Source organism: Impatiens glandulifera, chromosome 6 (genome assembly GCF_907164915.1).
Source record: "Impatiens glandulifera chromosome 6, dImpGla2.1, whole genome shotgun sequence".
Lineage (NCBI taxonomy): Eukaryota > Viridiplantae > Streptophyta > Magnoliopsida > Ericales > Balsaminaceae > Impatiens > Impatiens glandulifera.
In genome coordinates this window covers 14,940,362-14,996,368 of record NC_061867.1, presented here as the reverse complement: position 1 = coordinate 14,996,368, position 56,007 = coordinate 14,940,362, and the positions used below count along the sequence as shown (strand labels likewise).

Here is a 56,007-nt window from a genome sequence, read left to right as displayed (position 1 = left end):
TGTTATACGAATTATAAAAATTCAAAATAAAAAATCTCATTCAACTACACAAAATGTGACATCAAACAAACCAAAACAACAAATCAAAACTAGATGATGGAACACCAAATCAAAATAAAATGGTGAAAAAAAAAGGAAACATCATCCTACTAAAAAAAACTTCAAAAAAAACAACAAGAAATGACTTTTAAATTTGTTTCTGTGATATTTATTTTAAAATGAAACAACTCTTTGTTTAAAAATAATTAATCATATTAATCAATAATAATAATAACATAAACAAGATAAAGAATCATCTAAATCCAAGCATCCAACCCTATATAATCTGATCATATTATAATAGGAATGTAGTTGAGATTAAGAAAAAATATATATATATGAACAAAGAACACCAACAAAGATTTGAAATTAACATATGAAGACAACCAAAACAAATTATATAATATATAGTTAAGAAGACTCCCCTAGCAAACCAAGTTTCCATCATTCATGATGAGTGGCTAAACAGTTTTTACCGACAAAAAAAATGTTCATATCATACATAGATTCAGCACTAATAATATTTAAAAAGAAGACTTAAAGTTGCAAACAAAATGAAAGAAACAAAAAATAGCCCATTGTGTCCAAAAACAATTAAATAATATAGCTCAACATGAAGAAAACAAAGATATCAGTGCAACCTAGTTAACTCTTCTACTCTCTTCATAAGCTCTTCAACCGAAACAGACATCGCCTTTGAAATCTCATCCATTCGAGCCCGACTAAGATCAAGGAACGACTCGATCAAATCCCCATCCAAGAAACTCTTAGCATCAGCCGTTTTCTTTTCATTATAGAAAGACCTCCATTGTTCATGGCTAAGTCCTCCCACACCCTTTATTACTTTCCTCAGATTCAACTGGAGCTTCTCTAAGAAAATATACTGATCATGTGGTAGAGATGCTATAACCCCAATAACTCCATTGACTGTACCAAAAATCACTGTAGGAATCTGACCCACATCAGAATCAGGCAGCCTCATCACAAGAGAACCGTGACGAAAACGATTAACGAATTCACCCAAATGATATTCTCCTACTACTTCAAGACGACTCCTTTCTTCGTCTGTTGCACCTTCACTGTTCTTCCTTACTGTGAAAAGGTTGAAATTGTTTTCTGCTCCAAGGTAAACGTCGTCGTCGAGGATCTCAACCGCAGACATCCAATTCGCGTTGTAATCACGTGCCCGTTCCTCAATGGCACCTTCCTCATTCTGAAAAGACACCAAAATCATAATCTCAAAAATCTACATTTGTTCTGTTTGTGGAAAATAATAATGATCTAAAAATATTATAATTTGGATCGTGATCCAAGAGAAAATCTTATATACCAAAAAAGAGTCACTTTCAATCTTAATACTGAAGAGAGATCAACTATTTAGTGTCTTCCTACAAACACTGGTGGTTTTTTAAAGATTTTTAAGTTGTCTCGTGATAATTTGTTACAAACTGTGTCATAACTTGAAATGAATTGTCTTTTATTAGTTTTTCCCATCTTTTTTGCGATCTTCGCAAGAAAATGGATCAATGTAATGGGTTCACTTAAAAAGAAAATAAAAAATTCAATGAGGTAATTAATGACTGACAAAATATTAACTTCCAAATAGGCTCATCTCGCATGAAATTCTGTGTATGCAAGAAGAGATGCAAAGAAGTTGCAATTGGGTTATAGATGTTTCATTCACCTTGTACATTAGAAGAGAGATCGATTTCATCAGATCGCCAACAACGATGAAATCCCCACGTGTTTGCACGTAAAGTGCGAGTATATGGCCATGATGTCCGCATTCTGGTATTAGCTCATGAGTGGTGCCAACATCACGTGTCGTCCATTTGAATAACTGGATCTTCTGATTGATCGCAGTAAGAAGCTTTCCGTTAAAGGAATTGAGAGAGTAGACAGCACCTTTTGTTTCCTTCTCCGCAACTAGTTGCAACTTTTGATCTTCGACCATGAAAACCAGTATTCGGCCCTATACAAGAATAGTAGATCCAAAGTAAGTTCATTTTACAATTATATCTCCACTAGGCTGAAGAACTTGCCTTATGTTCAAAAGGAACTTGGAGGGGAAGAGAAAAGTTTCAACTCTCAGAGAACAAATTTAAACTTAGGGCCTGTTAGAAGGTTATTAACATCCAATCAACCTATCTGTTTTTCCATTAAATAACTCAAATCATTGATCTTATGTTTTTAATATCAAATACTAGGGTATATATTAGTCATTTGATCCAAATAACCAACGTTCATGTCAAACAAGGGCCCTTAAGATCAAAATAAAGGTAAGCATGCATTGAATATCACTTGGCACAATTCTTGTATATCCTTGAAATCATTGACTAAACACAAATATACCCTTACTTTTTTTAATATCAAATACTAAGGGTATTTTGGCCATTGACCGAAATAACCTACCTTCTCATCAAACAAGAGCTCCTAAGATCAAAATATTTGGCAAGCATGCACTGAATATCTATCCCATGTATGTAGTTAATAGCTTAATTAGTAGTTTAGTTAATCGGTTAGAATAATACTAATGATGAATAAGAAGATAGTAGTTCAATTTGTTTCATTCCGTTTTATTGGAAAGTCTCTCGATTCCCATCCCCTACTTTCACAATTATTGTTATCTTGTTCTTAAATCTTAATCGCTCAGAACCATAACAATATCACTCAGCACAATAATTATAATCATCCACTAAAATACCAATGTACCCTTCTTTTTTAATATCAAATACTTGGGTAATTTTGGAACCCACTTTCACATCAAACAAGCGACCTTAAAGATCAAATTTAGCAAGCATGCACTGAATGTCACTTAACACGATTATATATCATCTCTGTGGAGCCAATAATGTGAACATATTTTTGAAGTAAATTACCTTGGTTGGCTCATTCTCCTCAGGCATAACATACGCAGTACCTATACAGTAGTACACATTGGGATCATCGGAGAAGGAACAACTGATAATGGAACATCCATACTCATATTGGTCCAAAGGGTAAGTTGATATGAATTCAAAGGTTTGATCATCAAGCAAACGGATAAAATGCATTTCAGTTTCTTCTGAATTTGACTGGTTATACTTTAAACTGCATATGGCAAATGTTCTAGTATGTTCTTGATGGCATATACGGCGGGCATGTTCCCCTAGCGGGATGGTACGTATATGAAGTTTCTGGATATCGTCAATGGTTCCAATGGTTAGTTCCCCTTCTCTTGCAATTGCAAGGCTGAAAATATAAAAGTCCATGAAACTATTAATAAATTCTTAGCCAGAAAAAGATAAATCTAACAATTACCGTAGAGCATAATATGAAAAGAGAAATAATAAAATAACCTATCGGGAAAAGCAGCAGAGTTAAAGGGACACATGTGGCTGACTTCCTTCAGATTTACATTGCTATAGAGTAATTTCTTATTGCTACTGTAGATGACCGTGGGTCTATCTGATGCTGCAAACACGTGGGTGGTATTTTTTGATGAGAAAGTGCGAAGTGTTATAGGCTGTGTCCCCAGAGACACTTTTTTCCTATCGGTTAACTCTCCAGTGCTCATATTCAACAGGAAGTTCAAAAGATGACCATCTCCTAAGGCACAAAGCAAGTATGATACCTGAAATATAACATTTTATATAAGATCAGAAACAGATCTAGTGTTGATCCCCATTTGGAAAGACAAATTGTTTTGTTTCTGGATCTGTTTTCAGATACAAAAAGTAATAATCTGAATCCATTTCCAGATACATACTCGGGATTGAATCTGTCAACATTTTCAAGCAAGATCCTTCCTCAGGGATTAAGTATGTGTGATGTATTAGATACCAATAAACAGCAGTCTTTTCAAATGTCAGAAATTTAAAACTGAACGTACCCCTTCAAATGAACATAAAAGAACAGAACGTGGAATTATCTCTCCTCCCAAGTTCTCTTTTGTAAGGAGATTCAGATCAGGAAGAGAAAATATCCTGACAGTTATGTCAGTCCACATTCCAACGACCGCTAGCTGACTGTGGTTCACATCTTCACCAATGGGATTTAGATCCAGGCATGATACATCATATTCCAGTTGTGCATGTTTTGTTTCTATCAGCAGTCCATCACCAATTTCGAAATAAACAAGGTGACCACCACCAGTAGCCAATAAAATCTGTCACCAAAACAATTTGAATAGAAAGATTAAGTATGTTCATATCTTTTGGTTAAGATAAAACACGCAGCTACAATTAAGAGATCATATGCAAATATCACATCCTCTTTAGAATATTTCACATACAATCATATCAAAAACTTGAAAATAGGCCAAAACATCAATATTTTGTTTTTGCACCTAGTAAATTTCATAAAAAATGACATAAAACAGAGAATTAGGGATTGTTTGCTGTGGGGTTACTACAAAATAATTCGTGTTTTTTAGAAAAATATTGTTTGGCGTAAAAAGTGTTTATTTGGGTAAAATTACTAACATAAACTTAGTATTCAATATTTTAAAATGTTGTAAAGAATAAAGTAAGGTCATTTTGGTATCTTAGTTGATTTGAAAGATTTGATGGAAGAAGTGATTGATGAAGGGATATTGGTTTATTTAGATTAAATCCAAAAAACGAAAGATTTAAATAAGAAAAACGACATCAAACAAGACCTAAAATTTTAAACAATGTGTTATCACAGAATAAGTTGTGTAAAATAGACAAATATCAACAAATCTAAAGTCAAAACATGACTCCCGGACTAGTATCCAGCATTTATAATAAAAGAATAACACCCACCCTAGTGTGCAGGAATTATGTCAAATGCGCATTAAAACTACTAGAGGTTTGATGGGAAACTTTGAATCAAACACTACAACAACAAATTCTCGGCTAGTGGCTATTAAATAGAATCAGCTCAGCAGATTTCTATTCAATAAAGCGTAATTCACATGTCAACTGCACCAAACTTAGTAGTCAGAAATCTCTTCATGATAATTCTGTATAAAACTCTCCTCATTTTTTTAAGTCAAAGTTTGTACAAAATTTCTTTATGCCACTCTTTTATTTTCAACTGTCGCGGTCTGCCTTAATGATCCTTCCAAGCATGGAAGTTCCCTCTAGGTACATTTATCATCTTTCAATAACATTTTTCAAAGTCTCCCCATTAAGGCTATCCTCACAGGAATGATAGTAATTAATTGTAATCAATGACATCTAGATGACTTGAAAAACAGATATCAAACTAATGTGTTGGCTTCTACCGAACTGAGACTTAACAACATCAAATAGTACAATTATATGAAAAGGAAACCAGACAGAAAACCGTGAAACTATTGACACAATGATGAATTGAAAACCGTGACCAGACAGATAGGAAGCATAGTATACTTGACATGGACCAACCAAAACTGGCATATAGAATAAAATTAAATTGAGAATACACATGGAAAATAAATAAACAGTGTTGTAGATTAGCATCAAGTGAGATGAACCTGGGTAGCATTAGCAGTTGCAACATTTATAGAATACCCTGATGGGGCATGCCATTCATGACGCAGCTCTCTGGAGATAGAACTGACCAGCCTAACTGAGCTTGACGTAACCTGAAAGCATGCTTCATTTGTGAGTAAAACATCCCAATAAATTCGCATGACATGAAATAATGCCATTCATCCCCAATACATGCATCCAAACTCATAAGATATTAATACTACACATTCTCCTTATCTAAGAAAATATTCATTCAAACAAGCTCCATAATATGTCACTAGAAAGCTATTTATGAAAGAAGTTCTGATTGTAGATTTGTCTTACTCAAGCATAATGATACATAAAACATTATTGTAGATTTGTCTAATAAAATATATAAAATTTCAAAAATGGTTGGGCTTCTTCATGTTAGCATGTCACTGAAGTCATGAATGTATATATATATTATCTCCAGTACCATGATACTTACTCATGATTTGACTAAAGAACAGATTCACAAGTATTTCTGCATGCTATCGTTCTCATAGAAATGCATCTGATCAATGTGTGAGGTCCTCAAGTAAAGACTAAGGACTTTAATTTAAACATAGATTCATAACGAAGTTGGGCCACTAGTGATTGCAAAATGTCATGAAATAAAAGAATATTCAGTTGCGATCATAGTGCATTTATATCATACTTAAGTTCATTTTATCTTGTAATAAGAAAATGGCAAAACATTATAAGGAAAACAGACCTGCACAAGTTGATTGTGGACAGCATCATGGCAAACCAAAGTCTGGACGTCAGAGCAGAAACCATCTATCTCAGTTTCTTCCAACTCATCCTCAAGATTCATTGCCAAAATCCTTGTTTCACTAATGAAACTGACAACTAAGAATGTATCAAAGGGATCATCAGAAGATGCTCTAAGCGACCACATTCCTTTGATTCCTTGAAGTTCTACAGATGCCTGCAAAAATGTGCTTAACATATGAAAATCCAAGTACAAATCACTGAGAAAAGGATAACCAATTAAATACACTTCCTGAATTTAAAAGGAAAAGAACCTGCTCATTGATCCCAATTCCGTTCCGAACTATGCGAAGAGATCCGTCTTTGTAGGCTCCAGAGCAGGTAACTACCTGACCTTGACCTTGTCTCTCCAAGTCAACAACACAAAAGTCCACAATGGGACCCAGATTGACATATTTTTCTAAAACTTCCACATAGGAACCTTTTGAATCAGGATGGAGATTCAGTTTTATGAGCTGCATGACAACAGTTAGAAGTAGTGAGAACTACTGGACAACAATTCATATGAAGACACAAGAACAGAATGATGAAACGGCCCAATGAATCCTTGCTCTGCCACTGACAACAATGCGCTACCAACACATCCCTAGTTCTAAGCACAAATATCCTTAGGCTCCATTTTCTTACATGTACATAGCTTGTATTTTGAAATCCATGAGAGAGATCAATGAGCCTATTTGTTATCAAATTTTATCATACAAATAATGATTCAGAAAAAATCTATAATTGTTATGTTTGCCAAAATTTACAAAGATAAAGAGAATAATGTAAATTATGATCAGAAATCAATCTTATACATACAAAAGAATACTAAAAGTTGGATCATGATAAAAAGATAATCTTATACCAAACGGAAAAAGAAATCACTATCAATTTGAACTTTGATGATTTTCTAATTGGATACTTTGATGATTTTCTAATTGGATTGTGACAAATACCAGCTTCCAAATAGGCTCAATAAAAAGCTAAGGTGTATGCTCAACAATAGATATTGTTTGCAAAATAGACAACCTTTAAGACATTAGAATCAATTGGAACTGAAATGGTTGTGTGCTAAAAATATATCTAAAAGAAGTTGACACCTGTGAATCTCCATAGCTTGAGCCAACATATACGACTGCATTATCCAGATAAGATATTGTTGACGAAACAGATGTTTCCCCCAATAGCTCAATTTTGAGTCCTGTAACTCTACAGAGAAAAGAGAAAACCTTAAGACAAAATAGAAACTCAGCTTTAACATCTTCTGGAAGTTAATGAAAGAACGTTTACTCACTTGTCTTTCTCGTGGATTATAACAAGAAGATGAAGGAGACCAGCATAATCACCAAGTAAGTACCTAGAACCATCAGCATCAACCCTACCGTAGGCTCTAGTAATTGACTGCATATGTGAACACAGAACATGAACAAAACTAACAAAATAAATAATCCCAGATCTAGATAAGTTTGCACAGATAGATAGGTGGCTTACTGGTTTAATCGGGATAGCTTTGAATGAAGAAGCACTGCAGTACACAATTGTTTCTTCCCCAATAATGAGAACTCCACACAAAGGTGGGGGCACTGGAATAAGCAGATCAGCCCCGTTGTCAAGATTGTTTTGAGACCATGGCCCCTCGATGAAATCTTTTTCCTTTAAAGCAACTTCATATGTTTTGACATGACGGGCATCTTTATTATCCTGCCAAGGTGCTTTTAAAACACAATTAGGATATCCTGATGCAGAACTGAATAGCTTAAAAGAAAATAGAGGAATCATCACATGTTTTTCTTACAGTAAATCCAGCACACAAATGCAAGTAATTGAATAAACTCAAAAATATAGTTAGACAGTTGGATGAATCACTGTAGACAAGGTTAATTCACGCATAAAATCCAGAAAAGTAACCAACTAAAGACAGAATGCAAATGATTCATATGCAACATTATATGACTTTTTTTTAAGTGAGACTTTTTCTTTTTCGTTAGTCCCAGGCACAGAGGAGACTGCATATCTCCAAGGGCAACATTATAGAACATTAAGTACAAAGAAACTAGATATACTCAAGAATTTTACATTATAATGCCTATACTTATGCAATATAGTTCTAAAAGAAAGCAAAGATGTAAAAAGGGAAAAAATGAACCTGGTAAAGCACAACTATTGTAGGCCGGGAGCAACCATACAGAAACTTGATATCCAAAACCTGAAGCTCCTCAAGCCTGAATAATATCAATAAGAACTTAATTCTGAGCAACTGAAAATATCCATGACGGCAAGAAAAATATCCAGCAAAACAATTTGCCGCCATTACATAAAATGAATCTATCGGTGTATCCTGCCGCAGTAAAGAGGAACAAATGCAGTTGTTTATATAAGATATCCTAGAACGTGGTTAGAACAAAAGTTAAAGAAATCAAAACTGACAAACTAATATAAGGTTCCAACAACCAAGCTATTGGTTGGACCCTAATTGGAACCATCAACACAAGGACAATGCTTTAGATTATCTCTTTTAGGAACAACACAATAAGTGCCTTTGTGGCATGCCCACATTAGGCCCTGAATTGAGGAACTCTAATTTTAACGCAGAACCCAAGGTCTTCTAGCACGTGTAGGAACTATATATATATATATATATATATATATATATATATATATATATATATATATATATATATATATATATATATCTTAAACCAAGTGCACCAACTCAACACAACACAACCCAACCTACAGCACTATTCAAAAAGATGGTCATAATACTTGTTACCCCGCATTTATAGACCACACATTTTATGATCAAACCAAATGTAGGTCGGTATGCTAATGATGTCCTCTAGATGGAATGATAAGTGGTTGGGTGGAGAGTTGTCAGATTTTTAGTTCTACCACACGGGATTGAATTATGTACCTTAGGCAAAAAAATCCAACATTCAGGTACTATTCAATAATAAAAACACCCAATACATACTTAGTCTATGCCATAATAAATAATAGTGGGAGAAGCATTGCTACTATTAATGAGAAAAGATAAGAAAATATTTATACATTCACAGAATAGAGAGATGATAATGCAATTCAGTCAGCAACAAAGAAAATAAGTTCAATGTTAAAAATATGAGGAAAAGATATAATACCTAATGTTGAATGCTTCTTTAAGCTGCCCTTTGTTATCAAATGGAATAACCTAATTTAGAAATAAAAAATAAAAATGAGTTTTGAGAACTATCATCTAGCTCATAAGCATATGAGATATAGTTTTAAATAGGACAACCCTGAAAGGAGTAACAAATCAAATAAGAGGGTTAAAACAAGTTTTGCATACAATATGATACCTTAAATAGACCATCATATAAATGAAGACCAATCAATCTGCAGTCGGGATCAATGATACCAATCTGGAAAAAACAAAAATATATGACCTTCACTGATTTTACAAGAACTAATACAAGGACACCACCAATCAACATCAGTGTATTTAACAACACTTCCCATGTCAAATAACATCAGTACCTGGCCATTATCTGTTGGGCGACCAATTCGATCTGACACATCTCCCATAGCTCTGCGAAGAGAGAAAATATCAGCTAAGAAAGCCAAAAGGAATGGGAAAAATTTACCCTAAACACAACGTAATCCAACAATTTTGTCCATGTCCCAATCTTCTGTAGCTGGCTCGTATTCTTTCTAAATCTTCTATATCATATTCACCTCATGCATCATTTTTTTCTCAATATAGGTCTTAAATGATGGGAACACAACAATCAGTTTGGCCATCATTATTTTTCTCAATATAGGTCTTAAATGATGGGAAACCAATAATCAGTTTGGCCCTCATTTTCTTCAGTTTCAATAACACTCTGCATTTGATTGCCTATTACTCTAATATATATCATTCATCTTGATATTAGTTCCTTTACCCAGCTCACAAAAGGTGCACCATTTCTGAGAAAAACTTCACTAGGTTTATCCCGGCTACCCAACTGCAATTTCTCTTACAGTGGGTTCCATTGAATCCAGTACATAATATGTAGTTTAAATTGAAGCTTATTCTACACAACAGTTATGAGACACCATTTATTCTTGTGAGCGACAAGATGCAACCTACAAACCTGTCTATACCAGATTTGAATAGCATGTGAACTTCTCCAATGAATAACCCTAATGGTTACTCAGCAAAATCTCACAGAAGTTAAATTCAGAAGATCCCAAAACAAATGATTTCACATTCTCCATCCATTCACCAATATTATAAGAAAAAAAATGAAACATATACAGTTTTCTCATGCAATGCACTAGTTTCCATACTGTAGAAGACAAATATAATCTCTTCAAAATCTAAAACTGTTGGGTTTCAAACCTCGTAATAACCTCTGAGGCCTCAGGATCCCACTGAAGTACACAGAATTTATATCTTTCTGTTGCAATGAATAGAAGATCCTGAGCTTCACCCTGAGAAAGCAATCAAATCAAATGTGTTTTCTATTTTCAAGTCTATAAAACCGTAAAAGAATATAGGTTTAATTTACCAAATGAAACTTACACGAGGGCGGAAAAGTTCCAGTGTCGCAATTCTCCCATATATTGGCACGTCCAACAAGGGCTGCAATAGGATAAATTTGATAAACATGCAGGACATGTAGTTGTAACAGATAAATAAATCAAGTAATGAGAACCTTTCCTGCTCATTGGTTTATTTAGGACATTAACAGAGACGTGACTTGTTGTCACTAATAGTAGACTAGAAGCAACTAAGGTTATAACCACAATCAGTCATCAAGTTCTTTACATTATGTAAGACATATTATGGATTTTCAGAGGGAGAAATCATCTTCAGAGAATCCATTATGTAAGAAAGATTATCTTTCAACTTTATTTAGTTGTATTTCAATAAATATCCATGTGAACATCTTCAATACAAGTCAATGATTGATACATAATTTCACCGTACTATGTAGTAGTTCATAATTCCAATTCATAGTAGGGTGAAGTTGCTGTATGTATCAAGGGTAAAACATCAACTGACAAGACAAATAAACAATAACAGAAAGAATAAACATTCAAGTGTCATTCAAAATGCTGGAAGATCTATGTGAAAATGCTTCAGACTTTCAAATAAATAATACCAGGTTAGCAAACTAAAATTTAATCATGGTAGAAGAACAAGCATATAAACATAGAAGTCTTCACCACAGTTGAAACCAAAGATAAAAAGGACTCAAAAGTGTGATACCTGCAAACCCTGAGGAGTAAGCAAATGAATCTCTATCCGGGTGCATTTCCTGAAAAAAACATAAGACTGACTTTAGACTTTTGCAATACAAAGAAAAGGCAAGAACCCATGTAAGGTGCTATATCAACATCATTAATAAGGGTACATTTCCTGAAAATAAATAGAACTCCTACTATATCGCATTGGGTATTCAAAAGAACAGAAAACACATCAATCACATGACTTCAAATAGTTTCAAGCTGGTTCATTTCCTAAGTAAAACGATGTACAAAGTAGAAGAACAAGACAATATACGATTAAGAAAGAGAGAGAGATGGATAGATTACGCGATGATGAGATTAAGTTCTTGAGAACCGGTAAAATAGCCGACGCATGAATGAGTGACGTTAGTGGGTTTGTGAGCCGTAACTGCGTAGTTCCATACACTCATTTTCGGAACTCAGATGGGAACCCTAAACCTTATAGCGCCTTCTTCTTTCCCTCTATTCCTCGGTCAGTCAGTATTCGTAAAACCTCACTGGCTATATGTAATAGAGAAGGGTATGCATAAAGATTCGACCTTTTTCTGGGTATCAGAACTCAGCAGCCGGAAGAACCTCTCACTCTTCAATGGAACTGCTGCCTCTGCAAATAAACACAACCCACCGCGTTTACAGCTATATCAATCACACTACACGTAATAATGTTAAATCGTCTAAATTAAGCTCATAAAATAAGTGTTTTTATTTTTATTTTTTATTTTAGGAAACTAATATATTTATTTCAATTTAAATTTAAAGTGTTATTAATTTTTTAATATTAAATGGGTCGAATGTTCAAATTGAGGCTCTTTATTAGAGCAAATTGGAATTTTGACATCTTGTTTTGAATTTTACAATTTGGGACTCTTTAATTATGGCCAGTAATTTTGGACCCGACATAAAAACACGACCCGAACCGAAAAAAAAAATTAAGTTAGATCATGTATTTTTTTTGTTCGGGTGAAAATCAAGTCGACCGGTTTAACCTGATTAATAAACAGGTCAAAATCTGTTCGACCTAAAATGACCCAAAGTAAACCGATAACCCGATTATAAGTTTTTTTGTTAAGTTTATTGTTATTATTTTCTATTCACTCACTCATTTTCTTTTGTAATTTTTTTTATAAATGTATTTATGATTTAACTTCATTTTTATTTTGTGTTGATGTCATTTTAATTTGAAACAGAGATGTGTAAATTAATTACATCGGGTTTATCGGGTTTTGTTCGAGTTAAGTTAGGTAAATCGAGTCAAACGGATCAGGTTCGGGTTAATCACAAATAAACAAATCAGGTTCAAGTTAAAGATTTTGATAGGTTAGGTTCAAGTTATTATCGTTCAACTTATTAACTTGTCAATCCGAACCCGCAAACTTGAAATTGACTCAAATTGCCACCTCTATCTTTAATGTTAAAGTTATAAAAAAAATGAAATTTTGTTTATCGATTTCAATCGTCGTTAACTTATTATTTACGTGACATTTATAAAAAAAAATTAAAAAAAGTTAACTCAAAAGAAGTGCGTTGTATACACCTTCTCTAAATAAACAAAATCAAAATTTTGATTAAAAAAATAATAAACAACAACAATAAAAGACTATAACTAGCATTACAAACTACATTGTTATTTGAATAAGTAAATTATAGCACCAAACCAATTGATGATTTGTTTTAATGGCAATAATAAAAGCATCCATAATCATTGACAAAATTGGTTATCCATATTCAATTGATGATTTAATGTTATCAAATATATGATGAAATACATTAAAATAAAGAGAACTTAAAGCTAGAGAACAGGTTACAATGGCCTATTTGAAAAAACTTACATATATCTGTATTCATATGAGAAACCATCAAAAAAGATATCTGAATCAGTTTCCAACTAAATTCAGTTGTCAAATGCGATCTCAACTCTATCGAGGTGTTTCCAAATGAATCTCGAAAGATCATTTTACTTATAATCTTCTTTTTGTTCGTGCTGCAGGAGACCTGAAACTAGTCTTTCTCTTCTTCTGATTCTCCAATTGAACATTCTCTTTTAGTTTCTCCAGTGCTGCAAATTCAATATGAAAAGTACTATTATTGTTATGTTTGAACAAGATTATATATAACTCATTTGATCTTCAATGGCAACACTAATTACCTGAAGCGTATGTGCTACGAAGTGATTCAATTGAATCTGATGGAACTGTATAAGGCGTACTTGAGCTATCAGCTTTCTCCAACATCTTCTTGAACCGTCTAACCTAAAAAAAGAAGTAGATGTCCATTTTTAGGAAGAAAAACTCATTTCCTCTTACCTCGTAGTAGGTCTAGTTAGAAGCTCTCTACTATTAATATCAAATGAAAAATATTTCTATTTTGAAGAACCCATCAAATCGTTTTTAAGCTAAGAAACCAGTGAAAAATAAACACTCAGAGACATTTCATCAAGATCATCTGAAAAAATCTATAGTTGTTATGTTTGTAAGAAATAACAATGATTTACAATATAACATGAATCCAAAAATTAAACTATCATCATAATCACGAAGAAAGAAAAGATCACTTTCAATAAGTTGAGGCGATTTTCCAGTAGGGTCGCGATTGTGACAAATTACCAGTTTTGAAATAGGCAAAATGTAAAACGGGTGAACAGCATACCTCTCCTTTATGCAATAATGTAAAGCAACATCCATCTTGTCCAGCCCTCGCAGACCTACCAGCACGATGAACATATGTCTTTATGTAAGGTGGCATATCATAATTAATTACGTTTTTAATCCCTTCCACGTCCATTCCACGAGTCATTGCATCCGATGAGACTAGTACTTGTATTTCCCCCTCACGAAAGGCTTTCAACGTCTTACTATAATTAAAAAAAATGTTCACAATTCATTAGGGGACCATCACTGAAAACAAATTATCATGAAATAATGCTATTTGGGACTGTAATTTGATTTGCCAATTAAGAAACATCTAATATTGTTTTTTAGTTTACTTAATGTATATAAACCAACTGATTCGGTAGATGAGTCAACTGAATTGTGTCCAAAACAAAACAAATGTTAGGCTATTAATTTAATTACAGTTATTTCATCTTTTTACCTTCTCAGTGATTGACGCTGAAGACCTGTATATTCTTTGATCGTGATTTGCAGATCTTCGAAATTGTTCAATAATGTACACAGTCTGTGCGTTGACTCCACAGATGATGTGAAAACAATACTCTTCTCCCCTTTCAAAGTCTGTAGAAGGGCTACCAAGTAAAGAGGTTTAAGACTTGGTTCACAAATCTGCAAAGGAAAAAAAACAGTTAAATGAAGGAGGAGGGCTATTGAACCTTTGTCCTATGACTTAGGTTGTGTTTGATAACACACTTATCTCTTGTCTAAATAATTAAGTGATAATTAAGTTCATTTGATAATTGGTAGTACTTAAAATCATTTAATTATCTAGATCCAGCTCAAACTAAGCTATAAATTTTGGTAAGCTAGGAATGACTTAACACGGTAATGTGTAAAGAACAACTTTAAACCATGCAACTTAATCAAATTGCGTTACTTTAAGAGAAAACTACATTAGTTCCACATTTTCTCAAATCGAGTTACATACCAAGTTTATATATTTTCATTTTGTTTATTCAACATTTATTTTTCAAATACTTAACTCATTCGACACTTAAATTCAGTATTCATCATTCAACACTCAATTTTCAGTTTTATCAAACGCACCCTTGGTAATCAAGTCTTTGACCACTAGTCCAAGTGCACTATGCTCATTTCTAGAAACAATGTGGAATACACAAAATAGAAAGTTTAAATTTAAGAGATCTGAGTAATGAAACTACAACTTTTTCATACCAAGTTCAAGGATCTTAGTTGTTCAGGTAACTGATAACGTCTCTCTCCAGTTGTCAAGAATAAAGGATGGTGCAAATCTAGCTGAGAAAGCTTGCCTGGGTCTTGTGTTAGTGTTGCTGATAAGACCATCTTCACAAATCGAGGATACACTCTACCTTTAAATCCCCTTTCAATACCACTGCAATAGTAATGTTGACATTTTATAAACATAATAATAAACTATGGAAACAACTGTTTAGATGCTTTTGACTATAAACCATATTTTCCTACACGACATAAATTACATGATTCAGGCAACAATGCAGGACTCACCATCTCCTTATGGTCCGAAGAGAATCAAACGCCGATGGAAGAAAAGGTTTGGGACTAGGAAATAGAGCTTCAGTATTGGCACGTGTCAATTGAATAACAGTGGGCAACCATGATTGATACGATTCCCTCAATAATCGATCTGTTTCATCAACCACCTGAAAAAACAAGCCAAAATCAATAAGAATGTATTCGATAAACTGAAAATTAAGTGTTAATGAAAAGTGTTAATGTGCTCCCTCAATACTGAACTTTAAGTGCCAAAATTGTTACAAGGAATCGATAAGTACTTAAAACTATTTTACTCTTACAATAATGTTATTTAATTAATTTACCGGGATTTAAATGATTTGTTGCATGCTCTTACTATATTACCAAGTTAAGTTATTCTTAGCTTATTTAATTAAAGCATGTTTTTAACTTAATTTTCTAGCTTAAATTGTCTAAATAATTAAGTGATTTTAAGTAATTTATGATTTGAACTTAATTCAAATAAAGACTTCCTTAGGTTGATCTCAATTGGGTTCCATGATAGGACACTTCCAACCTTTTGATTCATTCTCTGGGGCATACAGTTGATTGATTACAAAACGCTATTCTTTAACCATAGTTTAACAAATCTGTTGATCAATAATGCATAATGATTCAAACTAGCACATGAGCAATCCAAGGATAACACTAATCCAATATTCACGCGCCAAAGAAAGAAGAACATCTTATCTAGGTGATCAGCAGCTTCTACTCCCAATATATTAAATAATGACAAATAACAAAAAAGAAACTCGAAAACTACTTCAAATTAAATTATTCAATCCATGGGAGGAGTGGAAATAGAATACTTACAAGATAGGAAAGATGCTCCAGAGTAAAACCTTTTGTGGAGTTGATATGATCAATCAGCCTTCCTGGTGTTGCCACTAAAATATCGACTGAGCTCTCTAGACCAATGGGAAAGATTTCAGGGTCATAACAGATGCCAGCCTCAAATTTTGGTTTCTTAATGAGCTCTGAAATTTCATGAGCAATTGATGATTGACCCACAGCCAGACCTACTGATAGTCCTACTGCCGGTGCAATAGCAGCAAAAACTTCTTTAACCTGATATGTGATAAAAAAAAAAAGGAACATGCATGATCTTTAAATGAACTAAGTGTATTCCATCCATACCCATTTGGAAAACACTTTCTGGATTTCTGGATCCGAATCTAGATTTATGAATCAGTGTGAAACGAAGTTCTTTTTCCATACGTAAGTCTCATCTTGATCCACATCAAGATGAGATACCTAAAAAGTGTTTCCAAATAAATTTATTGTTTCTCATCTAGATTTGGATTCAAATCCACAGGTCTAGAAAGTGCTTCCAAATGGGCTGTTCACTATAATTTTCAATAAGGATTATTAACATGATCATCACATTAACAAGGACATGTTTAAATTATAAATGTTGTATATGTTCGTGTTCTTCATGATTCTAGATAAATGATTCCAACCCAAACCCAAACCCAAACACAACAAGGTCAAGCAATAAAAGAAACTATTCTAGATCACCTGCAAAGCTAAGTCACGAGTTGGCAACACTACTAAAGCACGAAGACATCTAACAGAACGAGTTGACAATGCTTGCACAATTGGCAAAGCATATGCAAGAGTTTTCCCACTTCCTGTTGGTGAATTTATACAAAGATCTCTTTCGAAACCACCAGGTCCAATTGTCTCATGCCAAACTGCAACTTGTACAGGAAACAGTGAAGTAATTCCAGTATTCTGTAAAGCCACCGTTAACCTATACCCAATTATTCAATAAATAAATATGACATGAATGAAAACATGTAGATGAAAATACCCAGGTGAGAAAATGGAAAAGAGTGATATACCTTGGGTCAAGAGAAGGTATGTATTTGAGAGGACATTTATTTGAAAGATTGACGTCAATGGGATCTCTCATCCATGATAGAACAGGTATTCTCTTCTTCTTTCTCTCTGGTTCATTCTCCATCGTTTCTTCCTCTTTACTCTTTTAGGGTTTCTGGGGTGGCAACCTTCAGAGCTCAGGCTGCAGAACTGTTCGAGTGGCCGCCTGTCTTTTGAGGATGACGACTGGTTTGGGCGGATTTTTTTATTATTTTTTTTAAGTTGCAGAAAAATAAAATAAAAAGTTCAGTTAGGTTTATAAGTTATTTTTTTTCTTTATTTTTTTGGCTAATAATTTTACAAGTTAGTTTAGGATTCTTTTTTTTAAAAAAAAAATAGTAAGCCAAAAGTCTAAACGTCTAATCTCAAATGTTTTTACAGTAAATTGTTTTATTAATTTGAATTAATATTTGTAACAAAAAAATAAATTTATTCTTTTATTTTACGGTACAAATATTACATTATTTCTTAATTTCTTAAAAAATTTTAATTTAATACATTATTTTTTTATCTAATTTAAAAAAAAAATAAAGACAAAACCTTATATTTATTTACTATCATTTTATCATAATTTTTTCGTGGTTATTTTTTAGTGAAATTTGAATGGCTTATCATTGGAACTCTTTTGAGTTGCTTATTATGTGTCAACATTTGAGGGGCTTTATATTTCAAAAGTTTTATAATTGTTGTTTTTCCTGGATAGGATATTTCAAAAGTCTTATATTTATCTTCAAACATTATTAACAAAATAAATAAGCATTATATTACTTATTTATTAATCAAAATAAATAAGCATTTAGCGAAACGTTAAGCACTTAGCGAAATGCACTTAACGAAACGCTAAGCACTTAGCAAAACTTCCCTGAAATAGAACCGAGATTATCTGGAAATATCATCAACGACATAAATATGAACCAGAAATATGAACCAATATGATATGAACGAACCAAATAACAAATATGAAACAATATGAACCAAATAAGAACAGAAGAGTTTGAGAATATCATGGAAACAGGAACATAAATCGAATTAGGTTTGAAATGAACATCTTTTTCGACACCTTAGAATCATCCTTCACCCGACCTGCATGCAAAATAGGTTTAGGGTTAGGTTTTAAGAAATGAAGATCGTGTAAATCGATTTAGGTTTAGGGTTTGAAAGAAATGAAGATCGTGCAAATCGATTTAGGTTAGACCGTCGCCTCGCCGCCCCGCCGCCCCGCCGGCTTTGCCTCCGTCGCCGCCGTGAAAGAGAAAACAATAGAAGAGAGAAAAAGAAAATGAAAAAAATGAAAAAAATTAGAGTATTTATGCTAAACTTAATTCACTTAGCGAATCGCTAAGCCCCTTAGCGTTTCGCTACAAATGTAATTTCGTCAAAAAAAATATAAAAACCACGAACGCAATTAAATTTATAATTTACCATCAGGTCAAATAACCTGGTCTTTGAGGTCATTTTCTCAAATTTTCCATTTTTTTAAGTTGTAAAAAAATTTAGTTCAGTTAAGTACTTAAGTTTACAAGTTATTTTTTCATTATTTTTTTTTTTGACTAATAATTTTATAAGTTAATCTATGATCTATCTATGTCTCTTTTCTCTTAAAATTTAATAAGTCAGGAAACTTATCTCAAATATTTATAGGGAAATTCAATTTAAAGTTTTATCAACGAGAATTAAACTAATATTAGTAGGTAGGGGAGTACATCCTGTAAATATATTTGTTTTCGTATAAATGTAACATTATCCTCTAATTTTTTGAAATTTTAATTTAATACACTATTATTATTTTTTTTTTATGTAATTTAAAGAAAAATGACAAATTTTCATTTATTAATTCTCATTTTGTTCATAATTTTCTCGTTATTTTTTAAATACATCAAATACATCACAAATATTTTTCAAGTTAACTTGGATGTCTGAATCAGTCCCGAAATATTTGTTAATGATATTGATTATTCAAATAACTTAAACCGAATCAGAAAAACTTATAAAACCTAAAAAATTTGTTATATTAAATAATATTTTTGTCACAGTGAATTTTTAAATAGGTAAAAAAGACCACAAAGTTTTTTTTTATAGTCCACCAAAATGAACTAACAATTTAATAAAATAAAATTTTGCAACTTAATCAAAAAATATAAAATATTTTTTATTTTGGAAATTGGGATTATATTACTTTATAATTAATTAATTAATGTATTTGTTTTTCTTGTGGAATAAAATTGAATGTTTAATTTTAATCAACATGTTAGATATCTTGGAATACAATATTATATACTAATAAGTATATAATTTATGTGATAGAGTTATATCATTGATCATACTATAGTACTTAAAAAATAGCATAAACCATGAAAATAAAAAAACAAGACATTAACTTTAGGGTGTGATTGGTATGTGAGTTTAGGGATGTTGGTGTAATTCCGCATCGTAAATTTCATTACCTAAAACTCCTTATTCACCCATTCCTCGGGTATGTGAGTTTAGGGAACGTTAATTTCATTACCCAAAACTCATTATTCACCCATTCCTCGGGTATGTGAGTTTAGGGATCTTGGTGTAATTCCGCAGCTTTAATTTCATTACCCAAAACTCATTATTCACATATTCTCACCAAATCTAGTGAATGAAAAAAGATTCCAGAGTGTCTGTTTCTCTCCCGAATTTCCACAAAAATTTGCCTTAATCTTTCATTTTCATCCCTACAATTGCAAACCCAAGAACCTTTTTCGAACCTTCTAAAGAAAGATTGGACCACCAAAGCTGGCCGAAGACAGTTTGGAGCAAAAATATACGCTTTAAATTTGAAACTTCACCAAAAATGGTTCATGGTTGTGGTCTAAAGGGACCTTCAATGCCGAATGCTATACCACCCAAAGTGCATCTTTATTAGCAATCCAAAGCCATGACACCTTTAATTTTCATAGTATGAATCGAACCTAAAACCGGGTTTTAAGTAAGACCCTTGCCAGAACTACCTACTAGTGGGTTAAACATCAACCCATCTTGTTTGGTACCATAAAAGAAAAGCTTAAGAGTGACACAAGATAAGGATTTCTAGTCAATAAAAACATACCAACCATTACTTAATTAAAATAATATTCACATACACAAAGATGATGATTGTTAATCAAAAAAAAGGAAAGGATTCTTCTAATCTCTAAGGGCTCTAAAAGGCCCTTCCCAATACCAACATCATCCATCTAATAATAAAGCAAAAGCCATTGCATTTACAGTATCTATATCCTCAGCACTAAACAAAAACAAACCCTAGAACCAGACACTTGCACAATCTCATAATCTCATAATTATCTTTAGCTTCCATATCTCCATCAGATCATCCTCTTCCTAATACAAGATTAATAACAACTTTCAACAAATTAACTATAACATATCATCATCATCATCATTTATTAAAGATTTACCTGGCATTTCCACTCAGAAGGAATTCATCTCCAGACAGTAAGTTCTTCTCTTCACCAGCATCCTTGCTGCAGTTCCATACGGTTCCTCAAATGCAGACGATACCCACGACACATCCGACACTTCCTTCTTCACTGCTGCTGATTGTTGTTGCTCACTCGGCCTAATCGCAACTAAAGTCGCCCCTTTCAAAACAGTCCCATCAGGTAACTCCATTTGTGGTGCATACCAAAGCCTCATATTCAAAGCAGGGACAAGAGTTCTCTTTGAAGCAGATGAAGCAGACAATGGCTTCACCCTTAACTCTTCTAGTTGATCTTTGTTCATACATAGAATACCTTGCCCATCAGTATCAGCAAGAACAACACTATCTAGAGTCTTGTGCTCCGCGATTATAGGTTGTAGTAAGTAATGCCTAGCCGAAGCAGCGATCAGCGAGCTAATCGTCCATACTACACGTAATTTCAGACCTCCGTTAGTGTAGAAAGACTCCGGTATGTTTCCATTATCATCTCCCACGTCATTTCCATTCGTGCAAAACTCATCTCCATCGCTTATCAGCAGCGGTTTAACTGGATTAGGTTGTATAACCGAAGATGCTCCAAGTATCAAACAGTTATCAAGCGTTGATCCAAAATCAGCTCTCCATTTTAGCAATACTCCTTCATCTATACCTAATTCGCCACTAGGAAGTTCGATTCTAAGGAATCGAATCTCATTAAAATTCTTCAAAACCTGAGTAGGCGAATGATGCGTTACGCAACCTTGATCAAGATCTTCATCATTTCCAGACACGCCATCACCAACAGCAAGCGAAGAAGAAGAGGAAGAAGATGAACCAGAGTTCAATCTCTTCGGTCCCAATAGTTGACCTAATGCTTGAAACGGCTTCACAATTCCACCGAATACAAGTCGGAAAAGGCTAGAGAAAGCACCACGAGACTTATCAACAGATCCAACTACAGCAGAAGCATCATCGTCAGAGATAACACAGTCGACACGAACAATGACGTTTTCCACCTGAGGTACCAATGTTTGAAATCGACGCGAGACGATACAGCATCGACCTAGGACTTTAACATCACTAATCTTATTGAAAATAAGTAGAAGAAGAGAATCAGGTAATCTATCGAAATGATCGATTCCTGACGGATAACCGCATGATTCTGGATAAACTCTTGTAGACAGATCAGAACACATGATGATTGCGAACAAGGATCTGTAGTTTCAGATCGAGTTATATATAGATCTGAAGATAATTAAGGAGAAATTGAAAGATCTGAATAGAAATTGAAGGGAAGAAGATGAGATTGATTGATTACCTTGAGAGTTTCTGGTGAGAGGCGATTGAGAGGAGGATGATGAAGAGAAACGGTGGGTAGATATGGATCCACGATTGGTTTACCTTAGAGAGGAGAATCCATGAATAGCAGATGTAGACAAAAGGGAGCCCATTGAGGATGAGAAGGGTTAGAGAGAGAGAGAGAGTGCGCGCGCATTTATTGTCATCTATAACAAAGACTTCCAAAAATTATGGTTGGGCCCCTTCTTGCTATTATTATTTTGCGGCGATTTTTTTCCATTATTTCAGGCTTAATATATTTGAATATAAAATGTTATTGCTAGTCAATTTAAAAATTATTCAATTTTATTTAGGAAACTAGAATAAGAGGGATTATAAAAGCCTGGTTTAAATAAAGAAATTGAAATAAAAATGAGATTAATTACGTTGGTATATTTTCATTCGATTGATGCTTAGATTTATTAGAGAAAAAATATTAATATTATTTTATAATTGAAATTAAATTAATATTTTTATTATTATATTTTATTTAATTAAAAATATAAAATATTATTATTTTTATATTATAATTGTTTAAAATATATAAAATAGTGAAGTGGGTCATAATTTAATAAAATATAAATATCTAATATTTCATTATATTAATTATATATATATATATTTTAAAATATTTATAAAAAAAATAATTGAATGGATTATTTTTTTTATGAATAATGATTTGGGGGCTGAGGGTGGAGCTCAGATCATAAAGCGAATCTACGTGGCATTGCCACGCTGGATTTTTTTAATTAAAAAAAAAAATTAAATAGCTTTAATCTGTGACTCTTCGCCTGCCATTCTCTCTCATTACTCTCTCTTCTCGCTCCTTCCTGTGTAAACCCTAGTCGAACCGTCAGTCTAACCATTGATTCTCTCTCATTACTATCTTTTCTTGCTCCCTCCTGTGTAAACTCTAGTCGAGCCGTGAGGTATTTTCTGTCTCGTCGTGGAAGCGCTCAACCATTTCTATCAATCTCTTCTTGTCGCCACTTGTTATCCGTCTCGCTGTGGAAGCCCCTCGCCTCCTCTTATATTCTCGCCGTACGTATTCTCCAATATCCAATCGCTTCTTGCTATTTATTCTCTAAGATCAATGGATTCTACTACCGATATCAACATCCCATTTACCGTCCCCCCTAATTCCGACATTGTAACGACTCCGAATGCACGAAAGAGGAAGACCATCCCGAAGACACGAAAGAGGAAGACCAACGATGTTGACAACCAAGATTTTAGAAGGTAAGTTATATTTTGCGTGTTATATTTCGTAATAACTAGTTATATTGAGCGTAAAATATAGTTATATGAAGGGTACTAAGTAGTTATATGAAGCGTAATTAGTACTTATATGAAGCGTTATAAGTGGTTGTATGAAGTATAATATGTAGTTATATGTAGCATAATAGGTAGATATATGGATCGTAATAAATAGTTATATGCAGCGTTCACCTTTGTCATTTTTTCAGTTCGAAATTGTCAAAAAAAAAGAAGATTGCCGAAAACAACGAATCCAAACATCCGCACTTCTCCTCAGGGCCTATGTAAACTCGTGAATGGACTGTCGGACCTCCAGAAGCAAGCTGTCAAGGACATCGACTTCGGCTCTCTCCTTTCCTTACGTGTCTCCAAATTGTCATCCTCAATTGCAATGTATTTGTTTGAACACTTCGATAAACTAACGTGTTCCCTGAGTCTAAGCAACCATCAAAATATGGTTATTGACGAGGATGATGTACAATGCATACTAAACATCCCTAGAGGAGAGATCGACGTAACTGAGTCCATTGGTAAAAATAGTGACGGATCTGAGTACCTCGCCATACTTAGGGCTTGGAGGATGAGATGGGTAGGGAGTGAAACCAGCGGTGCTCCCATCATTTCCTCTATGCCAGAGGTAATTCTAGCAAACACAACTGCCGATGACGACTTCAAACGTGACTTCGTTGTGTACGTCGTCTCCAGCTTCTTGTGGGCCACTGAAAGTCTAATTTGCAGATAAAAATCTCCAGCTTGTATTTTGTAGTTATATTTAGCGTTATATGGATATTATTGTATAGTTATATGGTTCGTATTGTATAGTTATATGATGCATATTGTAGAGTTATATGGAGCGTTATAGGTAGTTATATGGAGTGTTATATGGAGCGTAATATGGTTTTATCATATTAGTCTAATTGAATCCTGTTTTCAATATGCAGGTCTAAAATCTTGAAATTTTGACAGTATTAAGGACCTAAATTGGTGTCGATTCACATTAAATAGACTTGTTAAGAGTGTGATCAAATGGAAGAAGAAACGAGACTCATTTTTCCACGGACCAGCAACCTTCCTTATGGTAAGAGCGATTCATTAATTAATTTCATAAACATTGCTAATTAGTATACAACTAACATTCCTTCTTTTTTCAGTTATGTTACATGGACAGGGTAGCAGATTTCACCCAAAGAAGGAACGTGAGGATTTTCCCGATCATATCCTGTTGGGATGACAGGATGATTTTTGAAAGGTTACGTACCGAGGAGAGACTTGGTGGGTATGGCAAAGGGAGGGTGTTAGATAGGATTCCACTTCCAGCACAGGAGAACATTGTTGCTCCTTCAGTTTCTGCTCCTACTGTTGTTGCTCCTACCTTCCAAGTCCTAGTTAAATTGTTTAAAATATTTATGCTTAGTAAAGCTAAAAAAACTTAATATAATGCTGAATTATGCTTATAGTTTATTGTTTGTGGTATCATAGTCAAATCATTTATTTGAGATCTATATAATGAGGCAATCAGCTCAATATAACGAAGCAACAAGTACAATATAACGAGTCAATGATCTCAATATAACGAAACAATAAGTACAATATAACGAGTCAATAATCTCAATATAACGAAGCAACAAGTACACTATAATGAGTCAATGATCTCAATATAACGCTAAAATAAGCTCAATATAACTACAATAATGTGGTAAAAGATAATTGAGTGGAGACTATTGTTTGTGGTATAGTAGTTGGGTCATTGAATTGTTGCGCATTTGTTGGTTCATCCCGCATTTTTTTCTATAACAAAATTTAACAAGGCAATTAGTTAAATATATTACATCAATATAACTAGGCAATGAGCTATATATAACGAGTAAATGAGCTCAATATAACAAAGCAACTAACACAATATAACGAGTCAAAGAGGTAAAACTAACCTTTGTTGAATGTTTGGACCTGTTAATTACTTTTTCTACGGCAGATAATTTTTGTTTCGTTGGTGGCCTACCTCGAGCCCTCACTCTAACCGGAGAGTGAATCACTTTCTCGGTTGGAGGAGTAGTTGCTGGTGTGGAACTTGTAGATGCATTATCAAAATCCAACATCAACTTTTGAATCATGTCTTCCAAAAGTCTAGACGCAACTGAGGTCTTATCTTCAGATTGTGATGCAAGTTGTTGGAACAAATGCATCATTGGAGTTAGACTGTTATACCTTTTTCTTTGACTTTCAGACACATCAGAATCATAAATATTGGTGATGCTTTGATAACCTCGTTTCAAATCTTTGCGCCAACGGTCCAAGACATATCTCTCAGGCACTTGATCCACTTTCATTCTTCTATACACCATAAGAATATGTCTGCACAAAATTCCCCTAAACTCAAACATCTTACATTGACATTGTACAAAATTCCCCATCGCGGTGTAGTGTACTTTCAACCAAATGTCCCTCAACCATTGTATAAAGGTGGAATGAGCTCAATATAAAGGTGTATATATTTGTGTATTGAGCTCAATATAAAGGTGTATTGAGCTCAATATAACAGTGTATTTAGATCAATATATATGTGTATTGAGCTCAATATAACCGTGTATTTAGCTCAATATATTCGTGTATTGAGCTCAATATATTCGTGTATTGAGATCAATATAAATGATATATTGAGCTCAATATAACAATGTCAATATAAAGTTGTATTGATCTGAAGATAAAGGGAGGATAACGATTAAAGATAACGATGAAAAAATATAATATCAAAACATAGTAGTCATATGGAGTTACCCGAACAATGTCAATATAAAGTTGTATTGATCTGAAGATAAAGTGAGGATAACGATTAAAGATAACGATGAAAAAACACAGTATCAAAACATATTAGTCATATGGAGTTACCCGACCACCGTCGATATGGTTCTCCGGAGCAGCCACCGTCGAAATGTATTTATATCGAGTTATATCCCGGCCGCCGTCGATAAGGTTCTCCGGAAGAACTGAATCTATTCTAGGGTTTACAAGAAAGGTTGTCTTGGAGAGGATAGAGAAAAGAGAGAAAGTAGTTCCGTGCGTTTATATTTTTTTCTCAGATCATAAAGCGAATCTATGTGACTTTTTTTTTACACGCTGGCAAAGCACACATGGCATCCACGGAGGATTCGCTGTATGGTCGGAGGCCCAGCATCGGCCTCCCTATCACGGCCCTTTTTTTATTTATAAATAAAAATTATTTATCAAACAAAATAAAAGATAAAGTATTTAAAATATTATATATTAATAATTAATCAATTTAAATATAATATTTTATTTAATAATATATACTATTTTCATAACATTTTTTATTAAAATATTTCATATTTAAATTTTCTATTTTATATAAAATTGTTATTTTATTTTTAAATTTTTTAAATTTTAATTAATTTATTATAATTTTATTATTTATATATAATATTTAAAATTAATTATATAAAAATAATATTATTGTTATTAAGGACATCTCCAACCCAAATACTTATTCTCAAACTCAAAATACAATTAACATCCCATCAAACAGTAATTCATCTTCAACTCAAACTCAAAAAAAATATTTTCAGAATATTACTTTTTATAATAATTTTTAATTTTTTCAATATTATCTCTATATTTATTTTAAATTAAAAATTGAACCCTTAACTTTACAACAACTTATTAATTACTTTTAAATTCTAATTATAAATCAATTATTTATTCAACTGCATAAAACAAATTAAACATTATTAAATAAATACAAATTACATTTTACAAACAAAAAAATACAACAAAACAAACCTTATTAAAACATATTTTCCACCCATAAAATAGACGATTTATCAATTCCCGGAATGTCTTTTTAAATGTCTTTTTCAATTTCTTAATTATATAATGGATTATTGTATTTTTTTATTTTTCTACGTGTTTTATTTATTAAAATTATTTTTATTATTTATTATTTTTTTTATCAATAGTGTTTATTATTATAAATTTATAATACTTGAAAAAGTATAAAATATAAATATAAACAAATTTAAATATAAGTTAATCATATTAACAAATTATAATTATAATGAATTAAACATATAAATAAAAAAATATAATATAAATAAATAAAATATGTAAACAAATTAAAATATAAATAAGTTATGTAAATTAATTAAAAACAAACTTAAAGGACTGAAATGAAAGTTTTGAAAACTTTTAAGTATGTGTACAGTGTTCATGCAAATTTGGGTTTAGAGGAGAGAGAATTTATAAAAAAACTCAAAATTCAATTGAGTTTGAGGTGGGTTGAAAGACTAAAACCTATTATGGAGATGAGTTTACAGGTGGGTTAGAGATGATCTAATTATTATAATTATTATTAAAATTTTATTTTATTAATTATATTTTATTTTAAATAATTTCTGATATTATTTAAATAATTGAAATAATTTATTTCAATAAATAAATTAAAAATTTTATTATTATTTTAATTATAAAAGAACGTCTAATATAATTATAAACAAAAAAAAAAATATAATATTATAATTATAAGCAAATTGTTTTTTCCATTCCTTTCCTCTTATACTTTCACCGGGGCCTACTTCTCATTTACTTTCAAAATTATTTATTTATTCCTATCACTCTTATAAATTTATTTTTTTTTATTTTATTTATTTTAAATAATAAAACTGTTTTTTTGTTGATAACTCACCAGAAAAATCAAATATACTATTAATATTTTAATAGAATGAATAACCACAATTTCGATTCATTTTCAGGGTCATTTGAAAATGATGTTCTTAATGAGGAAAATCAAATATACTTTTAATAGAATGAATAACCACAATTTCGATTCATTTTCAGGGTCATTTGAAAATGATGTTCCTAATGAGGGGAGAGCATTTCCAACAACAATGGCCATTATACACTCAAATTTACACAGTATTTTGTTAATGGACAATCCTTTAAAATACAAATTGAGACAGTATTTTGTTAATGGACAATCCTTTAAAATATATATAATATTATTAAGTAAAATATTATATTTAATTTGACTAATTATTAATAGAGAAATGATTAGGTGAGAGAATTTGGTGAGAGAATTTGGTGAGAGAATAATGTGGCATAATCTTAATGAAAAAATCAAATAATTTTCTCTCTTTTATCTCTTTCCTCCCACTTTTACATTTTACAACCAATGAAGAATGAAGATGATGCCACGTCATTCCCTCACCAAATTCCCTCACTCTATCACTCCTCTTATTAATATATAATATATTAAAAACTTTATCTTATTTATTTGATATATTTATTTAATAGATAATTTTATTTATAAAAAATATTGAATCATTCAACTATTATTTTTATAAATATTTTAAAATATATATATATATATAATTAATATAACAAAATATTAAATATTTCTATTTTATTAAATTAGGACATACTTCAATATTTAATATATTTTAAACAATTATAATATAAAAATAAAAATATTTTATATTTTTAATTAAATAAATAAAGTGAAAAAACATATTAAAATTTAATTAATTATATTTAATGATAAAATAAATTAATAATAAAATAAAATAAAATAAATAAAATAAGAAAGGTAAATATATAAAAGTGATAGAATAAATAAGTAATTTTTGAGGTGAGTGATGAGTGGGTGAGGTGCGGGAAAATCAGCTACTCGAGAGAGAATGTGGGAGAGTGGACATCATGAGAGAAAAAATGTATCACAAATTTAGAAATGAATGGATGATTTTTGAGTATCTAATAATCAAATCAATAGTCTGGAATGAAACCCATCCATCAACCAAATACTACCAAGCATCTTCTAGGACATACTCATTTGAATTCAACTTTTTTAAATGAGAATTAAATGGGTATTTTGATATTTTAGGCATAATTCTTGTTAATTGAAATAACTAGGGGTGAACATTAGCTGAATTAATCCGAAATCAAATACAATCTTAATCCTAAATATTAATTCGAATTGGATATTTCGGATTGGATTGGATTGGATTGAGATCGGATCGATCAGATTGAGTTCGAATTGAATTAAATCGAATTAAATTAGGATTATCCAAACTATCTAAATAAAAATATATTTTTTAATTTATTTTTCTTTAAATTAAATTTCATCTCAATATAATATATATTTTACTTATCATCACTTTGACTATGATTTTTTTTTAATTATTATTTTTAATTATTTTTTTAATTCAAATTTAATAATAATAAAAGAATTTGGAATTTAAAAAAAAATATAAGAAATATATTAAAAAATATTAAAAATTGTTGACTAATTTCAAGTTGATATATATAAATAATTTTTAGTTTGGATTATCCAAACCATTTTCAATTCAATCTCCGATCCGTATTAATTAGTAAAATGGTTTGGATTATGGATTGGATAAATTTAGTTTGAATTTAACTTTGGATTACGGATTGGATAAATTTAGTTTGAATTTAATACGAATCGGACAAAACAGATTGATTTTACTCATTTGCTCACCCCTAGAAATAACTAGATTAAAAAATAAAATGTAAAATAAAATGTAAATGGTTAGATGTTCTCCATCAATGTGCTTCTTTTCCATTCTATTCTATCTCTTGGTTGAGAGAAATGCGTGTTTCTTATTGAACTTGAAAGATATAAAAGAAAAAATGTCATTCTGTTTTGGTTCTTGGTGATCCAGGAATTTTCCTATTATTTTTTCAAATATTTCGATATTGAAATATCTTCTTGTTTCTTCGTTTGATTCCAAAACTCTTAGTTAGGTGTTATTGAAAAAAGTTTAGAATTACTTAAAAAAAAAATAACAAGAAAAATTGGATAAAGATAAATTTTGTCTTTTTAAAAAAAAATTGATAAAAATAATAGTATATTTAAATAAATATAAAAAATTAGGAAATAATTTTACATTTTTATAGTAATTTTTTTATTTTTTATTTTTGGGTCCACTAGCCCTAAATAGATTAGCCTTTGGACGTGAATTTGTTAGAATTATAATTTAATGTAAATGTTAAAAAATAAATTAGGAAGATTACATGATTATTAATAAATTTGTTAAAAAACATTTTTTTAATTTTTATATTATTTAAATAATTACGTGTATTAATAATTAAAAAATATATTACTGGTAGACTATTTAAAAATTAATAGTTTATAAGTTTATTTAATTTTATTTTGGAAATTAGACTATAACGTAACCAATTTGAATAATTGTTTTAAAATGAGAATTGAATCTAAAATTTTAAATATTTAAAATACAATTCTTAGTAATATATATATATATATTTATATATAATTATGCTTAATTTTTAAAGTGTTCGATTGTCGGGTTAAAACTGTGGTTAATTTGGATATATGTGAAAGTAATTGAATATTTAAGTCGGATTATGAGTTAAAATATTGTTAACTTGAAAGTAATTGAATACTTAGACTGTGAACTTGAAACAACACGTCTTAAGACTAGCAGTATAAGCAACAACACCTCTTATGTTAAAAATTTGAGAGAAACTTAAGACGTAATTATTTAAGATTAATCGAGTTCCGATTAATTACAAATAAACATATTAAGTTCAAGTTTTTATCTGAATTACTGAATAAGTCAAATTTATGTTAGTACGCTACAACCGCTAATCTAACCATCCGAACTCGACCTAAATTGTTACCCTATTTAACTCTGATGGTAAGCTATTAGTTTAAAAATAAGGTATATAAAATCAAATGATTAAGCTAAGTATCGCACATGAGTTGATTATGTCCCAAATAAGATAACACGACACGTGTAAGTGCATTAAATTAAATGAACTGTCACATGTGTGCTTCATGGAAACAAAATACTGTCACATGTGCCACCACACGTGGCAACACGAGGATGGCATAAAATAATTCAATCAAGTCCCACTTTTTAATTTACATAGTAATTATTATTATTATTAATATCTTTATAGAAGCCAACCACTGAAATTATACTTTTGATTTAGTCCCTCAACTTATATTTATCTACTAAATTTGACTATTTGGATTTTGGAAACATAATTTAGATGAAAATATGATTTATATTTAATCTATTTCTTTTTTTTTAGAAAGAGTAAACCCATAAACTAATTCATATATAGTACAAACACTAAAATTGTTTTTTCTAATGTATGCTAGTAGCAAAGTTAGTTAAAAATACACAAGTTTCACCAAATTTATTTGAAATACACATTTGTCAATCTTATTAATTACTTAGTGTATACTAATTGAATGAAACATTTGCATATTGGAGTCAAACTCACCCTTGTGAACACCCAAATATCGTAACACGTGTATATCGTAAAAAGACATGATGGATACACTTTTGTTTTTGTTAAGAACGAGATGATCAAAAAATTAAGATACTAGAAAGAAGAAGAATAACTTTTAAAAGACAATAAGTAGAAGCTACATTTAAATAACATAAGTTCATATAAACAAATTATCTTGTCATTTAATAGTTGTCAATATTGATTTTAATTGGTAATGACTTATTACAAATGTCATATTAATTCGTACATGTTAGTACATGGCATAAGGTGGTTCAAACTCTATGAAATTAATTTGTACATGTTAGTACATGACATATTACAAAATATATTGTGATTTTTTTTTTTAATTTAAAATGATATCACAAACTCATACTAACTTAAACCATATTTTTGATATTTTGAAAACGACTCTTATCATTTAAGTTATCCTAATAAAGTAAAAAATATTACTATCAATTAAAAAACACATATAATTGACCAAAACTGGGCACGTTTGAATGAGTGAAATTAAAATTGAAATTGAATTACAATTCACTTATGTTTGAGAACTATAAAATTGTAATTCAATTCCAATTTTCATGTTTAACAAAAAAAAAAAAAGTATAATATAATTAATATGTATTATATATTTTATTAAAATACTGGGGATGACATAATTAATATTTTGTTTAAATTTAAATTCTTATTAAAAAAAATTATCGGTTCAACATGTTAACTTTATAGATTAAAAAAAATACAGATTCAACATTTTAACTTCTTAAATTCAAAAATAAATTTCGGTTCAACATTTTAACTTCTTAAATTAAAAGAAATATATATATATCCTAAATTAAAAAAGAAATTGTCGATTGAAAATTTTAATTGTGTTTTAAATAATAAAATAATAAGTTATTTTGTTTAAAAAAACATAGAAAAAATAATATTTGAAATTGCAATTCATAATTAAAAAGAGTGGAATTGAGAATTATAAAATTACACTAGATCAAATTTATTGAAATTTTAATTCTTAATATTAAAAAGTATATCAAACTTAATTCTAATATAATTCAAATGATTACCAAACAGACCCTAAGGTGTGTTTGATCTTTGGTTATGGCAATAAAACCATGTTTTTATTCCAAACCCAACAATTATATCACTTATCTAATTAATCATCTTATCAATTCAAATATTAAAATTATCCTCTACATAAATATTTTATACAATAAAAGACATATTTTATTAGAGATATTTTGGTCATAATAATTTAAAAACTGTTTTTTTAGTTTCATCAAACATAGTTTTTTTTTTTTTTTAAACTCTCAACAAAATTGTGATAATGTGAATTTGACCCATTTACATTGAGGAGATGAATAATTGAAAATCCGGATAAGTCTATTATAATGAGGACCTAATGTAGCTAATATAATAATATATGTACATATGAGTATGCAACAAAAAAGAAGGCCAGCTAAATTAGGTACATATACATTATGCCATTTTAAATTATTAATATGATTCCAAAAATAATTAATCATTAAAGTTGGCTTAAGGATCATCATTGTTTCTCCACCCTGTCTTATTTACCTACACATGTTTGCTCAAACTCAATAAAATAAGCAACTTCAAATTTCAATTGCAGGCTTAATTAATATTTATACACTTCAATTCGACACCTTCTTTTGTTTTTTGCTGATTTATTATTATCGTAATTTTAAGAGTAACTTCAACATTTATGTGTTAAAACTTGGCGATAATAATTGATTGGATCGATTTATTTGATCATGTAAGTTTTTATTTATAAATAAATTGTGAGATGGAAGAAAGGGAGTAATACATTTTATTTAAATGATAGCAAAATGAGTGATTGAATCAATAAGGTAATGAGCCACATGCATATGTTTTTTTTTATAATAATAAATTATTAATTAAAATAAATAAGCAAAATGGGTGATTGTAAATGATTTGTGTCACATCATTACAATCACAATTCACAATGAATTAATGCAAATTAATGTTTTCACCCTTTTTACAACTTCTTACTCAATATGTAGGAAGACTAGAACCCACTCACAGCATATGGATGATTCTAGAATTAGAGCTTTAAGTTTGATATTTTTTTTTTGGTTTTTTAAAATTTTTTATGATTTTTTTTTTTTGGCATATCAATATCATTGTAACCCATAAATAATTTAATTTATTAATTTGATATTATTTATTTATGGGTCCTATTTTGTTTTATGTAGATTCATTTAAATACTTTTAAATATAATTAATAATGAAGAATATTTTGGTATTTAATTTATTATAGAAGAAAAAATATGAGATATTTGAGTTTTTGGTAAAAATAAAATAACATCACACAAACCCTTATGTCATAAATTGTGTTTTATATTTGATTTTTTAATAAAAACAAACTATTATAGCAGATGATTCCCGTTTTTTTAACAATTTATTAAAATAATTAAACCTATCAAAATTCAAAAACCTACTTCTTTTTTTTTAATTTTTATAAACAATTCAATAAAATATAAATAATCCAAATAATTTGTGACAAGGATAATAGAAGAAACTTCAAAATTATGTAGAGATGTCAAAGTAGTTTTCTTATTTTTTAAAGGTTCTATAATTGCTAGTTTCTCAAGAACATGTAATACAAATATTCAAATAGTTAAAATTTAAAATAATTTTTAAATATGATTTTTTATATCATAATTTAAATTATAAAGGTGGTTTTTATTTATTTGATATGAATATTGTTTTTAAAATTTATTTGATGTAGGCAATTGTTTGAAGATTTGAATGTAGTCATATTCTGATGAAAAAAATGGGTTAAGATTTATTTATATAAATTATTATTATATTTTTGTTTTTGAATAATTTAAAATAAATATATTAATGAAGTGGTTGATGATAAAATAAACAATGATTTGAATTAAATTCAAATAACCTCATATCAAACAAGCTTATAATCCACATTATTTTTTTACATCTATTCTCAACAAATATAGTACAAAAATACTATTATTAAAGTGTAATCATAAATAAGTTCAATTACTTAACAAAAACAAATAATTTGATGTTACAAGTAAATATTGGTTATTTAAGAAAATTGGCTAAAAATATGATATTAGAAATATAAATGATGTTGAATGTTTAGCAAGTTTTATTAATTTTGTTTTTATTTGTTACAAAGCTGCATAGTATTTAAATTGTTAATACTTATAATTTTTTTTTGTTCATGTATATTTAATTTTTTTATTTATTATTATCTAACGGAAAACAATGACTTACATTTCGCATAAGTTTTATATAAAACTATACAATAGTCCTTATATTATATATGTACATCAATCTAAATCCTTATGAAATATTTGTTCATAGACTTATAAATGAATCTATTAAACATATTATCGCCAAGTCTTTTTTCTTTATTATCTTTCTTTATTATCGATCGCCTTCGCCAGATTCAGATTTTGCTAGGTCGATTTATTTATTATTGATCGTATATGTAAGATTAAGATTATATGTTTTTTCTAAACTGTAAGTTTACTTAGTGAGGTTATATGTTTAGATACAATTCTGGTTTAGATACTAGTTGAAATGTGTATTGTGTATGTTTTCAAAATATCATCTAATTTGAATAATTAACATTTTATTGCATTAATTAATCTGAATAACCTATCAGCAAACATATATTTGATGTATTTAAGATTTTTCTCATTAATTAATATTTTAATTACTTTAATATCCCACTTACGGTTGTAACCTCGGAAAATCTTGACCCGAAAAGAGTGAGATTAGAAATTTTTTAACTTTATTTGTGTGTCAGAAATATTTATAGAATAAAATATTATTTTAAAAGATTTTGTTACAGCATCCGACCTCTTCAATTTAATTAAAAATAATTAATTTATAATCAAATTTCAAATAATCTTTTATATTTGAAATAATCAAATTAAAAATTGACCTTTAGCAATCTGTTATTAAATTAATTAATTTTAAAAAAATTATTCATTTATAAAGGGTCATTGTTTTCGGATTAAAATCAATAAAAGTATACATATACACATATTTTTAATTATATATTTTTTTGGTTTGTGGTTTAATGATACTCGGGAAAAAGTTTTTGCGCTTCATCCTTCGTACCCGTTTTAAAAACGGTAACTATTTTATAAAATCTTGGCTTTTGGAAAATTGGTTGTATAACTTTTTGTTTTAACAAATTATTCTTTCGGTTATATAAGTCATGCACATGTCTTCATAGACAGTCTCTACTTCTAAGTAATGGACTAGTTGATGTTTTAAGGATTGTTATGTTTTAATTACGAGTTCAGAACTTTTTTTGCTTGTGTGAGAAAATCTTAATCATTTTACAAATAAAAATTAATCATATTCATGAGGCATAAACAATGTTAAAGTAAATAACGGCATGATACACGATTCCCGAGAAATTATTTTATCATAATTGAGGAGAATAAGGATTCAAATCAGAGATTAGAAATTTATTTTTTTGAGATGAAGAAAGAAGGATAAATTCATCAAAAGTTCTGATTGTTTCATTTTAAATTTTGTAGAGTTGAGAAAACTCCAAATACACCATGTTAAAATAAGTCATTTTCAAAATGATTTCCAAAACTTCGCATGATAGTCAAAAATATTTTTAGAATTTCATAGGAATCGAGTTTAAAATTTTCGGAGACACTACGAAGATATACGTTTTTCCAAACAAATCCCACAAGTTGTGAAATTTTTTATGGATATTGAAAATAAATTTAAAAAACAACATTTTTAATTTTATGATTTTTGGACTCGTGAAATTAAGTTACAACCTCTCGAAGTTTCAGATTTTAAAAAAAATGTCTATTGGAATTCATCTGTGAACCAGTTCGTTTTTTTATCATGGATAAGACTTTTGGTGGAGAAAATCCCTATTGGAGTCTGCATTGTCTGGATTTAGAGCCCTGTGATAAGCACAATAAGAAATCATTTTAGTAATTTGCTTTCCATTTATTTCCAATTCTTGATGCACACACATCATGGAATTAAGTGGAACACTTACAACACTTGTGTGCAGGCACCATAAATTTGTCTACAAACCACACATATCTTTACAAAGAAACTTGATGGAATTCCCAAAATTCCAACAACAGGCTCCATCTTTTCATCATTAGAAAAAGCAACTTCAAGGCGAAACCAATCACAAATAACATGAACCCACAATGATCCAACATCGGCAGGATTTATAGCACCTCCTTTCACAGGACATAGACAAAACTCGCGCTTAATATCTAGTGTCTCACACGCAGAAATCCTTTACATGCCTCGCTCTATAACATTCTTAATGCACAACTATTTTGCATCTTATACATATAATAATTTTGTTACACTCTCAATCTTCAACCCATCTATAGACAACACATTGTTATGTTGTCCACTTCACGTAAACATGTTTCTCTTGTAAAAACGTAAGCAGCTTCTGCTTTTGAATCTTTATTGAAGGACATTTCCGAGTTTTCACTAAAACAAGACTATGGGAATGAAACTCTGCCATCTGCAACATCCATTGCTCCAGTGATAGAATGGAACCTTTCACTCGCACACTAGTTTTCCAACCTTTTACTTTGGATCCAGTATGTCGTTCGACTCGTTCCCAATCACTAAGACTCTACTTTACTAAGCTACATAACCCACATTTGATCACAACCCAGTGAAGACTCGGAAAATATATGCCTTCCACCATAGAGCATATGACAGTAACCTTGTCAGGCAGATCGTTCTTATTGTTTTTTACTTAAGACTGAAATTTTTCTAATTCTGACAACTCGAAATTGAACCTTGCTCTGCACTTGAGACAATAGTAATTAGAGGAAGCATGATCCTTCACAAGGCTGCTATGAATTTTATCACATGCAACATGTAACAAACCTTTACAACCATGGCAGTGCACCAATATAGTATTGTCAAAATGATGTCGAATCTTCATACATACAATACAAGAACGCGTCTTACAAGAAAATTTATTATCATACAATCTGGATCCACAACTATCACATGATTCCATCTTTTTTCTCTTAAGAGTTTCATGCTTCTGAGTTTCAAGTTCTTTATGCTGATCCAAAGAACTAGCATCATGGATCTTGTCTCTTAGAGAATTTAGATAATCAAAGTTCCCATCTACTGCATTAATCTCCACCATCAACATTTCATTAAAGCCTTGTTCGGCTAAAAAGGCCTCCTTTATTGCATACCGGAAGTTACTGTGTTTGTTATCATTCAACTCATTCCTCTTTTGACCCAAGCATAATCCCGTTGCGTTCCATTTCCTGAATATCCAAAAAAACATCACACTGTTTTGTCAATCTGGAAGTTTAAAACCTGCCTTGGAGTTTGGGTTCTTGAATCAAGAACAATAACTGGCCAAATAGGATCATTCTTCCCAGACATAGCCCAGACTATATCATCACAAATAAAATCTTCAGGACCATATAACTCTCTCGTCCTCTCGTTGTCCCTGTCCTGTAATGATCCACTAGGTTGTTCAAGTTTTATAGGGTGCAACCTCTTTGTTTCAATCCATTACTGAGAAGTCGACCGATTGAAGTCGAAAACTAAGAAATCTTATTTGATTCTTTCTATGTAACTTGACGAAGGAAGAAACAGACGACATAAATCGCATGTTCATCGAATCAACTCTTCTTTACCTTTGTGAATGTCTCTTCTGCTTCCTTAAACATTGAAATTTCGTTTGTCTGTTTTTCTTCCAACAGATAGTCCTAGTGGATCTCGCCAAAGAATTCAGGTCAAGAAATGGGACTGATCGAAGCTTAGTCCTTTCCTAAACTAATCAACAATCCAATCCTAGAATCTATCAACTAAAGGATAACCAATCAGATTCATCAATCAAACTAAAGAATCAGACAGTTAGGAAAACTAGCTGAAACATAAATCAACCGATATCAGATATAAGTTCAAGATCTAGCAGAACTCCGATTTTTTTTCTTAACCGAATGAGTCCCCCCTAATGGAATAACCGTTCCCTCCTTTTATATTCCATTGGAGGGCAATTTGGAATAAAACTCACATTTTCATTTATTCCTTAACTACCTCTCTTTCAGCGGGTCGACTGAGTCGGAATTTTAACCCAATGAATCTAAATTTTTTATGGTGGATGTCTATCTCTATAATCTTGAATTCCCCTTTTGAATCAACCCATATTATGCATCCTAACCCTAGTTATGATTTTTGTGAAGTTTACTCTCCATTTAGTCTTCGGTTATCATACAGTTCTTTCACCTAAGACTTCAATCATTCATAACTTTTGGCTCAACAATCTTCATAGGATGAGTGAGTATGTTTTGAAAAGGCCCGAGACTTACCTACAACTCTCATGTTTGATATTTGGCAAACAGAGAATACATTACCGAGATAAAATGACTGTAATATGACTGGTCTCTATATGCACCACTCTTGTTACGGGCGACCTGGTGCAAGTTATATGACGAACCACAAGGCCTACTTAGTACCATTGGAAAGCTGACTCAAAGAGGTTTTCAATGATAGATTATTCAGCCGATATGGTTGAATATATTTAAAGATATGCATTTTTGAAGTGAAGATTTCCTCTAGTTAACTCTTGGGACTCGGGACCGAGGCTTGGGTTCATTTTTATCGCCTCAAGACATATCTTAAAGGTCGACTCAAGGCCCGGGGCCGGTTCAGTTTGAAAGGTAAGTGAATTATCTTTCTAACCCAAGTTGAATCACTCGAATTTGTTAACCACAATTATGAATTTTTTAGTAGGGACATGTCAGATTCAATTCTCACTTGGACGTATTTTTTTAGCCCAAATTTCGGCCATTTTGAGGATCCAAGTTGGGAAGGAATGTGAAGGGAAGTTGTAAAGAACTCATTTTCTTTTCTAAAACATCCAAAATTATCGAATTCCATTTAGAAACAAGACCCAGGAGAAATTTTAAAGTTTCAATCATGTTTAGGGCCTAATAATACCTGGTAGGGTTCAAACACCCCTTTTGTATAATCCCTTTTCAAATATTCCGAACTTTCATCTTTAGTGACATCATCTTCCACTAATATTTGATTTCAATTGGGCGGCCAAACACCTTAGCCGGTTGACCCACAGTTGACATCTCCTTGACTCGGGTTGACTCACTAATTTGTGAGTTGACTCACCAGTTTGACTCATTTTTTGATTTTTTTTTTTGTATTTTTGAATAATATCTACACATAATTGCAAACAATAATATTATATTCAAAATCCAAAAATTATAAAATAAATGATATGAACGTCTTACGAGTTCTGGAAACCGAGTCGTTATGAAAAACAACGTTTTGACCCATAAACGAGCTCCGAAATGACCTTATACAATACATTTTATCCAACAATAATATTATACTAAAAGTTCACGATTTTTCATTTCGGTCATTTTAAAGGTGCGAGGGCACTCGTGACTTGAGTATTTTTAAAATTCGACGTTTAGACCATTGTTTTTAGATTTTTCCGAGTCGGTTTTTCAAAAGACATTTTTTATGTTTTTGTTCTCCCGGCCTAATAAATAAGCATAATCGCTATATTAGACTGATTTATTCATTGAATACATGAGTGTAAAAATTGAATGTCTATAGATCTGAACAGGACATAAATAGTAATAAAAATAATATTTAAAATAAATCAGGATAATAAATGTACTTCATGGCACGATCCGCCTCATTATCATCGATTGTGACAAGCATTCCTATGTTTATATAATTTATATATTATGTAATAAATCATTTATTAAATAAATTATATTTAAAATTGTCTAAATCTAATCGAACCGGTCTAAATCAAATATACGATTTATAAAATCTCTAAACCGAATCTAATGGTTACAGTTGAATTGTCAAACCCAAGGATTATGGTTAAAATTTAAAAGATATCCATAATTTATAATTTAGTAACCCTCCAATTACTCTAATCACTTATTTTTAACCATCAAATTATTTTTTAAAATAAATTGCCTCTCAAACTTTCAAAAAATGGTCAACATTTCTATCAATTTTTTAGTTAAACATAACGACGCTAACTAAAATCACTTAAACTATTTTTATTATAATGAAATCATTTATATGATATGAAAATCTATACCAAATTGCAAAATTGGTTTAGTTCAAAAGTTGAATATCAAAATTTTCCTTATATAAATACAGTTTTTGTTTCTCACATTTTAATACAATGTTTTCTTTTTATGGCTATATATGTACTTGATTATTTACCTTCATTCTCAATAAAAAAGAAGTCATTAGTGGTTGATGACCTTCCCATTTCAATATGATTGTTTTAAATGAGAAATCGAACTTGGAATATTGTCTTGATTATGAAGATGCTGATGAGTCATCTGCAATATTGTTGGACTACCAAAATTGATGCTTTACTTGTGAAATCTAGAGATGCCAATAAATCTCTAGTGGCTCCAAGCTCGGGACAATCACTCCACTCCCCAACCAAAAGAAATTGTAACTGCCACCCAACGACCGTATCGTCTTCTATTGTTTGATTCGAAATTTTCACCACATCCTCCTTGTAACTTAACTTCCATGGCGCTGCTATCGCTGGTTCACATTCTGATGTTGAGACATTCTCACCCGTACAAGTTACAACAACGCTTCCTGTCGTCCACTCATAATAAAAGAACCGCAATGTTGTAGGACTCATTCGAGTTATTTGAACTACCCGCCCTCTGTCTATCAAAATCCCAACTAAGCAAGGTTCTCTCGTTTGGACCTGTTGATTGATCATATAGAATTTTGGATTTATTGTGTCCATCTTTTCATTCACCGTCTTTTGTTTATGAAAAGGCATAACAATTATCGTGATCCCTTTGTCTTTCATCAGGTTATAGATGTTTTCGTGTATTGTGGAATAGGATGAAACCATTGTGAACTTTGGAGACGTTATGTTTAACTGAAAAAATCGATAGAAGTTCTTCTCAAAATTTGAGGGTCATTAGTGACTCAATCTGAAAGTTTGTCAAGATAATTTGTTTTAAAAAATAATTCGAAAGTTGAAGATAAACTGTTAGAATAATTAGAGGATCGCCATGATAATTTAGTTAATACATTTTTTAAAATAATTTTATGTATAATTGTATTATATAATAATATTTTTCAAAACATATTCAAATGGAATTGAACACGTGATTTTTTTATTTAATTTTTACTTTTTTAATACAATCTTCTCTCATTTCTTTCGTGATCCTCTCTTTTACACAATTTTGACATTATTAATGAAAGTGTCGTTAATGAGGATAGTAGAAATGATTGTTGATAACTCCATGAAAGACATGATACAAACTAGTAAGAATTGATAATTGTTGGGGGAATGTTAAAGCTGAAAAGTCTTAAATTTGATTAATATTTTCAAATTCAGTATATAAACAGATTAGAATTTAAATTTGTAGTCTAAATTAAACTTAATAGGAAACTACATGGTTAGTCATTTATTATTAATACTAATAGAAAAACGCCTTAATTACAATAATGAATATAATAATAATAATATGATATTTGGACAATAATTGATTAAATTAATGATTCCGAATAAATAATTTAAAAAATCAAAAGGATAAAATTCGTCCACGTCAATTCACAAGAAGAATGATCTTCTTCTATAACAGTCCAAACTTTCAGCGACGATTTTACAGAAATGGCAGAAGCTAGAGATTGATGCTTCAATGGAGTTATTCTATCTCTTATTTTCCATCTTCTCCACTTTCTTCATCTCCTTCCTTCTCACTCTCCTTCTCCCCTTCCGTATCCTCCTCCATCGTCTCCTCCGCCACAAATCAACACTCGATGATGAATCCAATCCCGTCTCCTTTTACCAAGGCATCGTTTGGCACGAGCGGCGTCGTCCTACACACCATTCTTTCAAGTATCTCGTACGTTATGCCCTAATCAACCTTGATCGTATAGAAACCCCTCCATCTGACCACTTATCCGCCGATGAAGCTCGCTCTGTCGCTGGAACTTCCGGTCCTGTGTAAGTTACTCACCGATTCGAATCTTACAGTTTAAATCATCAAATTCGTGATCTTTTCTATTCTTTTGACAGTTTTCTATTAACCATTCCTCCAAGTGTTGGGTATGAACAAAACCCTTTGAGTGTTTACTATTGCTATGAGCTGGATGGAAATGTAACATGTTTGAAGAAATGCATAGCTGAAGTATGTGATTTCTTATCCCTGGATTGTGAAGATGTTTAGTACAGTTTCATAAATTGATCATCTTGATTCTTGAACACTTGATTTCAGGTGACTAATACTCCTTGGGGAGAAAGGGTAACTTTTCTGTTTAATCCGAAATCAGATACTGTGGTGAAATCTCTTCATGTTAGCCCGTTCATGGTGAGTTTAGTGATTTTCTGATTCATTGAAAATAGATTAGGATGCTGGATGTGAGTAATGGTGAGTGGTTTGAATGTTTTTGTATTACAGGATATGGTTGGGACTTGGCATATTAAAACAAATTCACCTGGAAGTGATTTGTTCATATCGATTTCAGTTCATCATCCCGAGCTTGGAGACTATTTCATTGCTACTCTAAACGCTAAGAAAATCACTTCATGTTTAATAGATGATGCTACACTGTTCTTCTGGCTGATGCCTCATAAAGTTGCGGTTTGGATCTATTGGCATGTTAGGCTTCTAACTTATAATGATCTGACATTATTTGTTAGCATCAATACTTGGTCATTGAGTTTTTAAAAATGGTTGTTGTTATGTTGAATAGTTGGTATCTGTAATCTGATCTTCTTGTTATTCTTCCAGGCTCTACAACTGTGGTGGAAAGGAGTGAAATACGTGCAACATCCTAGGTATGTCGATCCAGAATATCGGGAGGATGTTTTGTTTCGTGATAGAAAGCTTCAATCTTGTCCAGCTCTTGTGACTACTCAAAGCAACTCCATGAACAATAATGGCAATTATAGAAGATTCAAATGGACTGATGCTAAATGGCCATGGTCCTAAAATGCTAACAGGGTAAGTAAGCATTGTTTTCTACTCTTTTAATATTTATCGACAATTTGTATCAAGAAGACCTGACATTATCCTCCTACAATACATATTCGATGCCCGGTTTTCAATTCCTCCATCTCTCTCTGCCTCTAATTGGTAAAGGCGTGTTTAGTTATTCTGATATTTTTACTGTTCTATATTTAGGTTCCATGGTCATTTACTTACTCATTCACAATAACCTTTGGATTTAAACAAAGAAATGTGTGAAACACTTTTATTACCTTTCTCAATGCACATGAATGCGAACCCTTCATCCAGGTCGGTCCTAAGGTAAGGCCAGCGGATAGGACTAGCACAATAGTGTCTTTCCTGGGGGTCTCTATGGCGGTTGTGGTCCATTTGTTTTCTCTTATTTTGGTCCACCTTTACTTTTCGTGTGTTTTGCATGATTTATTAAACGATGACATTCTTCTTCTCGTCTTTGATTCTTCTTTCCCTTTTCCCTTCTTTTATTCAAATTCAAGTCTTCAAACCATCAAAAGGTATCCATCAAAGTAACACACCAAATCATTCCTTCCCATTCTATTGTTATAATGTATCATTCCAAAAAAAAAAAAAATACTCACTTTGTAGGGACTTTTTGGTGGAGTTTTGATAGCTCAAAACATCGTTATTTAAAATCATGAGATTCCATTTGCAAATATAAACTTTTAAGGGTATTGGATTGTGCAAAGTAAAGAAACAAAAAAAATCAGTCTTCTTGCAAAACTTGTTTACAAAATTATTCATTTCACATGTCCACAATTTTTTTTAAAAAAAAAACACCTTGGATTAACATTCTAAAAACATAAATATCATAAGATAAAAAAATTAATGTCTATTTTTATGCTTCATTAACACTAAACAAAAAACTTAATCTAGAACATGAAAAGATTATGTTTGTATCAATGATAAACTCCTTCCGGATTGAGAATGACACTAAATTTGATATCTTGAAAATTCCTTGAACCCCATTGATTGACAATCCCTATTCTAATTAACTGAAGTTTCATTGCAACTCCTTACCCCAAATTATGATACATGGGATAAAACAAAGTTTTAAAGACTATTTTTTCACCGAATTAATGTGAAAAAAAACCGATCTCATGTAAAACGTTTCACACATTTGATATAAACTAAGCTTTATAAAATAAAAGATTTATTATATTTTTTATTTTAGAATTCTTAATTATATTAATAATATATTTTTTATACAAAATATTATGATATTATTATTGTTAAATAAAATTAATAATTATTGTTATAACGAAATTAAGTCTTATAAAATAAAAGACAGCATCACACTATAACTACTGTATAGAACATTACACTATATTCAAGGATGGATGGACACTTGAGGTGGGCTTGTTTTAGACTATTATCTGTATTAGAATTTGAGAGAGATAATTAATATTTAATTGAGATTTGAAAGTTTGTTTGTTTGATTTTTGTTTTGGTTAAGTTTTGTATACAAATTTTATTTAATTTTATTTATTTTTAAAAATTTATTAATTATTTTACTTTTTAAATACATAAGATAAAAAGATAAGATTATACTTTTTAAATATATAAAATATAAAGATAAAAATAAAATATATTAAATAAAGAGTATCTTATTATTTCATAAATAAAATAAATGATTAGATAAATAAAGTGAATGTGAAAAATATTAAATTTTAGATAATATTATTAATATATATATATATATATATTAAAGTTTTTTTTTATTATAATTATTTAGATAATAAATTTTTTTAATAGTTTTTTATCTCTCAAATATTTATTTGTTTCATGTCTAAATAATATTTATAATAAATAATTAATTTAAAAACAAATAATTAACATAATGTATATCCTTAAGACATATACCAATATTTAAAAACAATAATAATAACAATATTTTACTATTTTTAATTCTCTTCTATCCTTAATTTTATTTTAACAATAAAAAAATATTTAATTTTATTTTAAGTCTACCTTATCTGAATCCATCTCTAACTATATTGTTATAACTTTTAATAAGTTTAATTCTTATATTTAACCTAATTTATTAAATATATAATATTCAATCTTTCAATAATGCAATCAAATAAAACTTCAAAATCCAAAACATAAAAGAGTAAAAGAGAGTGATAAAACAATGTTATATTATATATTTATAAAACTTCAAAATCCAAAACATAAAAGAGAGTGATAAAACAATGTTATATATATATATATATATATTATGTACAAAACCACATTACTCTCCTCTTTCAAATTCTCACATTCAATAGCTTCAATAAATTCGCTATACATTGGTTCAAACACTCGTGGATCTTATTCATTCGTTTCACCAACAATATTGTTAAGTATTTTGACTTAAATAAAATTCAATAATATTAGATCGAAAAATGGTTACTTAAAACGAGAGCTTGAGAGTGATGTATTTGAAAGAGCATGAGTAACAATATTGACTATAGGATTATATGATGCAAGCCACCTCACTATGAAACAAAACCACGTTACTCCCCTCTTTCAAATTCTCACATTCAATAGCTTCAATAAATCCGCTATACATTGGTTCAAACACTCGGGGATCTTATTAATTCGTTTCACCAACAATTTTGTTAAGTATTTTGGCTTAAATAAAATTCAATAATATTAGATCGAAAAATGGTTACTTAAAACGAGAGCTTGAGAGTGATGTATTTGAAAGAGCATGAGTAACAATATTGACGATAGGATTATGGACGTATCTATGTAGGGGCTCGAGTGAGCTCAAGCCTACCTTACAAAAAAAATATTTTTTTTAACTGTTCAAATTTGAAAATTTGACTATACCTGCTCATTTCTTCAAAATTTTCAATATACTTCACTGTTTATTTATTTAATTATTAAAAAATGGTAAAATTTACCTTTATATATTTGTTTTATTCCTAAGTTTTTCGTTATTTTTTTAAGCTCACTTCAAATTATTTTTAAAGCCCACTCCAACTATAATTTTCCCTCGATGAAACAATAATTAAATAAAGATGGTGAAAGATGAAGAGACAAAGAAAAAAAAAAAAGATTACAAAAGAGTTTGATTTTTTTTACCCAATTGAAATTTAATAATAAAAAGTTCAAAAACGTTTTGATTGGTTGACAATATGGACACATTTGAACTGATTTATTGTAACATTTATATAATATAAGAAGATTTGAACTAATTAACTGTAGCATTTATATAATATATTTTATTTTAATAGTTTATGTGATTATTTTTATTTTAGTTTATAATATTTATTTAAATTGTTTAATTTAGTTTAGTTTAAATTATATATAAAAAATAAAATATTTATATAATATATTTTATTTTAATATTTTATATAATGTATTTTATTTTAATATATCATATATCATATCTAGAAGTCAAGAGTTCTTTTGTGTTAAATTGGGGCATAGTTGTCTTATTAGAAAAAGACTCTTGAGTTATCCTCGTTCTGCTATAAAAATTGGAAGAATTGGTCTTATCTAAACACACTTTGAAAGTCATCTAACATACATTTGTAGAGAGATAGCGAGATCTCTTCATTGTTTAACTCTTATATTCATTTATTTTGTGTTTAACATTTGATTATACTGAATCTTTTTTTGGTTAAAAGTTCCGTGGTTTTTACTCCTTGATTTGAGAAAGTTTTTCACGTTATTTTTTTGGTGTTCTTGTTTCATTTATATTTCTTTTATGTTTGTTGTTTCTCGCTCATAAAGATCCAATCGAGTGGGGGATAATTTATTATCACAAGTATGATTATTCTGCTTTATTCCCAACATAATGGTATTAAGGCTTGGTTCTAAACGTTTTATTTTGATTGCTTTATGGAGATTAACACAAACATAATGATTTTGTTGAATGGTTCAAACTATCATATTTGGAAGGGTAAAATGAAAGATCTTTTATTTGTGAAGTCTTTGCATTTACCTATTTTTAGTAGTGAGAAACTCATCTCCAAATCTGACGAGGAATGGACTTTTGAGCATGAACATGTATGTGGTTTTATTTGTCAATTTGTTGAAAAGAATGTGTATAACCACATACATTATGAGACAAATGCAACTATTTTGTGGGGTAAGCTTGAGAATTTGTATGATTCAAAAAGATGAAACAACAAATTATTTTTGCTCTAAAAGATTATTCACTTGAGATATAGTGATAGTGTTTCTATGACTGATCACTTGAATGAGTTTCAGAGTGTTCTTGATCAGATATCAGGAATAGATATAAACTTCGAAGACTATGTTCAAGGGCTTTTGTTACATACTACTCTACCTGATTCATGTGAAACTTTTAATGTTTCTCTTTACAACTTTGTTTCTAATGGTACATTAACATTGGAGATGGCCAAAAATGGTATCTTAAATGAAGAATTGAGATGAAAATCTCAAGGATCTTCATCACAGCCAAATGTGTTTGTTTTAAAAACCAGGGAAGACAAGATAGTAGAGGTGAGAAAGATAAATCAAGACATAAAAGTCGGAACAAGTCAAAATACAAGCAAACTAAGTGTTACCATTGTGGTAAAAGTGGACACATGAAGAAGAACTGTTACAAGCTCAAAATGAAGCGAACATATCTAAACAAATCAATGATTCCATTATTGATGCGTCGTCTGAAATATGTATATGAGCTTACAATGTCGTCAAAAACTAGATTCGTTAAAGTGAAAACTTGGAAAGGAAAATGCCAAGACAGAACGGGACCCAAAGAAGAAGAGTTATTGGCAATACTTTGATGCGGTATCTTCAATAGTTCAGTCCTCCCTACCTACAACTGGAAGTGCAGAAAAACCTCAAACTCTCACCGGTCAGTCGTCTTCTTCGTCGTCTAATCTTCTTCTGTTAAAATTCTAGAATATTTTGCAATCTCATAATGTCAATTTTGAAAATCAAAATTAAGCGTCTGGCGGATATGATTACCAAAGTCGAAGATATGGTCTCCAAAAATATGACCATTTTTGATTTTTCAAATTTGAATTGTAGATTTGTTGGATATTGAAATTTGGTGAATTTTAATTTGAATATACTCTCTGATTTTTTGTATATACTACTGTATGTTTTTTTTTTTGTAATTGTGTGACTAAAGCAGAACAAAACAATCACTACTCTTGAAATTAAAAAATTGAGATTTGATTGAATTAATGTTCAATCGATCTCCCAATTTTTTGATTTTTGTATTGGATAAATTGACATTTTAGATATATTCTTCAAGCATCATCGATTGAACATGAAGTATATACAAAAAAAAATCGTTATCCTCAAGCGCAATGATTGTTTTGTTCTACTTTAGTCACACAATTACAAAAACAATATACAATAGTATATAAAAAAAATTTGAGAGTATATTCAAATTCACCGAATTTCAATATTCAACAAATTTACAATTCAAATTTGAAAAATCAAACATGGTCTTCTATACATTGTGAAATTTGTTGAGTCTAATCAAATTGATTAAAATCAACTTAGGAAATAAGTTTATTTAAAACAACATTGTTTCAATTAACTGACATTATTTTAATGATGTGCAAATTAATTGAAATAAAACATAGTTACGCACAAGCAAAGTTGAAGAGCTTAATTTAATATTTCAAACGAATAACACTAAGTTGTGAAACTGTCTCTTTGCAAATACATCTCAAGGAAACGTAATCAGACATCTTGGTTGGTAGACAACGTTTAACCTTGTCAGACGTGGTCTGAAGCAAGTACAAGTAGACGTCTTGGCAAATAGACGTCTCAAGTCGTGAGACATAGTTAGACGTCGTCTAACTCCTTTAGACGTGGTCTAAGGAGTGCGCGAGTAGACGTCATCTAATTCCTTTAGACGTGGTCTAAGGAGTGCATGAGTAGACGTCGTCTATCTCCTTTAGACATGGTCTAAGGAGTGCACGAGTAGACGTCATCTAACTCTTTTAGACGTGGTCTAAGGAGTGCGCGAACAGACGTTGTCTAACCTTCTTAGACGCGGTCTAAAGAAGAAGCGTAGTTAGACGTCGTCTAACATTCTTAGACGCGGTCTGAAGAAGAAGCGTAGTTAGACGTTGTCTAACCTTCTTAGACGCGGTCTGAAGAAGGAAACGTAGTTAGACGTCGTCTAACCTTCTTAGACGCGGTCTGAAGAAGAAGCGTAGTGAAACGTCGTCTAACCTTCTTAGACGCAGTCTAAAGAAGAAGCGCAGTTAGATGTCGTTTAACATTCTTAGATATGGTCTGAAGAAAAACGCAGTTAGACGTCGTCTAACCTTCTTAATATATATATATATTAAATGTAAAGATTTTATTAATATATGAAAAGTGGAAAGCACAAAAGACTAATTTCGTGCTTAAAAGAAAAAAATAGTCATAAATAAAGACATAAGATAAGCCAATTTTATATGCAAAATGCAAAGTTTTAAAATACGCGGTCGAACCGGCGGTCCAACCAGTTCGACCGGGAACTGGTGAGATGAACAATTCGGTTTTTCACTTCAATACGGGTATCTTACGAACCGCTCAAAAACCGGTCTGACCGTCCGGTTCGATTGAAAATCTGAACCGGAATTTTCCGGTTAGAAAGGTTTGTCATAAACATGCGTTGTTTCTCTTTCTCACCTCGACGACTGGCCGTTTGCCGCTCGGTTGGTTCCAAACAGTCGGTCTGGTTCCAAACAGTCGATCATTCTTCATTATGTTGGTGTGACCTTTTGGAGCGTCGGTTCTAAATAGGCGCCATTCTCTATTGACCGTTTGTAGTTTCAAACAGGCGTCATTCTCTATTGACCGATTGCAGTTCCATTCGACGGCCGTTTGCAGTTCCATTCGATGGCCTTGTAAATTATATTAGTATGAAAAAAAAAGAAATGAAATATATAGATAAGAAAAATAACAAAGATAAAATAATAATAATAATAGCTGTCAAGTCAATCTGTAAATATATATAGTAGAGATAGAGTTGTATTTTCAAATGTCATTCAAAAAGGTAATAATCAATGTTGACAATATTTTTTCTTTTTTCTTTTTTTTTTAATTCATGGTAGAATTAATTATTTTATAAATCTAAAATATATAAAAAAAAGAGGTCCGACCGGTGGTCCGACCGGTTGAACCGTTTAAACCGGATTTCGCCCAAAATTCCGAGTTGATAACCGGAACGATTTTCAAAACTTTGGTAAAATGAAAATATACAATATTTTCATGTGAAAGTAGATAAAAAGTTAACAATCCATATTTTATTTCTCAAGCTTGACTAATTAATAAAATTTAAAGGATTAAAGGTTTTTATTTGGGAAAGTTGGAGTTGTTAAACGTTTCTATTTTATTACATAAAAATAAAAAAGGAGGATCCTTTTCTTGTGGTACTAAAATATATAAAAAAAAGAGGTCCGATCGGTGGTCCGACCGATTGAACCGTTTAAACCGGATTTCGCTCAAAATTCCGAGTTGATAACCGGAACGGTTTTCAAAACCTTGGTAAAATGAAAATATACAATATTTTCATGTGAAAGTAAATAAAAAGTTAACAATCCATATTTTTTTTCTCAAGCTTGACTAATTAATCAAATTTAAAGGATTAAAGTTTTTTATTTGGCAAAGCTGGAGTTGTTAATCTAATTTGATTTGTATACCACATTGAATTATAAAAAAAAGGAGGACCCTTTTCTTTTGGTATTTTTTTTAGTTAATCTAATTTGATTTGTATACCACATTGAATTATATAGATATCAACTTGAATAAAAAAGAATCAGAAAGAAATAAATAATAAAATTGAATTTTGGGACTTGTTTTTGGATTTTTTTCAGATCTTACAAAACCAGAAGACTAGTAAACTTACATATCGGGAATTCCATTTTTATACATCGGAAAATCCATTTTGTTATTAATAGACTAAGAAAGTGAAAAAGAATAACTGAAAGAAGGGAAATCGCTTTCCAATTTAAGACAGTGACAAGATTTTTATTTTTATTTTTATTATGTTTATTTTTTTTAAGTTGCTTTCAAATTTAAGGACAGTGACAAGACAATTCATTTTTGCAGTCTTACTATGATTATGTCTTATATTTACTCTTATTTTATTAATAATAAAATATAATTTAGTTACACCTCTAATTCTTAATTTATTAAAATTTCATTTAAAAAAAAATCCAAGTAAATAATAATATTACACATTCACTAAATAACTTATAAATCCTACATTAAAAATAAATTTGATATATTTATTAAGTTATGTCACTTATAAATTAAATAAGAATCAACCAGAAAATATACCTGATATTGATGATTTGGAGTATAAAATTGATGTTAATAATACAAATAAAGTAAAATGCAAATTAATTTTGTTCTAAAGTCTTATCGGGGAATATATATCGTTTCAAACATCGTTTAGCTTGTAAACACATATATGCCGATAGTTGTATTAGTATTCTTGATTATGTAAAATTAAAGATTAAAAAAACCGAAAAATGATGAGGCAAAACAAAGAAAAATACAAAATAATATTTATGAGAATGAATATGATAAAAGGACATGATATGCAAATTGTTTCAAAACAATTTGACAAAGTGCGAGACAACCTTTTGTAAAAAGATAAAACGTATAAAATCTAATCACACTCATCTATAGTGAGTATTTAATGTAGAGAAAACGAAGAAGAAATATGCGAGTAAGATAGTGGTGATAATGTTAAGGATGATTTGGACAATTTTGATGTTAAGCATTGAGACAAATGTTGATGATTTATTTTGTTGATTTAAGAAATTGGTTATATATAATATACTGAATATTTTGAATTATCTTATTTATAAAGTTTAAAATATTTTTAATGATTTATTATTTAATAGTTAAATATTATTTATAGTAAATTAGTTTGACAAAAAAATTTATATCTCACCCTCTCTTTATTTTATTTATTTATTTTATTTATGTCTACCTTAACTCTAATTTATTTATCCCTCTGGACCTAGTCATAATTAATTGATTGTAGGTCCTTCATCTCCCTTACCGAACTAAGTTAAAGTTAAGTGTAACATCTCACGAACAATCATGACTTTTGTTTTGGTTGTGTTATATTTTTTAGATTAGACGATGTTTCCTTTCAATAAACTCAACTAACATAGAGCGGCCGCAGTGGACGATGATAGTGATTCGTGCCCATATCAACTCCATCAAAGTGGTTGTCATTTTCCTTAGTGAGATCAGTTTACATGTACTACATATTTATATCTGTTGTGCGTAAGGGACACAATAAAGACTCATAGTTCGTGTTAAATTTTTTTAAATTTAAAACTAGTTCAAATAACATTTGATTTAATACTCTCTTTTGAATTGTAGCCCAACACATATGCTAGTTTTATTTGTAGCAGTACAAGTAAAAAAATATTCATGTTTGCGTCATCGATTATGTGGACTAAAAACTCATTTTCTAACTGTCTATTCATAACTTTTTGTTCTCCAATCATTTTGTCCGAAACATAATGAAATATAGGGATGGAAAGGAGATCGGGCTAGTTGATTCCAAATTCAAACTATTATGTATTTGATTCTAGCATTATTGAGTTTAATAAACAAAAAATCGTTTTTGTTAACTAAGTGTTGTATAAAATGACATGTGAATCAAACTAGCCCTTAATTCACTTTGAACTCCAATTTTTCTATTCCAAAAGCTGGTTTAAACTACTCATGTCCTCTTACACCCATAGATATAAAAATGAGGGAAAGAAATGAGCAAAAATAATTAATGATGGATTCAGACATTTAGGTTTGTCTCTATATATGTTCTAATTAATTGGGAGTAACCAAAATTAAATGATGTGACATTGACATGTGTAGAAACAAATCATCTTCTAAGTTAGAATTTAATGTTGTTATATCTTTAGTTAATTTATTTTTAGTTATAAATTTATTTATACTTGATTCAAAATAAAATTTAGTCAAGATCATAATTTTGTATTTTTATTTATATACCGTTGTTGTGATTTATTTATTTTTAAATAATAATACAATATAGTTAAACTTTAAGTTATATTATAAAATGAATTAATTTATTTAAGCAAAATAATCTATTAGTAATCTAAGATATACACTTAATTGTAACCTTATATTAATTTTTGAAAATTATAACATTTGTTCTCTAGAAAAATTATTTTTATCATTTAAGCTAGTGAGTTATTACATTTTTACTAAATAAAAACATAAACATTTTTATATACTAAATAAAAAACAAATCAAGATTTGTAAATAAGTTGAATGTCTCATGTAGGCCTTGTTTGAGGACGTGGCTATTGGAATATATTTTTTTTATCTTAAACTCAATGTCACTTCAATTATTTAATCAATTTATTTATTTATTAAAATATTAAAATTATTATTTATTTTTTCTTCTATATAAATTAATTATTAAATAAAAATGTAGAATCAAACAAGCCTTAAGTTAAAATAAGTTAGGTGAAATAAGTTCACATAAGCGGTGGTGGAAGAGGCAACTTTCCTCAATCATAATTATTTATTTCCACTAATATTTTAATTTTGTTAAAGAAAAAAAATAGAAGAATTCAATTATTTATTTCTACTAATATTATTATTATTAATATTATTATTACTATTCTTTTATTATTATTATTATTTTTATAATTACTATTATTTATATTATTATTATTTATATTATTATTATTATTTATATTTTTATTATTATTATCATACGGAATTAAAAGTTGTATTATTATTTATATTTTTATTATTATTATCATACGAAATTAAAAGTTGTATTATTATTTATATTATTATTATTATTGTTTATATTTATATTATTATTATAATTTATATTATTATTATTATTATTATTATTATTATTATTATCACACGAAATTAAAAGTTGTATTATTATTTATATTATTAGTTATATTATTATTATTTATATAATTATTATTATTTATTATTATTATTATTATTTCTATTATTTTAATTAATATTATTTTTATTATTATTATTATTTTTTTATTATTATTTTTATTAATATTATTAATATTATTTTTATTATTATTATTATTTTTATTTTTATTCATGTTATTTTTTTTTTATTTTTTTTATTAATATTATATTTATTATTATTTTTATTATTATTATTTTTTATTATTATTTTTATTCTTATTATTTTTATACTTATTATTATTATTTCTATTATTTAAATCAATATTATTTTTTTTTATTATTTTTATTATTTTTATTATTTTTTTATTATTATTTTTATTATTATTTTTATTATTATTTTTATTATTATTTTTTTTATTATTATTTTTATTTATATTATTTTTATTAATATTATTTTTATTATTATTATTATTATTTTTATTATTATTTTTATTATTATTATTATTATTAATATTATTTTTATTATTATTATTATTATTTTTATTATTATTTTTGTTTCTATTATTTTTATTAATATTAATATCTTCATTTATAGTTATAGTGAAAGCAAAAGAACTATGAATCATAGTGCAGAATTTGTTAAACTATTAAAATCAAATTTTTAAGTTATTATTATTTTTATTATTATTATTATTATTATTTTTATTATTTTTATTAATATTATTATTATTATTTATTATTATTATTTTTATTTTTATTCATGTTATTTTTTTTATTAATATTATTTTTATTATTATTATTATTATTATTATTATTATTATTTTTTTTATTATTATTTTTATTCTTATTATTTTTATACTTATTATTATTATTTCTATTATTTAAATCAATATTATTATTTTATTATTATTTTTATTATTTTTATTATTTTTATTATTTTTTTATTATTATTTTTATTATTATTTTTATTATTATTTTTATTATTATTATTATTATTATTATTTTTATTATTATTATTTTTATTATTATTTTTATTTATATTATTTTTATTAATATTATTTTTATTATTATTATTATTATTTTTATTATTATTTATTATTATTATTATTATTAATATTATTATTTCTATTATTTTTATTATTATTATTATTATTATTTTTATTATTATTTTTGTTTCTATTATTTTTATTAATATTAATATCTTT

General features: G+C 29.6%; 4 protein-coding genes and 1 pseudogene across 4 annotated transcripts; 1 reads left to right on the top strand and 4 right to left on the bottom strand.

Annotated features, from left to right (window-relative positions):
- Window positions 1–430: 430 nt before the first annotated feature.
- LOC124942870 (DNA damage-binding protein 1) lies at window positions 431–12,148 on the bottom strand. The gene is made up of 19 exons (XM_047483440.1): window positions 11,838–12,148; window positions 11,512–11,560; window positions 10,822–10,881; window positions 10,639–10,730; window positions 9,792–9,843; window positions 9,614–9,676; window positions 9,416–9,465; window positions 8,422–8,497; window positions 7,767–7,976; window positions 7,570–7,676; window positions 7,376–7,484; window positions 6,548–6,748; window positions 6,235–6,450; window positions 5,501–5,611; window positions 3,911–4,186; window positions 3,378–3,652; window positions 2,919–3,270; window positions 1,724–2,011; window positions 431–1,252 (listed from the first exon to the last, which is right to left on the bottom strand). The coding sequence occupies exons 1-19, from the start codon at window positions 11,939–11,941 to the stop codon at window positions 671–673; spliced, it is 3,273 nt and encodes a 1,090-aa protein (XP_047339396.1). The 5' UTR covers window positions 11,942–12,148; the 3' UTR covers window positions 431–670.
- Window positions 12,149–13,299: 1,151 nt separating this feature from the next.
- LOC124941479 (DEAD-box ATP-dependent RNA helicase 1) lies at window positions 13,300–17,752 on the bottom strand. The gene is made up of 9 exons (XM_047481815.1): window positions 17,560–17,752; window positions 17,234–17,468; window positions 16,529–16,783; window positions 15,689–15,843; window positions 15,377–15,554; window positions 14,622–14,809; window positions 14,178–14,382; window positions 13,678–13,780; window positions 13,300–13,587 (listed from the first exon to the last, which is right to left on the bottom strand). The coding sequence occupies exons 1-9, from the start codon at window positions 17,679–17,681 to the stop codon at window positions 13,490–13,492; spliced, it is 1,539 nt and encodes a 512-aa protein (XP_047337771.1). The 5' UTR covers window positions 17,682–17,752; the 3' UTR covers window positions 13,300–13,489.
- Window positions 17,753–20,650: 2,898 nt separating this feature from the next.
- On the bottom strand, window positions 20,651–22,492 carry LOC124941807 (F-box protein At5g46170-like). Its single transcript, XM_047482159.1, has 3 exons — window positions 22,342–22,492; window positions 21,022–22,238; window positions 20,651–20,944 (listed from the first exon to the last, which is right to left on the bottom strand). The coding sequence occupies exon 2, from the start codon at window positions 22,217–22,219 to the stop codon at window positions 21,035–21,037; it is 1,185 nt and encodes a 394-aa protein (XP_047338115.1). The 5' UTR covers window positions 22,220–22,238; window positions 22,342–22,492; the 3' UTR covers window positions 20,651–20,944; window positions 21,022–21,034.
- A 14,257-nt stretch (window positions 22,493–36,749) lies between these two features.
- Window positions 36,750–41,823, bottom strand: LOC124943232 (annotated as a pseudogene).
- Window positions 41,824–42,574: 751 nt separating this feature from the next.
- On the top strand, window positions 42,575–44,031 carry LOC124941791. Its single transcript, XM_047482144.1, has 5 exons — window positions 42,575–42,927; window positions 43,000–43,111; window positions 43,199–43,291; window positions 43,382–43,582; window positions 43,715–44,031. The coding sequence occupies exons 1-5, from the start codon at window positions 42,620–42,622 to the stop codon at window positions 43,913–43,915; spliced, it is 915 nt and encodes a 304-aa protein (XP_047338100.1). The 5' UTR covers window positions 42,575–42,619; the 3' UTR covers window positions 43,916–44,031.
- Window positions 44,032–56,007: the final 11,976 nt, after the last annotated feature.

Excerpts from the sequence above, each read along its gene's own strand:
- LOC124941807 (XM_047482159.1), bottom strand. The coding sequence starts at position 22,219 with ATGTGTTCTGATCTGTCTACAAGAGTTTATCCAGAATCATGCGGTTAT.
- LOC124941791 (XM_047482144.1), top strand. The coding sequence starts at position 42,620 with ATGGAGTTATTCTATCTCTTATTTTCCATCTTCTCCACTTTCTTCATC. Across the intron at positions 43,112-43,198 it reads TGAAGAAATGCATAGCTGAA|GTGACTAATACTCCTTGGGG; the intron begins GTATGTGATTTC and ends ACTTGATTTCAG. Across the intron at positions 43,292-43,381 it reads TTCATGTTAGCCCGTTCATG|GATATGGTTGGGACTTGGCA; the intron begins GTGAGTTTAGTG and ends TTTGTATTACAG.
- LOC124941479 (XM_047481815.1), bottom strand. The coding sequence starts at position 17,681 with ATGGAGAATGAACCAGAGAGAAAGAAGAAGAGAATACCTGTTCTATCA. Across the intron at positions 17,469-17,559 it reads ATACCTTCTCTTGACCCAAG|GTTAACGGTGGCTTTACAGA; the intron begins GTATATCACTCT and ends AATTGGGTATAG. Across the intron at positions 13,588-13,677 it reads TCGTAGCACATACGCTTCAG|CACTGGAGAAACTAAAAGAG; the intron begins GTAATTAGTGTT and ends TTGAATTTGCAG.
- LOC124942870 (XM_047483440.1), bottom strand. The coding sequence starts at position 11,941 with ATGAGTGTATGGAACTACGCAGTTACGGCTCACAAACCCACTAACGTC. Across the intron at positions 10,731-10,821 it reads TGGAACTTTTCCGCCCTCGT|GGTGAAGCTCAGGATCTTCT; the intron begins GTAAGTTTCATT and ends TTGCTTTCTCAG. Across the intron at positions 1,253-1,723 it reads TCTCTCTTCTAATGTACAAG|AATGAGGAAGGTGCCATTGA; the intron begins GTGAATGAAACA and ends GTGTCTTTTCAG.